Here is a 72,089-nt window from a genome sequence, read left to right as displayed (position 1 = left end):
AAATATTATATTTATACAGCACTAGGTATATTGGTTTACCGCATGTATATTTTTTGCGCATTTATTTTTTCAACTGTATACACGCTCGCAAATAAAATAATAATATAATTATTCATATTATTATTTGTATAACTACTATGCGAAATATAAATAAACGTTATAAGTTCACAATTCAAAGCTCTCTCTCTCTCTCTCTCCCCCATATTCGTACATTAGGATAGGAAACTAAGTTAACGTATTCACGGGCGTGCCGGTGCGGTCGTATTACCCCGACGTCGTTAATATTGCATTACACGTGAAACACGCCGTATGTTGCTCATATATATATATATATTTGCGGATGTATAATACCTACGGCGTGCGATGCCACCACGTCGAGCTCCGTGAAATGATTCTCCTCCTCGTCCCGATGCCGCCGTCGCTCTAAATGATCGCCTTTAAATTATTAAACCGATTCCCGTCCGTTATCATTAGGAGCTCTCTCGCCGATGCCGCCGCTGTCGCACTGTATACACAGATTTTATAAGTATAATAATAATATGATACCGTACACACCTCAGGTACCTACCGCGCGATATTATTGTACCATCATAAATCTCTGCGACGACGTTTCTCTTGCGTGCGTGTCACGTGCACGGCGCCGTACGTTTATAACACGACTCTGTGTGTACAATTTATTCCAGAGTAATTAAAATACTGTGATGTCGCGAACCGGCTACGACGGCACGTCCTCGTATTATTTCGTACCGATTTACTGTCATTAGTTTTTTAAGTTTTTTTTTTTTTTAATCGTCCATAACGTGTGATTGAGCTTTTCATTACAATCTATAGAGTATATATGTGTACCTAATGTGCTTCTGTACTTTTATATAATATCTTTCCAACCTCTTCCAAACTTGTGTTTATTATAATACTAATACACGACTACAATATCCTGAATTCTCGTTTCATTGTTCAATCTTTCTAAAATCGGTTCATTTTTTTTTTTTTTTACCAACTGTGTTACATCTGCTCGAATAATATGTATTTAGTTAAAATACATTTTGAAGTACCCTCACCGTCATTTTCATATCAAAACTGAGAAACTTATGCACTATTTTCCGGTGATTTAATTATTTAATAAAAATTCATAAATTACAGAGTATAATCTTTGTTTTATATCTCAGATTATTAGAACCGTCAACTCTAAAAATATGCTTACAAAGTACTAAAATTAAATTGGCAACTGTATAATAAAAATTAAAAAAGTATTTATAATAATTGTAATATTCTAATAAATACGACAGTATACCATAAAAATGTTTACTTTTATTGTATCATTATGATATATTATGTGGTTTTCATTCATAAATAAGAATACGGACTTATATATTTGTATATTTTGACTGCAACTTATCATGAACTGACTAATACTAATTGAATAAATTATTTATGAAGTACAAAATCTAAAAATCAAAATAATTGAATGATACATCTTATATTTAATAACATATTAAAGTGTATTTAAATATATATATATATATTAACCATAAGTTATAATTTTAAAATTTAAATATATTGTTTGATTATTATTAGTGTTTACGTTAATACGATTTACCTTGTAATATTGCGGAATCATTGAACTTGGCAGTTTTTAAGTGTTATGTAAATATGACGGTCATATAATTAAATAACAGTAGTAATAATAAAAATAACAATAATAATAATAATAATATAACGCTTATTCAACACAAAACAAAATAAATAAATCGTTTGTTTAATGTGATAGTATTATGCAGTCACGAAACCTACATATTTGCCCAGAAATATTAAAATATCCTAATACCCGAACGCGCTTGTTTTTATTTATTTATTATTTTCTATAAAACTTGCTGGTTGAATCCGACAACAAAACGAATATTCATTTATGGTTTTTATTTTTTGCTATAGATATTTAAATATTGAAATTAATGAAAAACTTATTTACAACAAGCTGACGTTCGTTCGCATGATTTATTAAGGTGTTATTTTAAATATTAAGAATAAAAAGTTTTGAATTTCAAAAGTTATTATAATAGTCCTCGTACCTATAATAAAATAAAAAGAAAACATAAGCCACTTTAGACGAAATTTTTATCCGACCATTAATTCTAGCAAGTTCTTGGCAGAAATATGTAAATATATTTAAATTGAAATACTTCAAAAAAACCTGTCGGGAAATTTGGTAAAATTATTATTCTATTATACATTCTAACATTTAATGCTACTGTAAAATAATGTTTTCTTCGAAAACGAATACCGGAATATAAAATCGATGGTAAAATATTTTTATTTTTTTTTACGAATATATTACTATGTATATTTATGTTATGTAATTTTGAACCTTGCATTCAGAAAACTAGGCATTGTTATTATTTTTATTTAATGAATTTTATAACCTTTATTTATTACGGCTTATATATTACATAATTTTAGATTACAACATAAATTTATAGCACACGAAATTCAGATATCAATTAATATCAAATAAAATCGAATTATAAATACATTTCAATATCCGTATATCCATCACATTTAATTATTAAAGACATAGTAATAATTAAAATGTCTTCTGTTAATAAATTTAGTTCCATAATGAACCTTAATTTATTGCTTAACATTTAAATATTACATAAGCTTAAATTTAAAAAAACGTTCTTTGAATTGTTTTAAAAGAAGAACATAAAACAATTTATTATTAAACAATAATGGAATATAATAATAAAATATAAAAATCACATTGCTTTAATATACCTGGTTAAAACTAAACTCACTTAAATCGCATTTGTTTTTAACCAATTATTTAAATGTAGATGGTAAAATATTATAAACATAATATAAAAATTTAAGTATGGGGTTTAAGTAGTTGAAAAAAAAAACCACTTAGGTAAAATCATCCACAAAGACACGTAATGGTATTATACAATATGAAATGTATAAACAGTTTACCGTCTTATACGTTTATCAGTTTGATATTTTTAAAATCTTTTTAAATTATAATTTAATTTTCGGTTTATCACCGACAAACGATCGCGAGTCTGTTGACCGATTAAATATTCTGTTTTTATTCCACTATTATAATAACGTTCTTAAAGGGTGAAATTCGAAGAAAAAAATTAGTGTCAGCTTTGATCGACCGATCGACACAGACGCGTTCACTCGCGACACCCGTGGTAGACAGGAAATCTCATTACGATAAAACAACGACACGTGAAAAATCGTCATTTCCATCATGTCACCACCGCGTCTCTCTGCTAGATATCACGCTGAAACCGGAGCTGCAGGGTCGTCGAAGGAAACGGTGTTCCGAAATCGATAATATATAATATAATGTTTAACCGCAACACGTCGACCGGCTTTTCTATAATATTTCTTATCTCAGCTATGGTCGAAATTAATTTGCGCGTCAGTGGGGAGGAAAAAAAAAATCGAATTTTCGGTCGAAAGTCTCTTCCATCACGGTCTCGACAGACATTATTTCCAGTGCATTATCGTAATCGTGCGATGCGGCTTTATAAATTTTTGTTAATATGTCGTACATTATAATATTCTGACCTCTCTCTCTCTCGTGTCGACGGCGGTACGATAATAATATTATAATGCGCATTGTTGTGTTCGGGTGGGTTAAATTAGCTATGTAGTCGTATTCCGTAACGAACGAGACGATATCACATACAAACAGACGACGGAAAACTATAATAAAATATTATTATTATTATTATTACTATTCCCCGAGCGGGCGCGGCACCGTTGCGATGAAAAATGATATTTCACTATGCTTCTGGCTGCATAACTCTTTGTCGTCACGTCCGGCCAATCAAACGTGTGCCGCTAAATTCCAAGTACGTACGTGATTGCCGATTTCCACTAACGGTATTATATTATACTCGTGGCTTTTGAAAGACGCGTGTGCGTGTGTTTGCGCGTGTCTCCCTCTCACCACTTATTTTCTTCTCGTTCCTCTATTCATTTTCAGAAAAATGTATATATATATATATATATATATATATGTATTGTATGTCGTAGGTGTATGCCCAGTGGAGACAAGGAAAAAACCGTATATTATATATATCCTGCTCCTTTAATACCGGCCTTATTCGATTACAGTTTAAATAAATATAAGTTCTTGTTTGACAAATCGATTTGGGAATACGAGCGGAGAATTCGCGTAGTTTTTCTATAAATATATATGCGTTAGTTGCAGCAGCAACGTTGTATGCCAATGAGTTCTAAAAATAAAAAAATAGGGTAGTTTTTTTTTTTTAAATTATTAATAATAATAGGTAGACTAGTGATGAATATTATGTTTTATCGCTTCACGTATCTCCGAAAGTCTTTCTATACGGACCTGCAATGACGTTATGGGCCTAGTGAATAGGTTACGTAACTACACACATAGAAGGTTCTCGTTTGAATCTCAAATGGTTTGCGTGGAATAAACGAATAGGCAGTTAGTTAATAATCGAGTACATGAAAAACTGTGTAGTATATTAAAATATTTAAAACATTTATAGTACTTCTATATCATGCAAACGAATATCACGGTTCAACAGCGTACGCAGGTAATTTCAATGCAGGAGGAGGTGAGGTTACATTAAAAAATCATAAATTATTTTTTATATATGTATATATATCGAAATATTATGCTGCATAACAAAGATTTATTTTTGTTCAAACTCGTTATTTTTAACCTATTCGTCATAACTCGCACGGCCAATCTATTTATTTATTAAACATTTTTTTTTTTACTCTTATTCGTTAATAAATATTCATTTATTCTTTTCATGTTTGTTATTTTAGAAAATTTAACATCAAGTACAATATTATTACAAAAAGTCCAACGAGTCAGAAATTTGAACGTAGAGAATTATAGCTGTCAAATCGAATAGTTTGATAATTTATAAATACCGAATACAGATAAACTAACTATATACATATCGATATAGAAATAAAATACACGTCTAGATGTCACATCTATAAGATTTTCGTTGATTTTCAACCCTTATGTTTGCGTTTGAACTAATTTAGCTAATTCGTAATCAGTAATCTCTATATAAAATGCATTGTTTATATTATGGAATACAATTTTGAGTATCCGATAAGGCGATAACTAATTATAATAACTTCGAGGATGATGATTTTTTGACCGTAAATTTTTAATCGGAACCATCTGTATCAGGCATTTGTAAAATATAACTATTGTTCAATTCCTACCAGTTATCAACGATAAGAAACTTCACAGTGACTAACTATAAATACAACCAATTCTTGGCCATAATGTCATTTTATTTGTCAGTTTGGTAGAAAACCACTTCCCATAGGAAAAATATGTGCCATACCGATAGCTGAACTTCTCTCTCACTTCCCAAAATTAAAACATTGTTTTTTAACGCTCTTGTGGAAGTTTACATTGTGTTGTTCTGATAAATATTTGTTGATACTTGCGAACATAAAAAATAATAATGAATAATTATTAGGAAATTAAAACGGTATTCGTGAAATGATAGCCAAATTATTTTTTAACTACCTATTTTTTATGAAATATTCTGGATCTATATACGTATAGAAATTAAAATACATTTAAGCAATGTTTTGATGATAATAAAATACTGTTTATAATATATTATGTATAATATATATTATTATATAAGGTCCGAATGAATTATTCTTTAAATCAAAAATTTTATATAATATTGTATTTTAATTTTTAAAGCAATAATATTATATTATATTTTAAATATAGTAAAACGCAAAATCAAATAAGAAATATTTATTTAAAAAATTATAAAAACATATTAATGTTTGTTCAAGTATTATACCAGTATTATATAAATATATTTTATTTTTATTTCGGAAAAATTATTAATGTCGTCTAATATAAAAAAGAACGGAATGAAAAATATCCGCAAAATATTAAAGATACAATAAAATATTAAGTAAAATGTTATGTTGTTTACGAAGTCGTGTTTGATATTAAAACCAGAATAAATATATATTTTGTGTGAAAGCTCGACTGGTATACTTTTTATGTAGATATCAGACATTTTATTCAATATCTCATTAATATGGAAATATTTATTAAGTAACGGTAGAAATTATTTATTATAAATTGTATAATTATTGTTTATAACCGATCAAAAGTCAGTAAAATGAATATACCATAATATTAACCTCGAATAAAATCGAGTGACCGAGATATGTAATATGATGAAAGAAAAACGTAATATACTGACCATAATACTTACTGCTGTACATGAAAAACCGATAATTAAAAATTTATAATATATAGTGTTTTATACATTATAAATTGAAAAAAAAAATGTATTTAATCAATATTTCACAGTCTTTTTTTTCAAACGTATGGCCGACAAGCAATCCTTAGAGTATGGATAATTAATAACGTAATGATATACTGAAAACAATAAAAACCAATTAAATTAATAGAAGTCATGAACCGCTTATAGCTAATAAACAATTTTCGACAAATAAAATATTATAATTATTAAATAAAAAAATTTAAATTGTTCCGTTGTATAAAATGAGCAGTTTGGATATATATATTGCATAATCATTCATTGCATATAATGTTTGGAACCCGTAGATACTTTCATAAACATATTAGAAATTAACAGAGTAAAATTTGTAGAATTGTAAAATTTTATATAAATTAAATATGTATATAATTATTACCTATGTGAAAATAATTTATTAAATAATATATAATAAGTTACCAAATTACATCTTATCAAAATCAATGTAAATAATTTCTAATATAAATATTGTGGTCTTAAGCCCTTAAATCTAAAAATGAATAATATTATGATGAAAATTCGGAGATTAACATTTTACAAATTTCGATGTCAAATTTAAACAGGATGATATATTATTTACCTATATAAAATTGTTTGAATGACCTGTGTATATCATAATATGTATAAACACACTTATTTATTTAGTCAACTAAAATAAGCAAAAATATTAATGAATTGTTTGAACCTTATGAATTAGATAACAAAAGTTATGAAAAATATTTTTTTAGTTTTCAATTTTAATAGATAAAAATTGAAATGTTGAATATCGTATCATTTATTTCACGATGGATTTGATATTATCTGAGTATTAATTATTCAAATGGAAGTATTATTAAATTATCTACATTTCTATATTATAGTATCTATGGAGCAATTATATTTTGCTTTTTTGTATTATTTTGATATGACTTGAGTTTGAGTAATTCATTTATTATTTTTGCCGCATATCTTGCTTCTTCACATCCTTTAATTTTTATCGTGCACATTTTATAATTACATACAGCTTTTAGCTAAATCACTAAATTAACAAATTTCCAAATCATTGCATGTGTGATGCGTTATTGGACACACTTTAAATAGGTAACCTATATACGACGCTAGTGTACACTGCTAGGGCTTTCAGATCCGGCCATCGCGCCTCGAATTTCTACACCCTTTCGTTCCACACCGTAAAACACGCGTCCCGAAAACCTTAAAGACCCTGCTTTACAATACTCCCCTTGGCTAATGACCATGACTAATGTTGCACAAGTCGTTGGAAGCAACAGCAATTAAGAGAAAAAAGATTTTATAGCTTAGAATGGAATAAAAAAAATAAAAAATCAATGACTACTAAAAAATAATATATGCACAAGGGGTAATATTATTTAAATACTTTGAAAAGCTCCGAATTGGATTTTGTCTACTAAATTAGAGTAGGGTTTATTACGTTTGCTGGTTTTCCTATTGTAAAATGTGCAAACGTATAATGATGGATTAAATTAAATACATTTATTTTTGGAGGAAGTCACCTTTGATTGGTAACACTCCAAATATTGATTTAAAATAGTCAATAGTAAATCAGTAAATTACGATTCTAATATTACGTTTAAGCTTGTGTTTAACCTAACCTAAGGTAGACGAATTCAATATTTACATTTAATATTTTATAAATGTTACAAAAACAACAGAATTAACTTCTTAAACCACTTAATATTATACAAAATTATATCGAAATTTTTAGTTGTTAGTTATTACCTATAAAATGTAAATATAAATAATTTTAATTAGGGGTGGAAATATATATTCCAAAATAGTTTCAAAAAGTTCATTTTAAAAAGAGTAACTAATAATGAAATAAAAATCTAAAAACAATTTTTTTTAAATCGTATGAAATGAAACGGAAATAGGTACTTGTTATGTTAATAAGTAGTTATTTTAATTTATTTTCATACAATTTAAGAATATTTATTTAATAAATATTGTTTATTTTAAAACGAGTATAATAATCATGGTTTGAATTATTATAACCGTACATTTCAAAACTATAGTAATTTTATTTCTTACTGCAATGGACACATTACCTATATTAAATATTAATTATTATACATGTCTATAATATATATCCAAGAAAATAAAATTTAATCATTAAACAAAATAAAAATACATATTATGTTAAGGAAATTATCATCATTTGAATTCAGCCAAAGCATAGAATTTCTAATTTTAATTAATAGTAAATAAAACTATATTGAATTATAATTTATTGTTATGGTATTGCGTCGTATAATTTTTAGGTGTATTACGTTCGTAAGTAATTGTAAAATCATAAAAGTTTTAAATTTTGAACTATTATTTTCTAATGTAAAAAATAATGTTTCGTACTTCGTATCTTATGGGATTATACGAGACAGAGGCGTCCATCTAGAAAAACCTGAAGTGAGAAACTGAAATGATATCATCCGTGACGAAAAACTTTAAAATTTAAAATTATAACACTTTTCTAAAAGCGTTTTGTGATGTCAATAGTGGCGAAATGTTACCTCTGTTCCTCTCATCTTACCAACCTACTGTTAAGCTTTTAAACTTTTTTTCGAAAAGCTGCGAGTTTTCATATTATAATATGTATTTTTACATGAATGTATATATATTAGTATTTTAAATGACATGGTAAATAAATTAACAGAAAGTTACAAAAGTTTACACAGATGTTCTATTGTACATAACAAACATGCATTCTTATGATAATATAAACGTGTACAATGTAAATTTAAGTTCAAGATTGTGTTCTTTACTAATAGGAATTTTTCCACTAAAAATATATAATACAATATTGTAACGCGTAAGAATAAACTAAGGTATTGTTCATGGTTCATATTTTAGAACACAATGTAAAACCTCTTGTAGTAGTTGATAGTACAAATAATGAGATTCAATTTGTATGAATTTAAAATATATACACAATATAAATTTGTTTACTAAAAATATTATGTATAGTATATTTCATCAAGAATGGTCAAAAACGCAATACTTTCAAATACAAATATATATATATATGTATATATATTTTACTATTTAAACAGTGTCCTGTTTGATATACACTTATATTCTTCAAATGAGAAACAACTTTCAATTTAAGTAGGTATATGATTTTTTGTTGTCAAAATGATGATGTATCTACATTAAAATTTGAATTAATATTTATTTTTTTATTTATTTAACTTTATTTATTAAGGATAATATTGGGCCATGCCAATGGATATGAAAGCTATAGGTATTATGGTGATTTTAAAAATTGAGTAATTAATATTAATCCATCAAACTGTTATAAACTGTAAAAATACCCGAGTATAATAAATACTAGGTAGATCTAAGATTACATATTATATTTAATATATTTTTTTTAAATCAATTTTTTAAGCACTAATATACTTTTATTACATGTATATTAATAACTTAGAATCTACTCGTTAGTATTTTGAAATAGACACATCAATATTTTCAAATTGTCCACAAAATTATTTATAATAAAATAGGCTGTTTTTATTTGAAAAAAAAAGTATTATAAAATTTAATTTAGATATTATGGGAAGTAAGGTTATACTTATATAAATATTACATAACAATAGCAAAACACTATAATTTATATCGTGAGTCGGTATACACAGAAATGAGAACTGAATGATGCAATTATGCGGAAAATAAATTATGCAAAATAAAGCTCTTCGTTATTTCCTAGCAAAATCCAATAGTTTCAATTGTAATAAAGATTTTATGTTAAATGTTAATTTGATACAGATTTGGTCGTTAAAGATAAAGTCCTTGCAAAGTTAGCTGATGACCAAGACAAAACATCTATTGTGTCGATCATCAGATCATATTGTGACGCGTACTGTTGATAATCCATCTTGTTAGATTAAATATCATACTCATACACTGTCCAAATACTATAGAAACCTAAACGATATCCACAATACTATAGATAATATATGCGAAACAATTGGACTATTATCTTGTATATATAATTTTATTTCTTATTAAATATTTATAGAATAATTGAATATAATTGAATATAAAATGAAACCATTTTTATGTGGCTGACGTTCAAAATAAATAAATAAATAATCAAACAAATAAAAAAACTAATATGTAAGTAAAGAAATTAAATGAACTGTTTCAATTCAAACTACATTATGTTTCAATTAAGATCTTTTCGATAATTTTACTTGGATATAATATTGTTATGTTGTAATTTCATAATATATAGTTTTATATAATTACGACTATAGGGAATTTAGATTTTCTTTATAAGCTAATTTCAGGTAAAACGCTATCTTTAAATGTTCTTAGTTACATTAGTTTTAAAGTTCCATATTATTCGTTATTAACTTACTATCCTTTCTATGTTAATATCTTATTAGTTATACGAACTACGCTGCTGATGAGACTCTTACGAAGATGATGCTGTTTCTAATGTAGAATCAATTTTTTTTTCATTTGAAAATTAATAATACTATCTTGTGAATTTACCCCTACTTATGTATTATTAATATTTAAACTATAATATATTGTATTTATTATGATGCTATAATGCTGTAATGTAACTATTGGGCTGTCAGCTCATACTTTTTAACATATAAATAAATAAATAATTATTAATTATCTCCATAAATATCGATTAGACGAGTTTGAAAGTAATTATGTATTCAACATCTGAAGTTAACTTATGACAAATAAATTATACGTATACACTATACACTTTACGGCTGTTATAATATATAACAAAAATGTTTAGGTAAAAGTCGAACTTTCTCCGATTAATCCAAAATTACGATGTTATAAGAAAAAAACCTGTTAGACATTATAAATTTTGGAGCACTTTTCGTAGCCAGAATCGATGGCGGTCGCCGTCGAAAAATATAGAATGACTCTATTTCGAAGTTTAACGCACGTGTATGTACAATATGATATTGTCTTATATTATTATGGTTTGGATCGATTATTCAGCCATAATTTAATGATATACCTAATACTGTCTATAATCTTAGCGGCTTTTGGTTAGCTCTTCGGACAGTGTGAGGTATGCGGTTGCAGCTGCAAAGTAACAGACTCGTGAAAATCGAATGTCTATGATAATGATATTACAATAATAAACAATTCTTACCTATTATTAAACACGCGGAAGCATTGCAGGCGTGAGCCGAGTAAACACCGATAATAAACGAAAAATCGAAATATTATTTTGATATCACGGCAATTATATTATCTTTTCTTTTTTAAATTTTTCTGCGATAAGGTACACCCACGCGCGGCGTGTCCCGTCCAAACTTTAATCATCGCTATTAAACATACGTATAATATTGTTCGTGGATGTATTGTAATAATATGTGTGTTACACGTCCGCGCCAGACATTTTGAGAGACGGTGGTGCTTACATAACAATTTTATAAATATGTCTTTTTTCACGATTTATAACAGAGCCCATCACTATCTCGATCATCTGTTATAGTATAATATATTTTTTCGTCTCTCGAATATCTCCGATCTCGTAGATCATTGCTACTTTAATATTATGTCCTTAACACGACCTCGAATTCCAATTTTTTCAAACTAAATCATTCGTGTCGAATCTATTATCCGGACGTCACTTCCAATAATATACACTCACTATAGCGCGCTATCGTTACGATATTACAATATTATAATGTGAGAGAGTCGGTTTTATAGCGGACGGCCAATTAGACAACGTAACCGTATACTCGTCGGTGTTCCGCTATCAACCCACCTCGCCACCACCCCCCCTCGATGAGCCACACGACCGCACTGCCAGCACTGGCGGGTTTTGCCGTTGTCTAGCGTGATGGGTAAACTTTCGGAATTAATTATGGCCGATGAACTCGACACACACACACACACCCACACGCCCACCCGTGTGTATAGGCATGCGAACCCGGCCCGTACGCACACGCACAACTCGTCCGACGCGACTTATCCGCCGCCCGACGGAGGCGCTCGTTCTTCACGCTCGAACCCGCACTCCCCTATCGCGCTTCGTCTACCCTCCCCTATTGCCGTTTTAATCGCGGCGACGGGGCGAGTGTGTGTGTGTGTTTACACATATTATACGCATTTATATTTTATACGTAATAATATTACGCGTAATGTATGTACGCTCGTGCACATGGGCTGCTCGTCGTGTGCAAACACAAACCGACGTACGCTACTCGGCACATCTTCACATTTCGGTTTTAATTGCGATTTGCAGTTGCGCGGCGAAAATACGCTTGCAACAACGGCGCGGTAATTATTATCCGTCGTCGTCTTCGTCGTAGTACCAGTCACTTTTCTCCTCGGGGGCTGGGGGGGGGTTCACGACGACGATCGTAAAATTCTGCTGCGAGTGCCGCTTACGTCGAGAGTGGAAGTTTTTCCTATACTTCGCGCGCGATCGCTGTGCTTCGACTGCCGGGGTCTGGACTGAGTTGGACAACAACTGTTTCGTGATCACGAATAAAACATATTTTATATTATTTCTATCGATTAATTTTCCAGAAAAACTCCCTAGCACGGGCGTGGCAAAAATGATAAAAAAAAAAAATTCCTTATACGATTTTCCCGTTAGGTGCGCATACTACTCGACGACCGCAAAATAAAGTAGTTCGCCGTAATATTTTCACCGAGTGTCATATTTTTATTTGTAAAACGTTTGGGGGGTTGTTTGTTTATACTCTGCGGAGTTTAAATTCAACGCGCGTTCAGCGTTTATATTATTATTATTATTATTATTATTATTTAAAACTCGTTTAGACAGAGTATAAAATTACGTTCCTTTGTCTCCGATATCGATTTTAAACGGTAATTCAAAAAGTCCGAACGCCGTCTCGCATTAATAAGTTTGTCGGAAACGTTCGTACTATTTTCTATTTGCTACCAAAAAGTACAAATAAATAAATAAAGGTACCCACGTTCAAATTGGCAGTAAACCGATCGGAATAACTAAAGAGTGTCAAATATTAGCATATATATATATATACCTACAGTTGGGTGTTTTAAAAACACGAATTTACATAGAGTTCGTGGGCGTTTGTGTGCAAAGGTGTATAAACCTCGAATGTCAGAAATGGCTTTAAAATGTACGATACAACGATATTTGATGATGACTAATAAAATATAAATAATGTTTTAAAGTTTAGTAACTTATTTTTTTGAAAGTTATTGAAGTTTTTATTGTTTAATGCTAAAAAAAAAAATAAGATAAAATAAAATATCTACATTTCAACTGTAGGTGTATGACGTACAATATTATATACTACCAGTTTTATGAATAAAAAATAATCATTGTACAAATATGAATAGCCCATTACACATTAGTCATACTAATTTATGATAATAATGTAATAAATGATCTTGTTACAAATTAAAAAACGTTATAATTTTACTTGTATTTTAGAATAGAAACTGCGAAAATTACGAGTAGAAATTCGTAGTACATTCAAATATCTTATGCAATATTTTTAAACTAATATAAATATTTTGAACATTTTTGAGCATAAAGAATAATATTTTTTTAGTATTAACAGTATTATAAAATCGTAAAATACAATTTTATGGAATTTTAAATGTTCATGTTATTGAATTTTGAATAATATAAATTTTCAATACCTACAATTCTTTATATATATTTAATGTTATCCTTAAGGGTAACATTGTTTTAAATATAGTAGTGCAGTTTAGTTAAGTTTGCGGAATTGAATAATAGAATTATCATCTGAGAACCGAATTTCAGATAATTACATTTCGGTGAAAACATGTATTTGGAAGTTTAAAAATAATACACTTTACCTCAATGATAAATTTAAAATAACATTTTAAAAGCACATAATAAAAATAATTATCATTTTAACACATTTTGTGCCTATTTTATTGAATATTCTAAATGATTTAGTTCAAGCTTTAGTTTAGTACATATTATTTTTAGTTCATTAATATCTAAATTATTGTTAAAAAGTATTGTGATAAACACAAGGACAGATAGGTTAAAAAATATTTAAAGCTTTATCAAGCCCTATTTCTGTATTTAACTAGTTATTAATTATTTATGCTCGTTTCTGTACTGATCGAAATTAATTATAAATCAACATATTATCTTCTAATTGCATATAATCTAAAAGAAAATAGTTAACACGATTTCGGTAGATAACACGTGATTTAAAAAATATTATTTTGAACGTAATGCAATTAAAATCATAATAAAATAAAAAACTTAAAAATGATTTTTAGTGGTGAAACTCAATATTATAATATAATATTTAATAGTTTAATTTATATTTTATAAATAATATGCACTTCGTTAATAACTGTAAAATAATCATATTAACATTCATTTTTTTTTTTTTTTTTTTTTTTTATCACCCTTAGGGTATTTGTGTAGTTAACACATTTTTTAATTAGTATTTCCATACCTCGCATTTTAATCTTCCCAGAAAATCGGGTTTACGATTTCTTTATTTAATAAAGTTATAAATCTCATTAATGTTCGATTTAGTTGCAACTTTCAATACTTGATAAAACGTTTACATGCTCCGGGGCATTAACCACAGACTTTCGATTTGACTTCAAGGCTTAACAATTCGTAGTATTATATTCTTGATACAACGAATGCAAATGTTTTGTCGTAACGACATTTACACTATGTATCCACACAAACCATTTAGACGTTCTATTCAAATACTATATCATATTTTGATGCATATTATTACTATTATTATAACTACTATTTGTTAAGTTTTCAACATTGATTGTTGTTTGCTTACATTTGGTTAAAATTAAATACAAGTTTTAAGTTCATACGTACAAAACCTAATGACTATGTTTACTGTTTCTACAACATTGTTGTCTTGTGTTTATTTTGTGCATAACGTATAAATGTATTTTCTGCCATTTTCATTTATTATTGTTTTTTTTTTTTTTATTGTAAGTAAATAGAAAAACATGTTCTTTATTTTTTTCATGCCACAGTCAACGTGTTAAATTATGAGTTTTCTATTTATATCACATAATGTTAATGATTATGTACAGATAAGATAGGAGTAATGAGTTATATGAGTGTATTCTATATCAACTCAGGTAGTTATTACTTCCTCTAGTCTTGTAATGTCAGGAAATAACCATTTTTTAGTATTGTGTTATAAACATTTTATTTTTTTTTTTTTTTTTTATCTGCGTAAACATTATTAATTGTACGTTGTTATTTCCAGTTTTTATTATTTGATATTTTGATAAAGCTTTACTGTAGATGATTAATATATTATTGTTTGTAATTATTTATACGATTTTTCATCTTGTTTTTTTTTAATTAGTTTGCTATTTATATTATCTATAATGAACTATTTTATTGTAAATATATTTAAAATATATTTTGCTTGATAAAATTACGATTTTACTTCTATCAGTTTTTTTTTTAATTTCTACAACTATAAAGTTATAATTTTTTTTTTTTCAACTATACTATATTATATATATAATATGTGTATTTGTGATTATTTTTTTTTTCTGATTGAATTTTGTTTGAGAGCTATATTTTTCTTTCATACTGTGTATGGATTGTGTCCTGTGGCTGCAAACAAACCGGATATTTTATTCATTCAAAAACTGAAGTACTGTGGTCCCCATTGGCGCCATCGAGGGGCGGCCAATTTAATTTACGCCCCACTAGACTTTTGTTTACACTGTAGGTATACCATCGAATGATCAAACAACTTTCGACAAAAATGAACTTGGGTCAACTTACTGCCGGGTGTAGAGTGTACACTGTATACAAAATCTAATTTTATAATATAATTAGAGCTAGTTGTCATCAAACGAATAATGCTCCCATATAATGTTGATAATCGTACGGTAATACTCAATTTGTTTTTTAAAAAGTAACTTTAAGTAAAAAAATGTTATCGAGAATATAACTAGTATAATATATCGTTATACAAATATAAGCAATAGCCAAAGGCAATCATTTATTAATAAATATTCAAATATATACGTGTGCGTATAAATGTTGATTTGAAAAAAAAATAACTATAATATAATAATTTTGATCTGAAGTAAATTGTGGGAGAAAAAAATATTTATACTTTACAGAATGGACTTGTAAGTTTAATTTAATTTATTAAAATATATAAATATTAATTGTTTAATCGATGTTATCATAATTCGTTAAATAATATGATAGGTATAAGAATAACCATAGAAAAGTCGCTCATTGCTGTCAATCACCACTATTCATATTACATATTATTATATTATTATGATTGAACAAATGATTTTGATTAGTAACACAAGATTATAGATTTTTTTTTCTTATAATTAATTTGAATAATAATTTTAAAAATAATTATAAGTAGGTTTATTCTGTGTTGTATTTAAAATACAAAAGTTTGTTTTGATTTAATTTTATCGATCCAAATTTGAATTATGTATTGTTTTAATACTATTTTGTAATAATTTTACATCAAATTTAATTCATAATTTTTTGCGTTTATTTTTCAGAGCTCATTTTTCCTAATTTTATTTTTTCCTTAATTGATATTTGTAAATACCTTTTAGTTTTTAGCTTTTGTATAGATTCTATAATACTATAGCGTACGCATTATAACGCTCTCACTTTTTTGTACAATTCATCCTTATGTCATGTTCTAACCCTCACATTAATATTAACCCTTCATTAAAGTGTTCACACCACATTCATGACGCATGTCTTAAGTTGGTAACATTTGATTGACGTTTAAAATGTATGGCGTAATCTCATTTACATTTGTTAGCCACGATTTTCCACGATTATTTCAGATAAATTAATATTTTAAATATTTAATTTATCAACAAAATTTTATTCAATTTTCCTCGACTGTAATAGGTATCAAAATATATAAAGTTATTCAACATTGCCATAATATCAAAGTTTCAAATTGAGTTAATTATATATTATAACATATTTAACATTTTTAATCTATATTTGTTAAATTTTACTGAAAATCATATTAAATTTTGTGATGTGTCATCTTTATTTTGACTTCAAATGAGTGACAGTTTTAAATTTGTTATTTACTTCTTGAGTAGTTATGATTATTTCAATTGCACCTATACGTGTGAATAATTAAGTTGTGTCGATTAATATAAAACACATTCTATTTTTTCGATTTCGGTAATTTTATTCGCAAGCGATTAAAATATTCTATTACGAATCGGTGAAAAACATAGTTTTTGAATACATTAATGTACATGTTTTTTTGATAATATGAAAATATATGATTCAATTACATTCAAATGGATAATCGAAAATAATGAAAATCAATAAAAGCGTACACTATAATATTTACTGGTTTACAGGGTACAGATATTATGCAACAGAAATTTTTAAACAAATCATAGGAACAACAAGTGTTCTTCATACCATCGAAGAAACCGTAAGATAAAAATGTCCATTGAATATGTGTAATGTATTATATAATATAATAATATATATTGTTAAAAATAATTGTATTATTACTATTATGTAACCTGTCTACTTATGGGGTGCTTATGGGTTACCTACGTTTAATGAATCCAGTAGTAGATCGTTCATCTAAAAGCAAATCGTGCGCGTTAATTCAAACTATTCGGACGAGGATGCTTTCTCGAATACTATTGAAAGATCTCGGCAACGAGCCAATGTTTCGATGCCAAGCTATTACGGGGAAAACAAATTTTATGTATATTTCGTTTTTGTTCAGTACTTACGCATGTTTTTAAACAAATCCCGGCCAATGAATTTCGATCCAATCGTTGTCGTAAAATAGCATAATTGCCCAGATAACAACCATATAATTAAACACGTAAATATTCGACGAAAGCAACTCATCATTACTCGATTATTTTTATTTATGTGAAATGTGCTCTTGATTTAAACACAGAAATAAGATAAAATTATAGATAGTTTATTATATAAAAATTGTTTTTTTTCTTTGCTTAATACTATAGATAAAAATAACCAAACTAAATATACCATAAAATTAATTTAAGTTTGATAAAACTCGATATAACACACATGATTTTGATTCAATAATGTTTAAAACGTAGTTACATATTGTATGCAATTACAATAATTATTGTTTTTATTTACAATTGTAACTATGTTTAGATTGCATGGTTCTGGTTAAAAACTAAAAAAAAAAATTGAAACTCGTTATACCTAAGTACATGAAAAACACAAAAAGTTTTTTGAAAATGTTGTAATATTTAAATAATTATATTTATAGTACCTATTATATTTTTACCATCGATTTTGACACTAAAACTCTGTTATAATAATACCTATTTAATCGACGAAATGTGTAAATCAAGTGATCGTACAAAAAGTAGTTAAGTCACCGGAGCCCATTAATAGTGAAAATGAAAGAAATGCCAGTCACAATACACATCGCTGTACACAACAGAACGATTAAATCGATCTAGATGCCGGTCGCGCGTCGTAGACGCGTAATTCGCCTAAAAGTCGTTAGACTGTCTTGATATTTTATTCTATCGATATATCGTTTTGTATGTGAAATGTTTATAATATGCGCGAACAAGAAACCGTTTCTTCGGCGAATACGCGTTTCGCTTATATAGTGACAAATGACGTACAAAAAGCAATAAGATCCAATTCCAAAAAAATAAATCTACTACGACGAAACGTTATACGGACTCGTGTCCGTGGACAAATAAACGAAAACCGTCCGGATGGGAAACAACTGTTAATACATGTCATGGTATGTGTGTGTGCAAGTCGCGATTCGATTAAATATATTCGGAACGAAATACCACAACGCAGTCCCGCGGTTCTCTGGCGGCGTGGCAGCGACCACCAAGCCACATTACAATAATATATATATATATGTGTAGGTGCGTGCAACTGTTTGTCGTTAGTATTATTATACCTCGGTAGTATACTTAGTCGCTGGTTCTTTTTTGAGAACTCCGTGGTCTAGGGTCGGCAAGCCCGCGCCGTTTATTCAAACGAGGTCGACCCGACGTACGCTACCGCCTAACAACCCGTAAGTGTACCTATACAGCTAAACTTTAGGCCTGCGACCTGACCTTTGAACGAAATTTTTCCACCCGCCTGTTGATTACGGTACAGCACAATAATCTGTACGTCAAGCGTTATAGAGGTATATACGGGCGAGCGCACAACAATATATGTATACATCACGCCGCGGTTACGCGCCGTGCAGAGGATCCAAGTCTCAGGAGCCAAATCAAACGCCGGCACGAATAACACAGTACCACTATTTAGGTTTGGGTAGTTATACCTGTAGACCGGTGCCGTAAATTTTTATATCGTATTGTTTGCAAGTTCGCTCGCTGGAGGCGTCGTCGCAGAGTCGTCGTAAAACGAGTCCGACGTACGTATGGGCAAGACGGTTCTATATAATATTATAGAGGCCCTTTTATATTGCATTCTCTCTCTGTCCCTCTCTCTCGTCGGCCTTCCCCGAATGCTTGTATGTATATAGAAGCGCAACACAACGCGACTGATGGAAAACAATTTCACATCAACCCGACTCGCTAAACCATAAATTTGATTGTTCGGCTCTCTTCGAATACGCCGTGTGCTCCGCGTATAGTACGACATACCTATACGCCCCCTCCGCAGCTTCGTCCCGACCGCGTCACAGGTAATTCGATTTCGGCTAGTATTATTGCCACGATACGGAAATAACGTCGTTATACGCTCGCCATCGTAGACGTTATATTTACGCGTAAGGAACGAATAATACTGTCGTACACACACACACACACACATACGTGCAGGAATATAATACGTTATATATAGAGCGATATATATAATATATATTTATTTATACCGTATAGCGTGCACACGTTTCGTTCGACTTCATCTTATTAGTCCACGACACCGCGTAAATATGTAGCTAATGAATTTAGCGACATTTTATTTTTCTTCTTCTCTTCGAAATCGTTTGTTCGCGTGTTGAACGAATATTGGTCCGCGCTGGTACCCGCGTCCGTGACATTCTTGTAACCCAAATTCGCCGAGGACGTCTTCCTGTCGCAGGACGACGCGCAATCGCTGTTGACGTCGTCGTATAGCCATCTACCTGTTTCATAATATCAACGGATCTCTGTAACCGTGTGTTCAATGCGTCGAGTTTGACTGGACTGCACGAGAAACAAATTAGCAATGTCTGTACCGTAAAAATCCCAAGACTGCGGAAAAGCTTATTTCTGTGTAAAAAAATGTTGCACATCCGTTAAATTCGCCCTAGTTATGTATTTTTGGATTTCAGACTGTCAAAATAATGGTCATAAACCGTAAATACTGTAATCAACTAATAACTAAATTATATCATAATATATTAACTAAAGGCTTCCAAAAAGTGAGTATATCCGTAGATACACGAGTAAGCTATTTTTGTTCAGTTTTTAAAATAATCAACAAATGTGATGTTTTGAAAACATTTTTAAATTAAATTTTTTTTTTTTTTGAATTGATGTAGTTTTTAAATTGTTGTACGAAAAAAATTATTTAATACAACAGCTTTTAAATTATTAAGTATTATTAGCGTTTTAGAGTACTTAAATATAACTATTATTACTAGGTATATTGTGGATTAAACAATTTTCCTGGCTTTTAGTTCATCAGATTTCAAAAAAAAACCGCATATTTTTGTCATCTCGTCACGAAAATAATTTACACGTATAAAATATTTTTAGAATTGCACTTCAATTACATACAAATTGCATAAATAATAAAAATACTACATTTTTTTTATATTAAAAAAAAAACACTTTTATAACTGACATAATATCGATAAATCACAGTGTTAAAAAAAGTGGTAAATACAATAAATATTAACCAATACATATTTTATTGTACACTAAAATATGTTGTGCAGTACTTATTTAATGTAATAACAACGTATATATTGTAAAATTATAAATTAATCGATGTGAGACATTGATATTTGACACTAACAATTATTAGTGGTGACTTGTTTCATTCGTTTTCGTCTTGTTTATCTGTAGTTATGAACTCATTATAAACAAAAAGCGTACTTACGTTACTAAGAAAAGAATAGTGTACTGCTAGGTTTTAAGAAGTTTATACAATGGACAGTACTGGACACTCGTTTCGATTAAAAATATAAGAAAATGTTACAAACAAAAAACGTATAAGACGTTTACATAATATGATTTAATAACTATCAATTGTATTTTTTCCGTTTCCATTTGTTCGTATCTCAAAATATATAAGTAGCTTTAAATAAATATGTTTATTTGTTTTAGCTCTTTTTGTTATAATTTACGGCCTACTCGATCGAGGCAGAGTTTTAAAAATACAAACGAATATTAACACAATAAATATGTATGTTTTCAAAACGAATATATTCAGCTGCAATGGTATTTATTTATTTTTAAATCGATAGGACGTGGTTTTTAGTTTACAAACTTAAATTACTTTTTTTTTAGTTAAACGGAACGTTCAAGCATAGCATTTATATTTGCACACATACACAATATACATATTACATAATATAATACGTCTACGATACATTTATTTAATGTACAGTTTCTTCTAACATCAAAAGATATGGTTTTTCGAACTTTGAGATAAAATGAAAACTTTAAACTGGAATATGTCTGCGGTTATATTACATAATGTTATGTATTTATTTAACTCACTTAATATTGTAAAAAATATGTGATTTTTGAATTGAGTTTGTTCTATGGTGCTATTATCGTTATTTAATTACTTTTATGTACATTTAAATATTATGCTTGTGTATTCTATGATGACTGATTTTCATTAAAAAATAAAATAATGTAAACTATTTTATTTCAGAAAAACCACATTGATATGTGTGTTGGAAATATTTTCCACGTGAATTATTTTGTAAATTTTTTAACGAAATTCTAGGTATTACAGAAAATTATGTAAAATTATTTTGAATAATTTAAATTGTATATGATTCACCAAGTTAGAACAAAATTTGAATTATAGCACATAGTCAAAAATTGAGGTACCTCAGACAGAATAGTGAGTCTTATAATGATTATTTCAATATTGTAAACGTGAAATTGTATTCTTTGTTGTACGGCCAAAGACGTAGCTCAAAACGTTTAGATAATCGAATTATTGTTTTGTTTTTCAATTTTATATAAACTGTCGGAAAAATAAAAAAAAATTATATTTATATTTAATTCGTACAGGTCAGGTTTCCCGTCAATAATATTTATGATTTCATTGACATTCGTATATAGGGATGAAGTCAGAAGAATAACGAATAAGCCACCAACACCGCTATATAAATCGTAATACATCGTTCTTTTTTATTTAAGTTTTTATTTCTGATCGTAGCGATCAATCCGAAATAACAACGATAAATTAACAAAGTACAGCATTTCGTTGTAAGGATTGGATTTGGAACGAAAACCATAGATTCGTAGAACGTTATTAAAATATCGTGAACGATACACGTTAGATATCTAATTTAAATTAACTATTCGCATTTTCGTTTAAACAAACATTCAGCAAACAATACGTAGTGTATAGCTCAATTCGTGTTCAAACCCCGAAATACAGTTGATATTTCAAATAGCGTTGGTATTTATTTTAACGTTTAATCATAACGGTGTATTGGATAACGTGTTATAATAATAATAATTTTGTATCTCATTCAGCGAAATATAACTATACTATGACATCACAACGATATTGATATTAATTTTAAATTATCAGAAATACTACTTATTTTTGGATGAAAAAAATAATTACATATCAAAATAATCTCTCACACAATAACAGTGTAAACATAGTTATGTCCGAAATTATTTCAAAGTGTAAAATACGTTATCGATCACGGTGGATGCTGCTCTTTTCGAAATATTATAAATATAACTAATACCTTATACTGAGAACTCTAGGATACCGATTTTATCGATTAAAATCGAGTTCAACACTTGTGGCTGTACTTGTAAAACAATCCGATACCAAGGAATATTATATTAATTCATTTGGAATACGCGAATTCGAATTTTACGTTTATGAGTATATACAGGTAACATTTATAATATCAAAAATATATTTATTATACAGTACGTTTTACGGACAGGCTTTAGATTTACAAAAATTATAAAATGGTATGTCATAACATAACCCAGAAAATTAAGTGTTTGTTGTATAATAAATATTTGTGTTTGGTTGTTGTATACAACATTCGTTGAATAAACTAAATAACTATCAACGGTGTGTTTAAAAACGGTAAAAATTAAAAACTTTATTCGCAACCGCCCTTAAATATTTTATGTACATAAATCGTACTTCTGTTCAGTGAATATTAATTTAATTATAAATTCATAAAATGTATTTTTTTGCGATATTAATTAAAACGTTACGATATAACTTATAAGTTATAAGTAAGCAACTGTGCTCCAGTTGAACACTTGTATACGTAATACGGTTCGGCTAACAACTTAATTTTTATAATATAAAACATAATTTTTTCATAAAAGTTTTTCCTATAATTTTCTTTAGGTGTCGCATATTTCATAAGATTTATTCACAATTTGTTTTAAAGTTACATATTCAGTGAAAAATACACAATTAATTCCAGACAAGGTTAGTGTAATATAAATTATAAAGAATAATAATTATTATTGACTCTCCTCGTCATACTAGAATATTATTGTGAACACTATTATGTCGAGTATTTTAAAAATAGTATTCCTATTGCTCGGATAATTGAGAATGCACTGTAATGTTATTCGTTATAAATCAATAAAAAAAAATATTAAAATATGTAATTTCGCTTTGACTACCTATTAAATAGTTGCAATATTCTCATTCAATTCCCTTTATCCCATAATTATTTATTTTTTTTTACATTTAGACTGGTATAATTTTATTTTCATCACAATAGCCACACATAACATTTTTTTTCTACTCACAAACCTATTATAAAATCTTTTTTTTTTTTTATTTATTTGACATAAACAATCTATACAGTTTTGCACAGTAAGTTTATATGATGAAAGTAATTAAAATACATGAAAGTTCTGAATTAAGCAGCCACCCATTAGTGACTATTCACTAATGATTATAAAATCTAAATTATTTATTAAAAAATATGTAGTTTTTACTTTGTTTTTAACTGCAGTTGTGAGGTTATGAAAAAATGGCTAATAATGTGAAAATAATATAATGAACATGATACATTTTTTGAATTAATGTAGTCGTTTAAAAAAAAAAAATTAGTAAATATAAATATATAAAATTAACATCAAATTGTTATATGGAAATCAATTCTTTTGTATTTTTAATGATATAATTTTTAATAAAATAAAATTCAAAATTACATTGACCTGTAAATACTTTTTTTTAGTTTTATGGGCGATGTTTTGATTTTAACTGTAATAACTTTTTTACATTAAATAATGTTAATAATTCAGATTATTTGTATACTTTTTCAGATGAATTTTACAAGCTTTTCTGATTTTAATGGTGTGTCTACGTCAAACTTTCAGTAAAGTTCCTTTTTATATAGATATATTAAACAAAGTGAAAACTGTTTTTTATGTTTATACCGTATATATTATAAAATATCCAAATTCAGAAAAAAAGTATTTTTTTATTTATTTGTATTTTGACGATATTATGGTTTATCGTATTTATTTACCTAATAATTAGTAATAATCTTGTGTTATATTTATAGAAAAATTATGTTATGGATGATCAACGCGTAGCACTGTAATTTAATTTTTTTTTACAAATCAACAACACATGTTGTTTTTCCGGATAAAAGAAACTTTACCAAATGGACATGAGAAGCTACCTTTATTTATTTTTCAAAGCACAGAACATGCTATTATTTCTAAACAAAATAAAGGAAGTATTATTCACTTAGAATGGATTTTTTAGTTAAAAAATAAAAATGTCTGATAATACATTTTCAAATTACTTACTTTTATCGTTACATACATATTATTATATTTTTTAATATCATTATTACTCACTCATTAAAACTCGTACGGAGTCTCAATTTATTATATTTGTTATAAACTTATAAATAAAAGTATATTAATCATATATTATTTCATAATAGCGAAATCCTATAAAAGGTTTAATAGTAATTATTCTTTTATGTACAGGTTTGAAACTGCTCTACATACATATGCAAATTTTTTTTATTTGGAAACAAACACTATTTTTATGTTCTTGATAATATACTAATACACAATAAGAACAAGTTTTACACTTTTATCATAGAAATTAACTTTATAAAAAAAAATACTCATCTAAAAATATGTTTTAATTTTTTAATATTACCAAGAAAAATATTTTCGTTACAATAACTTTGGGTTATATTACATATTTGTTAAAAAAAAATATATCTAATGTAAGTATTTTACTGAATAAAATACCTTATTTTTCTTTTTTTTTTCAATTTGCATGTTTTCTACCTCATGTACCATTTATGACGTTATTATTCTATTATAATATGATACATATATAAAAAAAATATTATTTTTAATATTATCTTCAAAAATTTAGAACACAAATAATGAGTTTCACACAATAATTTGTACCAACTACACTAGTGTATGAGATCTTAATACTAATTAATCATAAGACTTAATATTATATGGACAAAAATATAAAAATTATATCGACAAGTAACGATTACGGACTGACTCAAGTCGTTCAACTACCTGCACAGTTATCGTGATCTGTGGCACACACATGGATTCGGTGTGTGGTTGGTTTTATGGAAATAGGTATAAGAACTTAAAATAAAACACGTTTTTCGATAATAATCAAGGATCCTTCGAGATAACGTGTCAATGTGGTGCGATATCAGAGTTAATTTACTTTTTAAAATTGTTGATGTTTTAATAGAAATAAAATCAAGGACAGTACATCCTTAAATCCGTGGTTTTGTAAGCTGTAGCCTACACTGCTTATCTGGAACTGCATACAATTGATCGAATACTGATTTTAATAGTATTGTACACTTGTAGACAATTGATTGTAAAAATATTCTACTAATACAGTCGAGTGGTGTTTTACACAATATTAGGTGATATGTAATAATATTATAATAGTCAAATTAAATCTTTTCCATCAAATTATAATTTTTTTTTTATACATAAAATCTATCAAAATAATTTTCCGGAACATCAAATCAATTTTGGGTCATTGTATAGTATCATAGAAAATGTATAAATATTGTGCTGTAAAAGAGAGTGTGAGTATAATAAAAACTGGATACTAATAATATATTATTATTAAATGAACCGTGAGATCGTCGGTGGCGGTGGTCGTATGGTTATTTTTCAAGTGTTTAGTGGCTGCGCGCGTTTTGGGTGTTGACATTTTGTGGGTGCTCGGATGTAGCTGCGGGGGTGGATAGTGGACAGGGAAGCGGGATCGGTGGGGTAGTCGGCCTGGTGGTTGGAGGTGGTGGTGTTAGCGGAGATGGCGTCGGGGGGTGGTGGCGGATCAATAGATAGGCGTTGTTGTGCGAGCATATATACAGAGCGCGCGTACACGACGTGACTGAGGGTAGAGAGTGAGAGAGAGAAGAGCGACGCGCGGCCGGCACAGAGTGTGTGCATAATCTCCGACAGCGCGAGTACAATACACCTCCTTATCCTCCTCATTCTCGGTGTAGGCCACGAGGCAGCTAAACACACCACTTCTATCCCCGGGTGAAAGGAACGTGCTGCAGCCACAAAACTTTTGCGATTAATTTTGGGATATATAAAGCATCAATATTACAACATTACATTGTGTCATCGTCGTCGACGTTAAACTATATTATATATATTTTTTACTCATTTTGTATTATCAATATTGTAATGTTGCATAATATGGAGGATTGACTGTGCCACAAAGGCTGGTTTAGTGATTTAGTAATCGTTATCAGAGTTTAATATTTAAATTACCTATGCAGTAGTAAAATATATTAATATTTTATAAAAAAAAAAAAAAATAGTACCTAGGCACTAATACTATGATGCCAAGGAAGAGTAATTTAGCGATTTAACATAATGATACACAAATATAATACAACTATTATCATACGTTTTTCGTGGACCACTGAACTTATTATAAGTATATATTTATATTATGATATTATAACAAAACGTAATATTATATATTATTTGGTATTATTTTTCATGACAATGACTAAAGTATCGAATGGAATATTATAGATGAGTCCTTTCATATGACCTATACGACAGCCGACACATTCAATAATCCGTTTTAGCTAACACATATCAGTTTCTAGCAAAATCGATAAATTCAACAGATCATTCATTATTATCGTTATGTATACTTCAAACCAGCACATTTTACGCTATTAAACAATATTGCCTTCATTTGATATTGCATTTTTTGTAGTAACGTTTTGAAACACTATATTATAGCATCGAATTGTTTCAATTGTTTCAAAACTGATTAGAGTATAATGAATTAAGGACGTTTTAAGCGCATTTCTTAAATCATAAGATAAATTAACTTTATAATCCGATAAAAATTCCGAATGCACTAAGAAAAATTACTTTGATTAGATTAGGTTTTAAATTAAATTTTATATTTTGATATAATTTTTTTCCTATTTTAAAAAATCATATAAATGTTTAAAAATATTTTATGTAGTTACTCATAAATTAATACCATCATAATTTTATAATATTAAAAATACATATAGATTTATGTTTTAATAAACAATTTAAAATTTAAATTTTGAAAAAATAACTATTTATTGAGAAAAAAAAATGTAATTGTGTTGTTGAAACTTGATTATTATTTGTATGTGCTTAAAAATGTTAACCATTGTCTGCGTTATAGTTTTCTATACACGCAATACTTTTTTTTTTTTTTTTTTAAATAAAATATAAATGAATAATATATTATTATTTATTAAATTTTTATTTTACTATTTTATAATATTTTATTTATACAGAAAACTTAAATTTACGTTATTTTTGTTTTAAAAGTTGTGCATACATTTTTTTCAAATATTTAATTCAGCCTACAAGACTCAAGAAAATAAATATGCATTAAATTATCTTTGGAAAAATACACAGATGCCGGACCAGCCATTTCCTTCACTCAATAAAAATATTGTACAATGATTTATTATTGAATTTAAACTTAACTTATTCATTGTAATGAATTAATCGATATGAAACAAACAAAACAGAAAAGCAAGTTCTCATAGTGTTTTCAATGGTCTCTTTCATGTTATGCGTTTAACCATCTCGCCAAATATTGATATTTAAAATTGAGTATCATGATTGCATTTGGCATGCTATCCAAGAACATTGAAAACTATGCGTATCTTTATTATTTTTTCACTACTTAAGTAAAATTTTATTAAATGATAAATGATTATACTACTGTTAACCTAACATAGCTAGAAAAACAATGAAAACCTAGTTTCTTAGGTTTTAAGAAAAAGAGATAAAGTATGTTATTATTTCAAATTTTGGGTATCTCAAGTTAAATAATGATAATAAAAAAAAATGTTTACAAATTATTATCCTGTGTATCCGAGGGAGCCTCCATACCAATTTTTAAATCAAATGAGTTATACGCGCGTTATGATCTAATGAAGGATTACAATAATTCAGTAACACAATATTTATGGTAACACGGGGTCTTAGATATGCAATTTAACTACATCAGGTTTTTATCTTTTCAATATTATTTTCATAGTATATTTTACTATCCTTATAATTTTATTGATCCATTAAATTGTTATAAGCATTGATTCTAATCTATGGTGTTAAATAATTATTACAATATTATAACTGTTTGTGCGTTATAAAAAAATATTTTGTTTTATAAATAAATTATTTATTTATTTTTAACATTATGCGTTATAATAAACCTATGATACGAATGTCAAATTAGAATGCATTTCCATTTACTTCAACGGTTTCGAATAAAAATAACATTTCTACTGATTTTTTACAAATTGCAACTTTTTCAATTTTAAGATACTTGAAAAATTATTATAATATTAACAAGTAGGTAACATGTATTATGTGTATATACTTTCATGTTAACTGTAGCATAATATTATGTCTATGTATTATAATACATCTATACCGAATAGCCCTAAGGGATGTAGTACGTGTGTTAATCTATTGAAATTATTGGTCCAGTGTTTAATATCATAATTTTGCAAATATATTGGACTTTGATCAACGATAATCTGGGGTGGAAACTTGTTATTCTGCACTAAACATACTTACAACCCATCAGCTTGTACTCCCATAGGTATTATAATAGTAATTTATTTGTAATATAAATTGTATAATATAACAAATTTGACGATGAACCATAAGATATAACATAAATGTAACAAAAATATAAAAATAAACCATTTTAATTAAATTAATTATCAAGTTATAATTGCATAAACATAAAAAATATTAATATATTAAATAATTCTATTTTTAAAATTGTTTTTAAAATTATTTGATTAAAACTTAGTAGATATATTAAACAATATTAAAATAACTTATAATATAATGTTATATTAAGAAGATAAAAAAATCATTGTTACATAATATTATAATTATTAAAGAAGGCCATTAGTCATTTGGTCATACATCTAACCAATACATATTTTGTTTGTACGCGAAAACCATAGCGAATAATAATCGCTTGAAAAAATATTACCTATGTTTATAAAATATTACCGGATCAATATTCGATGAAATAGTATTCAGATGAATGTCGATGAACAAAATAGTAGTTTGCGTATACGTGAGAGAACTGTTTACTAAATATCTCAAAAATTCATAGGTGTGTCCATATTTTTACAGCTTCACATTACACGGTTGATTATCGTCTATCCCATCTATAAACACACTCAAGCGTACGGGAAATAAGAAAAGTGCACAACACATTCGTTAAGATATCTCCTGTTGTTACAAGATGTGTACAAGATGATTTTTTTTTTTACTAACTTTACGTTCACATAACGATACAAAGATAAACAGGTAACGAGATTAATAACGTCATGGTCCATTGTGTACTTTCATATATTTTTCTTTTTAAAGTTTAGTTATTATGACCTTTTTTATTTTTTTTCTCCGGTCCTTCGAATTTAATATCTATACGATTTTTGGTGTATATATATATATACAATATTATAAATCTAATATGCAATAATATTATTGTATATGGCCAGTCGGTCACGCTGTACATCAAAGCCTTTAAAGCAACCCCATTCCCTGCGTTCTCGTTTAAGTTTCCCACGTATCGCTCGGTGAGTTAAGATTATTTCATGGGACGTTGCCTTCAATTCTGCGAAGGAGCATCGCACTAGATCAAACACATAGGAATAATAGATGATGAAATAACGGCTAACGGAAGAACACATAACAGTATAAGAAATCGTAATAAAACAGAGAAACACTGTTATATTATTATTTATTTCGTAAATGTATCTTCAAGCTAACATGGTTGCTGTGCTTTATTGGTTATTATTCATTTATTTTTTAACCACGAGTAGATCACATATTCTTATATTTTAATATACCTTCTTATATGTATAATACCATATACCTGTGTTACGTTCAGGTTCAGGTTACGCACAACATTTTAAAAGTGACACAAAATATATTTAAGAAAAACATTATACTACAATACGCAAGGTAAGAAGATTAAAACCAAATTCTTGATGAATCTTTTCAATTTCATTGAGAACCGTTTCACATATTCATGAAGTACGTCTTATAAAAATGTGATCAAACATGTTTTATTTATTTACAAATTTTATTTTTTCATATTATGATACCAATTGTAATTTAATATTTTTTTTTATTGAACAAATTAAAATAAGCAATGTAGAGTCAATCGCAGTAATAATATTATTCTGGTTTTCGTATTTCGTTCACATCATCAACGCTATATATGTTGTAGTTATTTTTTTTTATTGTATAGTAGTGGCAGTGATTTTACTAATGTCACAAGTGGTAAAAAGTGCTATCAACATGAGTATTGCACGAATTGTTATGGTAAAAGTGAGTTATTTATCTTAACATGATGTTAATAAATATTAAAATGATATTGTTTATTTTACATTTTATAATAATATAATAAATTATATTTAATAAAATTATATGTATTTCAAGTTTTAAAATCATATCACCTTAATCATATTTATGCTGTTATACAATGATGTAAAAAAAAGAATTTAAGATTTGAAAACAATTTCTGAAAAACGTTACATAAACGTCAAAATATTGCGTCCATTTATATCTATTTTACATATTATGATGAGCTTACATAAATGTATACACCCATTTTTGGATATACTTCTAATATACGATATGACAATATGCATATTGTCTGCATCTCAAATTGCCTCCGTGTCCTGAATTAGATATGTATTGTTTTTTATTTATTTTTTTTAACGCGTAAACACGTGACGTGTTGAATATCCATGAAATTAATAATTATTTTTTAGCTCCAACAAATACCTGTAGAAACAATGAAATAATAATTACACATTTATCATTGTTGTATAACGCAAAGTGTAACGTTTATTATATTAGTCTAAATTAACATTCAGTTTACGTTATAATTTGTTTATGTATAAACACAAGTGCCCATCATGAACGCTCTCAAGATGAGAAATGGCAAGCAACTTATCTCTCCCATCCGACCTCGGAATTTTGTGTTCGTTTCTGGAAAATGTCACGATAAAAAGCGACCAACAATTCTAATACTCTGTTACATTTTTACTTTTGGAATTTTAATAATGCTCGTAAAGTATTTTATAACATTATTTTATTCTTCATTATTTTAAGCTAATTGTTTAATTGTAAAAATAATGAATCCGACAATTCACATGATAATATCATCAAAAAATATGTGTTTTTGTGCTATATAATTAGTTTTCTTGTGCTAAATATTCCGCTTAATAGACACAGAGTTCAACGATATTGTGAGTGCATAAAATGGTAATGTAAGTCTATGTATATTGACTTCGACTGAATTTTGTACATGGGGATCGAAATATTATCATCGTTTTTTTCTTCGACTAACAGACGAGTAACAGTGAGAAAGAAATATTGCAACAGAAAAAAATAACGTCCAATATTATTACGTATTCTATACGAAAACACGGTTCGAGACTGCAGTTGTTTGTTTTCATTTTGTAAGTGCGACGTTTCAATTAATTACACGGTTTCTTTTTCGAAACAAAGCGCTGGTGATTACGCAAATTTATACAAAATATTTCCTTTGACTTTTCGCGTAAATATTTCTTTCACGGAATAATGGGGGGAAAAATCATGAGAATTATTAGCATTCGCTTAGATCTTTTGATTAAAGCAAAACTACGAAGCTCGGGAAATTCTCTTTTAGTATTTTTTTTATTTTTTATTTTTGTGTTTTTTTCTTTGTACCATTGGTCGAACGTCCACTCTGCGATTATAATATGCTTATGCACTTCAACACGATGTTTGTTTCGAATTTTTATTTTTATTAAATACAATTTAGCACAAACGCGTACTCAATTATACTTAACTCTATAAATAGTCCATCGCGAAAATATACTTATAAATTATATTATACCACTTGTTCATATAACTACCGCTCAACCCACTACATATAAAATGCACTTCGTTTGTTCATTGTTTGAGTTGTATCATTGGTTTGTATAGGTATATTTTTAGTTTATATAAAAATACATGAACTATGTAGCATTATAATAAAGTATGTGTTCTAATAACTTTGAGACAAAATTAAAAATACAAAAATCAGTAAATTAAAAATCATAAGTATCGTTATGCTATCATAGTATCATTTAATATCTGTGGTCAAATGTAATGGAGTGTTATTTGAACATTTTATTTATTTGATTATTAGTGGCCAAAATTTAAATAAAGCATAGTTTTTTCAAAGCTGATAACTGATGTTGTTAATGAACTATAATAATCAATCTTCTGGAACTTCTAAATAAACGGACAAATGTACAAAAATACAATACTTATTATTTATTTTTCATTAAAAATGTTGTTTTATCAAGCTGTATGAAGACCTTAATTTGGATTTTGGATAATTAATTGAACAAATGTGTAAGCTGTTTTATGATTATCTCAATATGCTAAATTAGTGATTTTATGTATGAATATTTTATATTACATGATTACGTAATGTACGAGAACTCAATATTTCTGATTATTTTTAAATAATTCCCAACTGTAGATAGAATGCAATTATCAGAGGTTTTTTCATTTACAGTGGATTTATTTGAATCAGTGTTATAAGAATTTTGCAATATTTTTATGTCTAAAATTTAAATGTTTCTTTTTTTTTTTTATCCAAACTTTTTCGAAAAATCCAACTTTTTGATTTGTAGTTACTCTGATTGAATGAAAAAAATCACGAGAAAAAATGTTTTTTATCCTCACCCGATACAAACGTGTTCAAAATAATTGTCAATTAATTATTATTATTCACTTTATCGCATTTCCTTTTTTTTTGTCTGTTCGCTTCCAAATGTTTGCACATGTCTAGAATAATATTAAAAAATAGTTTTTTTTTTTTTTGTACAGTGAGAATTGAAACAAAATAAAAACTGCACTTGTATTAAGCAATATGATTATTTCTTGACAGCCATTATTTTAAAGAAATAGAAGACGGCAGGAGTTCTTGTGAATTCCTCGTATTTTTTTTTTATGTTATTGTTGGAATTTTAAGTATTTTACTGTACTTACTGTATTTTCGTTAATTTACTCAATATTATTAAAAGCTTTATAACTTGAGATCCGGTATCAACATTGCATACTTCACATTTACTTTACTTTAGGCCTTGCTTGACGAATCCCACAAAGGTAGACAAACCAATTACGTTGACGACCTATAAACAAACCCATATTGATATATCATGTATACTAGTATATTCAGAGTAATTTGTAATCATAACAGTTATAATATTTTTGGAAAAATGCTATTATTTTCAAAATTTTTACTTTTTAGACATATAGTATGATTAATTTCATATTCCTATGCAGAATATATTAGATTGACGATTTAAATACATAAAAATCAAATTTAAAACTTAATTAGTTAATTGAAATAATTACTCAGTTAAGAAGTAGTATCATAAAAGTAATTAAAGTTTAGACGAGTAAAATGTCGAACAAAATGTTGTACCCCCTGCCACACCCTTAAGGTATTACCCGCTGCGATGTTTCATTACATTTTACAATAGCGATAATGTTACAACAACAAAAAATGTTTACGTATCTACAGCAAATTTATGAGAGTAAAAATATAGGTTTAGGACAGCTTGTTAAAATTAAAAAGGTTAATTAAAAAATAACGAAACTATAAACCAATGTCTTATATTTACTGCGTATAGATAATAATATAGTGAAAAGAGCTTATAAATATGTACTGTTTGGTAACATAACAAAGCTCATTATTTTTAAGCTTATTACAAAAACAAAAGGCCGGATATGTCGAATAAAATACAAAATGAAGGAGATAAAAAATAATAACAAAAACTCGAATAGATGTATGTTGTAATTGTAAAGAAAAATTAATGATCGTATATTTTACTAAAATAAATATAACCCTGCTAAGTGCTGACGTCGAGGAACGATATGAGCATTCGACGATAAAAGTTAATGAAAGACGAATTTTAATCTGTGTTTTTCGATGAGAAAGTACTTTTTTCTATCCTAGTACAGCACAATAATATGTAAATCAAGGGTCGACGTTGATATTGGAAACAAAATAATACGAGAGAAAATGTCAACTGTGTAAAAACAGAAACCCCATAAAGACGACGCCGCCGAATTAGTTTTTCTTGTCGAAACGCTTTCCGGCATGTCTCGACTCATTTTCCACTAATTTGGCGCTGATAGGTTTCCCGTATAATTAAGCGCCATGACGGTTTTGCCGTTTTCGTTGCGACGTAAAAAGGCAAATTTTATTCAATTAGTTCTGCTCGTTAGGAGTCATGGGGAATATTCAATTAGGGTGTTTAATTAACGGATGAGATTAATTTCCGGTTTTTCGTTGGCCCGAAAAGCTTTCCGGCGCCGGTTACAACTCCGAAGATAATAATATTTTGCTAGGCACTACTGCAGTATTACTCGAGTTCATTAATGGCACAATACAGACAAGCGTATCATATCGTACTATTTTGATATTCAAATTTAATCGAATTAAAAAAAAAAAAAATCATCGTAGAAAATAGTATTAAGTAAATATTAGTAGAATTATTAAAATACATTATACGCACATATATAATACATATACTTTAAGCGCTGTAAATCGTAACATAATACATTATAAGAAGTGAAAAATTATACACAAATTATTTCACTCTGGATTTTTTTTTTTTTTTTATTTCTTAATAATTTACTACCTAAAATCTGTCTCATAAATTAATTGTGTCAACAATTTTAATAAAATATTATATACATTATGGATTATGTCTACCTACTTATTTATACGTATATTGCTAAATAATTCATGAGTCTGCATCAGTAAAGCTACAGTCTATCGAGCCAATATATTATAGTACAGTGTTTCAATTTACTCCGATACAAAATAAACTGAATTGATGTGATTAATGAAAAATCAACATTGAATTCAATATGAGCTCTATTTGATGAAATTAAAATTTAAGGAAATAAAACGTTTGCAGATACGTATAAATATGTATAGTTTTCGTTGATCTCTTGTTTGGTTTCTACACGACGTTACATTGATATAATGATTTAAAAAATAAATAATTGCAATTTCAAACAGTTTATTACACAAACGTTTTTTAGTATTTACTCTTAATATTGTTCTTTCGTTTTATTACACTACATTATACAATAAACTATAACAGCATTCGAATGCCAATAAAATAATGCAAACTGCATTATAGTCTGTTATACAATATTATAAGACGTCTGTCTTGGTAATATAAATAAAGTTTCATACAAATTACAACAGTAAGTAAATATATTTCAATGTGCTTCCTATAATACTTAGGTATTAGTGAAATCGAATTTACTAACGGATAAGTAGTCAGTTTTTTTATATTATAATTATAATGGCATGCATTAAATTGATTGCGATGAAAACTAATACAAGCCATATAATGCATAATATAATTAGTTTTGCTCTTCTACGTATTGTTATTTTACGAATTTCAATCATTAGAACCATATTTATATCAAAATACGGATATAAATAATCGATCATAAATATAGAATTATGAAGAAATGTGTCAAATTCGCAAAAAAAAAGATAAATATACATTATAGATAATTTGAGTTCAAATTTGGTTGAAATTAATTATTTTAACCAAAAAAAAAAAAAAAACTATAATGATCATCTTCTCATAAAAAAAACAAATATTTTTGGGAACTTAAAACATTGACGAATATTAATCATTTTTGATTGAACACAATTTTTACTTTAAGTATTAATATAATATCTTATTTTTGATTTGTATAACTACAATTTTTTATTGAATATAGTGAAGCTTCTAAATACCAGACATTCTTGGTCACCGAATCAAAAACAATATAAAAATATATCAACAAATAAATTTAAAAAAAAATTATACTCACGGATATGTACCTATATTTGTTATTTATGAATATTCTTTTATGTACATTATTATTAAAAAAGAAATAAAAAATCAGTTTCCGAATTAAACAGCCATTTCCTACTAAGGATAAGATTTATTATTAAAGTATAATAATGTATAAACGAACACTGCTATACTATCTATATTTAGATAATAATTGCCATAACATTTTGATATTTTAAATTTAAAAAAATGACCAATATCAAATAATGGCACTGATATGTGAAAAATGGATTTTTGGAACTGTTCAAGAACCATCGGTGATTTTTAAAACAACCTATCCCTAACCCGAACTCTATATCGCGATCATCACGCAATTGCGGACATATATTTCTTTATGTTTTATTGCTCACTCTATATATAGATAGTTCTCGTATAAATCATATAAGAGATAAATTCGGGTTCACACTTGCGCGTAGACAGTGCGTAATATACGATCAGCTCGTACACCTAAGGAGCGCTCGGGTTTAATAATATATGCCCTTCTATACACCATACGCGGTATGAATTCCCCACAGTGACACTCTGCAATTAAACGGGGGTTATGATAGTTTCCAAGTGGCCGCGACTGAATGGCAAACACGCGGATGCCGAATAGTCTTAGTCTTCTACCCCTTCTCGCCAACCACCGATAGCCGTGGAAGGAGGATTATGTACCTCTCATACTGTTGCGAAATAGGGGGGGGGTGGAAAAGCAGATATATGTGTGTGTATGTGACGAAGGGGTATAAGGAGTAAACGTTCTGGTTTTAGCCATATTTCCGTTATTGGAATCACGTCTGTCTCGCAGTTGCGAACTTACTACGTTGGCCCGCATTTCTCTCCCTTTCTTGCACTCTATTTCTCTCCATAACTCTCTCTCTCTCTCTCTCTCTCTCTCTCTCTCTCTCTCTCTCTCTCTATTTATATATATATATATGTATGTATGTAATATTTTACGCTAAAACGCGACAAACTTTCTAGACCTATCTTTTCGCTCCCGTTAACACACCCGCTTCACCCATCGCCAAGACACCTAACTTTTAACATATTATATTTAACTACCCACACACGCAACACGCACTCTTACACATACGTGGATATAAACATTGAACATCGAACACTGTTATAATCGTTTAGTATAATTGCATATAGACTTGTACGTGTAATACTACGCTTCACACGGTATAAAATATAACTATGTGGATGTTATATGCACACGGTATAACAATAAGGCTGTATTCGCGAATAGTGCTGGAGAAAAGTAATTAAGACTCCGAATGTCGAACTATAAGTTTTACTATAGAGGTCGTAGTAGAAAACCGTGTAACATACAATGCGTCGTGTAACTTTGTCGAACGCTTCCAGTATAATAGCTACAAGCGATCGGAGGTTATCTGATTATACTTCTCTAGAACCATCTCCCGAAATCGTCAAATGGATGTTTCAAATATTATTAAAATAATAAAATTATAATCATCAACAATAAAATATATTTACCGTGAGAATATCGGCTTGAAATGTTGACAATCGAAAATCGAAAAATTTAAGAGTCACCTTTTTGTCATCGCCTGAAAAATAAGAAGTTAATTACACCAAGTCCATCCAGCCCTATATCCAGTTTTATACATCATAATATTATAATATTTATATAATATAGGAATAACTAAAATACTCTTGACTTTTGATAGTTATTTAATTGAATTTAATCTCAATTTTTGCTACATAATAAATATAACTTAAATAAATACCAAACATTATGATAGGTACGAAAGAGTTCGATAATAGAATAAATGAAATGTTAATAATATAATCACGATACGTTAGAAAATACTTACCTACTCATTACCTCTTATGCCCACACGTTATGTTTATTTGATAAATCTGAAATTAACATTTTCATAAAATTAGATTTGACTATAGTTTATGATATAAAACCCTACTTAACGATATTTTATTATAAAATAAAATAAAATAATTAAATGTAGAATATAGAAAATAAAATTGGTTCCTCAATTTATTATTATCCTTTAGATGAGCCATTCTCTTAGACAGCTGGACACATTCGGTTAGTATGATAGTACTTTTGTACACAAAACAAATGAGTGTATGTGCGTGAATGCAGGTATGAGTAAAGAATAAAAAGTGGTCGGTAAGGGTGTAGTGCTGTGGTAGTTTACACGCAAACAACATCGTAGTACACAATATTATTGTGTTTAGTATTAAAAATCGTACTCCAAACATGGAATATTAATTTCGGTAAATTATTTACACGCGTACTTATAGTGCCAATGAGCATTGTAGCGTGGGGTTAAAACACCGACAAAAGCATAATACACCGAGTTTTATGACATCACGTTAATGACCTGTAGGTCGTGGTTTTTTTTTAGAATTATTTTGTTCGAAAAGAAATGCCTAAAAAAAACCAAATCGTGTTATATTTGAGTTAGTTATTTTTTTTTCTCCACATTGTTTTATTTTAAATAATAATAATTCCAATTAAGCGACTAAGAATCAACTATGTCCGCCTTACACATGGACACCTTATACAAAATCAACAACCACCGATAGTGATAAAGTGCCTAATGTGGAGTAGTCTTGACAGTAAAACACCGTCATTAGGTGTTTGAGAAGATCTAACAAAAAAGAAAGAAAACAGCACAACACAACAGAGGACTTCTATGAAATAATCGGACTTGACTGATAATCGAAAACATCATAATATTATGATTTTTCAAAAGCACTAAATTAGAAAAATACATTTAACACAAACAATATAAAAATGTAGTACCTTGTCATAAGTCTTCATTTTTTTAATCACCAAATATTTATTAAAATCATACAAGTTATAATATCATGCGATAATGTTACTGGTCCATGTTGTCAAATAGAGTGTTTAATAAATAAAAATAAGACAATAACAATAATAATTATAATTCTGTCTAATAATTTATTATTGTAAAAATATGAAACTTTAATCCTTTGGAAATTAAAAAATGTTTGATTAAACTACTTCTTATTTAATTTTATTATCTATACCTACGCTACCATTTTTGTATATATTAAATAACACGCAGCGTGCTACTCGATATTTTCACTGGCACATAAAAAAACATTGAATCATAGATATATATATATTTTTTTTTAATTACGGTTAAAAAAATGTATAGTCAGGTTGCTATGGTAATTTAATTACATTATGTATAATTTGCCATACCATGCCATGATTAGGGCGATCTTATGAAAAACCCGATTCGTATAGTTGTATGTTGTATCCAGATTATGCGGGTCCATTTTTTTTCATTATTATTATTATTATGTTTAACTTTACAATGTGTATGCCAACGACGTTATATTGGTTTAGTAATATTAGATTTTTTTTTTTTTACAGAGAAAAGAGATAAAAAGAAATTTCTGTTTAATAGTAAAATAATATGACGACGCAATAAGCAAAACGCAACTGAAAATTAAACGAAATTTCCAGAATAAAACTTTCGAAAAAATACGGTGGAGCAAATTTTATGAATTTTCTATATCATTGCAACTCGCGATTTTCAAGTGATATTTGGTGATATAATATATTATATAGATATAGTAGAATCCTTTGTAGAACTTTTTATGCACTCTATATTAACACAATATAACAGTATATTTTGATTGTATTATTTTAAAAAGTAAAGTAACTGAATTTAAATTTGAACTTATATCACTTCAGATATGATTTTTTGTATGTACATATTAAACGACGACAGCCAAAAATAAAATTATTATTCAGCTGCAACACGTCTGAAATTTAATAATTTAGAGTTATGTAATTGGTTTAAATCTTAACACTGTCAATATTTAAATGCACGATGAGTATGAAGTATATTATGTTTACACATAAAACAAGTGTTCAAAGAAAGTTTGAAAACACGGCTTTTGTGGCGAAGATCACATCATACGATAACATGTATAGTAACGATTAATTATAACATTAACCGATAACTTTGAACAGTATTACCATTAAATTACCAGTTAATTAAATTTAATTATAATCACCAATCGTCGTACACATACATTTATACGATTTCTACTATAAATTTAGGATTTCAAAACTTTCTTGATGCTTTATATAGATTATCGTAATTTGGTAAATTATAAATACTGTTAATATAATATTTAATTTAATTTTTAAAATAATATATACAAGGATTCATAGAAAAAATGTAGTAAGCTTGGTTTAAACGTTTGAACTTTTAAGTATAAAAAAACACTGTTTCAAAAAATTTGAATATAAAAAATTAACTATTTATGTATGGCAAACATTTTATTTATTTATTTGTTTTAACGTTTAAAAGTACATATTTGGTTTTAAATAACAGATTATTACTACAAGTTAAACTATAACAGAAATATAATATTAATTTCACAACCATATCGTAACATAGGTAACATATTTTGTACTTATATTGTATTCAAATATTCAATTATGTTCTGTTGATGATCGATGTTAACATAATACATGTTTATGACTGTCCGAATAATACTGTATATGTATTTCGAGTAAAAATACAACAGTTATGTAGGAATATTTTTTTACTCAGAGTAATGGTCGTCCATCCATATTGTTTTAATAACACAATTTCAATTGTTTACCTTCTCTAAATCAAAATGTTCATCGTAACTATAATATAATACTGCTGTATAATATACGAGTACGTCTAATAAACATTATTGGTTAGCAAAATATTATGTATGTGTATGAGATATTGATACCTTTGTATCGACAAAGGTCTTGCCGTGTTTGGCCCGATCGATTGAAATGGAAAATCATTTCTGTTACAATATCAAGAGACTGAATTTTAAACGCTAAATCATCGACTTGAAAAAAAAAGGGTAAAGGATGAATTCAAGCAAAGTACTTTTATGCTCGTCCTCATAAGGTACACAGCACGAGGTCAAAAGTGGTTAACACTATTTTATCTGCATATAATATTATAATAAGGCAGGTAACTACGCATGATCATTACATACAACGATAGTGTTTGAATATACATTTGCCCTCGGTGGTAGCTAAAGTAAAAAATATAAAACATAAAACCAAACATCTTTTTAACGAATAATGAATAAATACGCCGATCGGACGTAAGCGTTAAACGTTGTTGTTTCAAGCCAAGCGGCGGAATTTGCACACCTGCAGAAAAATTCACACAGCACCAGCCTATTTGGTAGATAACGTAAGTCCTTAAAAAAAGAACATATTCCTTTCGATCAGGTATTTGGATCCGACAATTATTTATCGTTCATCTTAAATTCAATTGCAACATTTGTTGCAATATTTATCCAAGCAAGGCACTTTTTAATTTACTTTTTTTTATTTAGTCTGAAATTCGGATATTGTATTCGAGATACTATCATTTCGTAGAATTTCATAGACATGTTAAAAAATAAACCGTACATCTCAAGAGAATTGCATCATTGAGTACGGAGAAAGATAGCGTACAACTCAATTCGTCTAAGTATACCCATTAATAGCGAGAGAGAGAAAGAAGTTTAATGACAAAGATAAAAAAAAAAATGTCTTAAAAAGATAGCATACGCTCGCTATACGTCCTATCATATATACACAGTCACAAAAATATTGGCACTTAAAAACATACATAAAAACTGGGGTGGGGGGGGGCGCACAGTTCATATTATATTAATAATATTTTTGTCGTGCATAGTTTGACACGTGCATTTCGAGGAAGCCTATGCGTATAAAATGATAAAAAATGAATAAATATTTTTTGTGCCCTTTGCTAAATAAGCTGAAGAGATAGGTACATAATACATACTGTGTTGTGTTATATTATTATAGTTACCTACTTGATTTACTCGCAATACCCGAACACCTATACATATTATATACAGCTCTATACACTGCGGTTTTCGAACGCCATTTTCGCCGATGTCAACAGCTCACGATCGAGTGCCTATTAACGAGGAAAAACTCAAGGAAAAAAAAAACACATAATATACATTGCGCGTTATAAACACACGGCCCAACAAAACGATTGCATATATTTGTGTAATATATGTATAAATATGCGCGTATAATTCGATAGGACCCTTGTAGCACGCGTCAACCGCCGTGGTTGTATTTTATTTTATTTTCGTCGCGCGTACCTGCCTATAATATATAGTGCCCGTATGCAGGTCGCCAGTTGATGTATGACCCGAAAATGTCGAAAAAATAATATAACCGCGGGAATGTCGTTATTATACGTTTTGTATACCTACCAAATTTGTACCTTTTGGCTTGACGTGAACAGATTGCGTCGGCTTTATTTTTTTTTCGCGCGCCCAGAAGAAAAAAATCACCAGTCAGTCGAATTTTACGCCCCCCCCCCCCCCCCCGTGAGGTGTGCGCATAATATTCTTTCGTTACGCGTAACGAACACACTATATTATTATTATTATTGTCATCATGGTAAAATAATAAAATACGCGTAAGTAACTTATATGAAATAATACATGACGTGCCAGTGGTAGTCACGGTCGAGGCTCGAGAATGACTCTGAGACGCCGGAAACGAGAAACAAATATATTGACTCCCGCCAACAAAATATATACTTCTATACAAAACGATGATAACTATTGATTGAATTATGTAATAATAGTTTCTATTATTTTTCAAAATCGATGTAAATAATTTTAAGATATCTGCAATACATATATTATAATATAGATGGGTAAAATAATAAATAAAATATATGCGTAGAATGGTGAACTTTATGTTAAAACTCGATTCTATATAATTCTACTCAATGTAAAATTGTAAAATTTCCAATATTAAAAAAATCAATGTTTTACAAAATTAATATGAATTCACTTTCTTGACCACATAAATAACTTAACTATATTAATGCAACTATAAAAGATTTTAAAAACTATAATAAAAATAAATTGAACATGAAACAGAACGTATGTCTTTATAATATCTCAAAGTGCACTGTTTGGTTATGCTCCGACATACATGCAGTTTATAATATATGATGTGTACTTATAGGCATATGCTTAAGTCATTGTATAATTTAATCTATACCTACTTTAAGTGAAAAATCGAAAATAAGTAGTAAAAAATGGATTTGTAATTGTGAATCAAAGGAAAAAATATATGATTTTTAATGGTGATACGTTATACCGTTAATAAGCGGTTTCGTGGAGTCCGATTTTTTCAGATGATATTAAACGATACGCAACGTTACGAATAAAAAAAATGCAGTGATCCTGTTGTTCTCCGTTTCCCTATTCCACACCTGATTCCTCTTTATATACTATAATATTATTGTCATTGACGTACATGGAACATACTCTATAATTAATTATTATTAGTAATTATTGTATAATATGTATCTATGTGAAATGCTATTAGAGCAATAATTGTTTACTTCACGTTTAGAGAAAACAAAAATCTTCTCTGAAGTTTAAGTTAAATTATCAATAGGATTAACGTTCCGATCGATAGATTTGGCTACAAACAAGACTAAGTATGTATACACTTACATTAAGCGTAATTAATTATTTATAATCCTGCCATCGTCCTTCCGTCCCCGTTTCCTTTGAATGATCGCATTAGTGATGTCTCTAGAACTACAACTATAGTGAAAAGTTTTTTTTTTTTTTTGATTTGATTTAAGCAGTAATTTTAAAATCCATCGCACTGCTCGAAAATAAAAATTATAATAATTTCTGATAACAACCGTATAATACAGACGCTTGTTGACCAGAGCCAGGGCGATTATTATACAATAAAACGTGGCATAACACGCGCACGGCGTTCATCGGTCGTTTTGTTATTGGCATTTTAAAACGATGCTGAGCGAACTATTGTTGTTTAGCCGTTCGATTTTTTTCGTACAACATCCAACAATCTATTATATTATATTATGGACCGGCGATGCCTCATCACGGCCGTTTTCCCCTTAAAAAACACGCGCTTTAAACACAATTGCGATCGGCCGCGGCGACCTTTGAATTCGATATTATTATTATTATTATTATTATAATTACGATTTCCACGAACGCCATAATGAATCCATTGTGTTTGGCGGCGTGATTCGTCGGCACACACACTCGGACCGGTGGCCGGCGAACGGTGATTGACGTCGTCCCGGACGAAACAATGTCGACGCGTTTTACCGTAGTTTCGAAACGTTTCACACTGTCCGCGTAATTTATTTATTCGGTAAATCGGTCGTCGCGAACAACCCTATACAACGTAATAATAATACATTATACACTGCAGTTGTTATTTAATAATATCGTGTGTGGGTGTTTGGGTGTGTGCGTTACGCTCTTTCCCGAGTATTATAATAGTGCCTACGTTACATCTATTCGTGTTTAGGTCAATTTAACTATGTGTCGTTTAGCGAACAAGGATAATAATATATTCGCTGCTCGCACCGATCGATAAGAGAATGGTATTATTATTATTATTATTATTCATAATACGCAGATGCATATACGTTAAATTTTCTACGGTCGTTCAGCAAACACTTCAGTGACCAATATATAATTTATTATTACGTATATATTTTTTTTTATCAAAATCGTACAACCCTGATCGAATATTATAAATTATGATTTTTAATACTTTATTGAAAAAAATAAACTTTTATATGAATAGGTACATATTATTCTCATCACAGAAAATCAGATGAAAACAAATTGTTTTATCAAATATAAATATTCGGTTCCTAATTTTCCTATTTTTATACTATTTAAATATGTATACACATAACTTTAAAATATGAGAATCGTTGTGCGTATTCGTTCGAGAAAAAATAATTGTAATAAAAAAAATAAAGTTAAAAACAACCACCATAGATTTCTTAGTTATACGTTTAAAATGAATTACAGTCGAGTGTTCGGTACGGACGTTTAAATGTTTAATACAATTTGTTATTTAAATAAAATATGCAAACACATGTATTCGTCATCAACGCACGCGTCGACTGTACACAAAACAAAATTATAAGATATAAATATTCATTTTTCTACAGACGATTTAATTAATTGCCCCTTTTCACAGAATAAATTCAAGCAAGCGATTAACTTAACTGCTAAGTAAATCACTCTATTTATACCGTAAGTCACTATCGTGGAGTGTTGTAGGCCTAGTAACCTCATAAACGACGAGATAATATAAAAACATTTATTCAGATATGTTTGCCGATGCGTTAAAAATTACTATATCATAAATTATTAATATTATTATTCTTGAACATAGAAACAGCTATGATAAGTAGGTGTTGGTCGTTCTCGAGAATATTATTAACGCGATAATAATTATCTCGTATAATATTATAGAAAGTGTTGTACGTAATAGATAGAGGTATATTGAATTGAGCGGCGTGCACGAATGTTTTTGAATGTTATAAATAACTGGATGCTAATGGTTTATCTTCCGGTACATTAAAAAATGATCGATAAAAATCAGATTGAATTTTAATACAAAAATATGTTTTTTTTAGATTTTAATCAAAGTTAAATGATATTGAAACCTATTGATTTTACTCGTAGATATAATATTATAATACGCTATACAGATGTATAATAAATAATAATATTATAGTAGTTGTTCCTAGTTTGAACGTAAAAAGTATTTTTTCATTATTTTTTTTTTTTATGTTGAAAATATGTAACCTTCTAAATCATTTAATTAACATTGTATAACAAAATTCTAATTCAAAACAATTTACTCGGTTCATTGAAGTTGTGAATACTAATAAAATAGTTTTATGTATGATTATAGAATTTTAGTTAATTCAATACTCGTAGTTATTTATTAATTACATAAAAGACAAAAAGTCAATGCTATTTTTAACATAATTTTTATTCTTCAGGTAATAAACAGTAGTTAACAAAAAAAGAAAATATATATCCAAACGAATACTTAATTGTATTATTTTTGTCTGTTGATTAAAGAAGAATATTATAACCATTACCTTTTTGTCAGTTAATGTTTAATGATACTGACTGTCAGTGTGAAACAGCACTTAAACAAAAATAATTCCTTTAGTTAAAAAAAAAAAAAAAAACTCAATTTGTTTTAAGGAATTGAAAGGTTTTTGATTGTCTAAAGTGATCTGAAAAAACGTTCGAAACTGGTGACTAAGGAAAAAAAATTATTCTCGTTAATTTTGTTTTCTCGCTCTAACACTGTTCTTCAGAAACGTAAAAACTTTGTCTAACGACGGTTATCACTCCTGTTCTGGCTCCATCATTTCCTTTTTATTATTATACTAAAACCGTTTGTCGTACTTAAATGTATAGGTTATATTTTTCTATTAACAGTTTTTAATGTATACCATGCACGTTCCCTTTCAATATGCATTCCTAATACACTTGAATTAAACTAGAAAATTATCAATATTTAACGTGCTTTAAAATAATTAATAAATTCTTGATCAGTTTAAAAAAGTGATTACAATTATTTTATTTTTGAAAACATACATTCATGTTAAAGAAAGTGCTGAAGAATTCAGTCTGCTGCGCAATAAGTTTCGAATGCTCACCTCGTCATTGAACATGTTATAAATCATGATAGATGTGTTTTATTCCACAAATAAAACGATTTTGACCTGAAAAGTTATACTAAACTTTATTTCTTAGGATAATTTATTGAATATTTATATTCCTATTAGTAATGCAATTTTACTTTAGTTGGTACTTTTTCATTTAAGCTAATTATTACCAAATACATCACATATTATATATTATCAATAATTATTTTAATATTATATCATAAAACATCATTATTGTTAAGTCAATATATTTTCTTAGATACCAAATAACAGCGTGAAAATAAATGGACATTTGATAAGTTCCAAATATTTCAAACATTTAAAATATGTGTGATTTTCGTTGTATTATGTTTTTACTAGGTTATACTAGGTACAATTTATTATTGAAATTAAACAAAAAATAAAAAAATGTTATCATAGTTATTTTTCCAATTATTTTGAAAAATACTGAGAATTTTTTCAGCAATATTTAATTTATTGTCGGAGATCGTCTTCAAAAATTATGACCAAAGAATGTTACTGGTCTAATGATATATGAAAAAACCCATCATATTTTTAAACTAATAAATTGATCGCTTCTTCATTTAGCATCTTAAACATTACGTATAGGTATTTCTTCATTAAGTAATAGCTGTTGCAAAATAAAAATAGATCAAGTCATGAAACTCTTGCTTCAACTAGCAGTTACACGCACACATATCATATTAATTTAAATTATAATTATCTAGACAAAAGAGAGTAAGAACACAATTATTTCAAAGTACACAATACATTACACGATAAATGACATGTATATCGTACAATATAATACTCCTACTCATCCCTCTATCACTTACTCACCTTCACACCTTTAACTATCACAAAAATTATCGAAGTCCTGCGGTCCTGCCGTTAAAAATACGTACGCCGATGACAATAATAATTATGGTAATGCGTACTTCTATCGCGACTACGGTGCAGTATATTAGTATGATTTTATGTGTACAAACTATCTACCTATCGCTTCTAGTCCGTCCGCGTACGATTTTCAAAATGTGGTGGTCCGCGGAGCGCGTCGGATTGAATTATTAAAAGAGAAGGGTCCGTCGTCGACCTTTTACGGTCGCGGCAAAATAACGAACGACATTAAAAGCAGACGCGTTTATTACGCTTCGGTGTGAAAAAAAATTCCTCGCACAAAAGACATATCTGTATATTCCAAACTGTCTACCTGCTCGCCTTCCGCCGTATATATTCTCCATAACCACCCACCAGTCCCAAAAGCACTTGCGTTGGCCCGCAACTTTTCGGCCGCGCCGACCCTACTTCTTTTTTTTTTTTCCGACGGGTTTACATTTTTTAGGTCACCGGCGAAATACTGACGAATCCCTCGATCCGTTATGCGTCCGGACACTGTGTCCGGGCAGCGCATATAGTGTTCTTGTCCGACGATAAAACAAACAACTCCGAGCGCAGACCCCCTAGGAACATATTATTATTATTATATACATTGGTGTACATATAGGTGGTCGGCCGAGTTGGTAAAACTTCACACGTCGTGCGGCGTTGATGTTGAGTAATGAACGGTGGTCAGATCGCAGGGACGAAAGTTTCGGCGAAACATAATGTTATTATACCCATACGGTTGCTACGTATAATAATAATAATAATACTACGGTCATACCCTTAAATTTCCTAACCTTATTATTTTATGCGTGTATATATATATATGGACAAAGTTTTTATTTAATTTAATGCACGGTTTTATTGCTGTACGTGTACAACACAGCCGACGATGTATAAATTCGTTTGAATGTGAATGTGAATAATAATATTGTTTTTACCAAATCTAAGTCTACGAGCACTTAAACTTGAAAAACGAAAATTATGAAGTATTGGTGATTTTTTTCGATTCGCCTTTAAAACTTTAATATTTTATGAATTCTAATGGTTTAGCATAATGTGATCGTGTATCGTACTGTAGAATAACAACAATTAATATTATTTTCTTAGATGTCGATCACGTAAAGTTAGACAAAATTCTTAATTAAATACTTAAATGGTAAGTAATGCTTGTTTTAATGTCAAAGTTAGTTTACCTAATTACTATGGTTATTTATGTACTTTGTCAATGTTGTGTTTTTACCAAATCCGACAAAATACGGCAACGTTTGTATTCCGTAGTTCTAATATGTTTAATTTGGATGCAAATAATTATTATTAATAAACTTAAATTACGTCTGACAGTTAAAGTTTTTAGCAAATACGTTTGCAGGTTTGAGTTAGTTTCCAAATACAACGAGAAAATTAGACATAAAGGTAATAAATATTAAACTTTCGAGAAGCAAACATTGATATTATTAGTAAGCAAAAAGAGTTTCAAATTTGAGTACAATTAACCCGTATTCATGGGTAGTTTAAAAGACAAATTAAGCATATTATTTATTTTATGATTTATAAATCCATTATAATTCATATAATTTTAAAATAAACTATAAAGTATAATTTATTCGTTTTGTAGCATTTAAAATGCGAGTAAGCTGATTATTTGTAATCGAATTTAAAACATTCACTACCAATTTTCCAGTTCTTTAACAACAATCGCATTAAATTGTCAAAGTGCCCAAAGCGTTGCAATAAATTATAACGTACTGAAAATCGTATAATAAAACGTTATCATTAGAAAAATTATTATTATTGGATATAATATTATCTTTCACAATTTATAAACAATCATATAAACTAAATTCTGAAATGTTGTTACCATTTAAGATAATAATATATATCACTAATAAACTAGCAACGCTATAGCTATTATATAGTTATAACTATTAAGTATTAATACTATCGTTGACTAGTCTGTTGAAATAGTCACTTTTAGGGTTAGCCTTTACAATAACATAATATTATGATTTAACTATATGACGTAGGCACGTGTTATACATAATATTATATGGTGGTAATTTTGTAGTGTTGTTTCGTTCGAGAGAAATTATAATATACATTTAAGGTAGTGTCTTAAAATATTCGACCTGTGGACGTATTAAACTTCAAGAGGATTTTGATCATCCTCGAACTTAATTTGATGAAAATTGAAGTTTGATCCACCCTTGAGTGTGTACGATTTTATATAATATTAGTTCCGCGGATAATAGAGTATTGTAACGTGAATACAACAATATTGTTGAACAAACTATATAATAGTCTTCCGGCGACCACAATTCCGGATCGGCGAATACGTGTAAAGTGAGATTAGCGAGGTATACTTATTTTGAGAAATATATGACGGTCATCGTTGCCGTGTTGCCAAGTCAGTGCCTGAGAATTGGGATCACTCAAATTTGAAGAAATTGTGGTTGACTACATGTATTGAGTAAAGTCGTTCCCCGTGCCTTGTGAGAATTGTACTCGATATTTGTACACTGCCACAGCCTCAACAGGTAATCATATGTAACTGTACGGTATCGTTATACAATTATTTATAATAATCTTGTTTCAAATAAGACGCTACCATATAACATCATGAGGAAAAAATACAAAAGTATTTGAAATAATTCGAATTTCCGGATATTGATTTTGTGGATATTCGATTATCCGTAATATATTGTGGTAATTTATTGCATAAAAATATATATTCTTTTATTATTTTAATATATGGCCACTTACATAATTGTTAACTATTTGATAAATAGAGTAAAAATGATTTGTAATTGATATATTTTGTCGACTTAAATGTAATTAGTAACTGATAATATTACCAGATGTTGATAGCTGTATAATACGACTTCACTCGGGTTCCTATAAAATCTATTTTCTATCAATTTCTGTTTTGCTTCGGTTAAAATATATAATACAACATATTCAAAATACAATTAAAATGGTTAATTTTTTTTTGATTTTCAACTTATAAATTCTGGACATAGGATGTACTTTGATATAAAAAAAAACCTGCGGAGACGGGTTCAACTAATGCTTAAAAGCCGATATTAATATTTAATATTTCTAATATTTTTTTTCGTTTTTCTGTGTTCACATTAAAAAGGTTTCCAGAATTGAGAAAATATATTTTAATATTGTGTTCATTAGTATTATACAATCTGTAAAAAATGACAATTAACAATAAAATATGTAATTTCCGTGAGTTAAAACTAAATAATATAAATACAAACCACCCTATAGCAACCTGTGGATATTGAAACACCCCATAAATCTCAAGAAATCTATTGATATAACTTTTATTGAAAACACGGTCCAGTAAATGTTGAGTCTATAGTGGGAAAATAAAGAAACATTGATTTATATATACACTTTAATTAATAATATATTGAATATTTTTTCCAACACTGTTGACGAAGAACTGTAATGATTTCGGCTGTTATTCGTTATTGTCTATTAAAAATTTGTGTAGGGTGAAAAGTAAGGATAAGACACTGACACTAGAATTAACGAAAAAATGAATGCATAATATCGGATTTTATTAGACCGAATTATTAAAATTAATTACTGTCACTCGTAATGAACGGTGGTTGTCGTCGGGAACATAAATGGTTGTCAAACATTATTAAAGCAAGTCGTGGCCTTTACCATCGGTTCGTACATATAGTCGGTTCTGTCTCCCTTCCCGTCACTCAGAATAAATTTTTGAAGAGTTTGGCGAGTGATGCTGTTTGTGCCCTGAAGTGACAGTCAATAAGAACAAGAGTTGACTGTTCACTGGTATTTCGTACTTGCGATTGCTGCATACCGAGTTAATGCGTCCGAACACCCACGTGAATGTTCAGTGATAAATACAAATATATTATTATCATCATATTATGTACCTTTTTCATCAAATTATAAAAATATGATAATAATACAGTGCTATCACAAAAATTAATACTGAATAAGATCTTGGTATTAACTAAAAACGAGTGATCTGTATGAAATCACTTTAATCTAATATGCAGATTGTAGTTAATCCTTTGTTGAAATAATTATTTGAATTTTAAATACCATATGATTTAAAGTGTATTAATTAAATTGATTGAATAAAGTTTAACAACATAGGAATGATCCATTCACACATACATAACAAAGAAGAGAGCATAGGTGGTTAAATTTCTTCTCTTAGATACCATTTCAAAGACAACTTTTTAATGTAGGTGATTATGTTACCACATCACTTTTGCAATACCTACTTGAATATACGTCCTACAATATTTTAAACTTTTATGCTTTATAGTTTATAACTATTAAAGCCTAAAAGTTTATAATTTATATTTATATGACTTACTCCATAACTTACTTTCATTCCAACATCGTGTATATAATACACGAATCATAATAAAATCAAAAAAAAACACCTAGGAGGTACATTACATCACTCTAAACCGTATTATTTTACTGAATATACTGATATGGCTAAAAACCTAAACGATTGAATTTATCTATAAGATATGTCTTATATCATCGTATGCATAGTTATTATATGAAATCTTAAAAAAAATGGGTTAGTTCTCAATTATTAACGGATAATTTTTTATAAAAAAAAAAAACAACAGAAGAGTCAAATTAATTTTTTAACGGATTCTGGTTGTGCTTATTTATTTTAGATGATTTATAGTGAAATAATATATTTTAATTCGCCATTACCTATTACTATCACCGTCTAATGTTTTATGAATTCAAAAATAGTTAAAATTGAAACTATAAAATTTAATATTGATAGATTTCTTCCTATGATGTAATTACTAATTTGTATACTTACATTTGTAAATTAATCTCTTGAAAACTAATTAATCTAAAACTTAATTAAAATTAAAATTAATCTCTATAAAAAAATATTTAATGAGTGGTATTAGTTGTGTTTAAATAATATGTTAATTTATAAAATATTCTTTAGGAGTTTTGAAATTGTTTATTTTACTATAGCAATTAGTAAAATAGCACAATATAATATTTATGATTTTATCATCAAAGTTAAAAACAAAAAAAAACACTTCCATTGTCTATTAAAAACCGTTAAATAAAAGTAATTTTGTTATAAGTACAAATACGTATTTAAAAATTTAAAAATTATTATAGTTAATTACACGTTAAAAATAAAGACACTTTTAGATTCTGAACGGAGTGATAAATGTAATGATTCGTTTTTTCCCCAAAAAATTACATAATAATATTATTATTATTATTATTATTGACTCATTATAATTATAAAACTACTCGAAACAAGATACACAAAGTATCCTGTGTAATAAAAATAAAAAATGCTATCATCATATTATCTGCATTCTACTAAAAAATGGAATTGAGAAATCAGATAGTTCTGCAAATTATTGAAGATTTAATGAGACATAAAGCCAGCTTCCATAAAAAAGTATCCACAAGTTAATGTTTTCTTTTTCATTTTCACTATTAGTTGGAATTATCTCAATGATCATATTATAAGCATTTTATTTCGGTCAATGAGTTAAGGCAACAATAAAAAAAAATCAACAAGTTTTAGCTATTATTACTTAAAATAAGAAAAAATTTTTCATTTCAAAAAAATCAATTTTGGGGACACCTCTCAAACAGAATTAATAATTTTATGTAGGTAGGTACCTACTAAAATATGAAGTCTAATAAGATGAATTTTCAATAGTTTTTAAAATAAATTTAATAATATCTATACAATTATGTAAGTATTATCACAGTTTTAACAAAGTATTTTAATATTTGTTAGTTGTTTCACTCAAAATAGTTTTTAAAATTCAATAATAATTAGGTACTATCATTTATGAGAATAAAAAGGTTTAATATAATGTCCCACTTGACTATCAGAAAATACTTATAATATAATATGAACAACATAACGTTACATAATAAATTATAATATGATTGAACGGTTGTGTTTAAGGTACATTTTAAAAAGGGAGTGAAATCGATATATTATTATAATATAACATGTCTCTCTATAGAAAAATATTAAAAATGTAAATTTGGATTTAAAATTCAGTAAATATTAAGTACATTTAATATATTTATAAATAGGGATATTTTAAATCAAATTAAAAACAATTCAAGCATTTTCTAATTTAATGAAAAACTGTATACAACATAGCTATATAATATGTATATCATATTATAACAAAATGAAGGTACACGACAGAGTTAGGTTATAAAATTAGCATTGATATTGAACCAAGTGATATGTATTATAAGTTATAACAAATTTAATATAAAAATTAAATTGTTTCAAAGACAAAATTATACTTTTAAGTAAATGATATTCAAAATGATTTTCTTCATTTTAGAATAGTTCATTTACATAAATATACTTTTCTTATATTTATAAATATAAATTAAAGTACATTATTATCAAATGTAAATTATTGTTTTTACTTTATCGCTTTTAAAATACACTTATACCAATACACACTTAAAGTATATAAAATCGTTATTTATGATACTTTTATAATGAAAGAAAGTAATATTAATACTTATAAATAGGTATCATAATAATACCGATAAACAAAATAAAATAAGTAAATTTTAATATTATAAATATAGTATTGTCTTGTGTTTGAATTAACTATTCAGGATAACACTAAAAATAAACATATTTATTTAACTTTATTGATTACCAATCTTCTAAGAATTAATAACTATTTCGTATTATTTATAAAATTATATTTTAATTTATTCTGAAATAAAAAAGGAACAATATTATGTAATAAATGTAAACGATAATGTTATTACTAATAGACAAAACTACAGAAACAAAATATATATTTTTTAAAATGAATTAGGCATGTACCTATATGTGATATTTTACGTTCACATAAATCTAAATAGTGTAGCTATTCAATATTCGCATTAAAGATATTAAGTAAATGTAAAAAAATCTAATAGTGGTATTACGTGTAGAAATATAATTAAAGGTTTTCATTGATAATATATTTTATATACTATATAGGTATAATTATGAATACCTATGTATATTCAGACTAAAAAAAAAAAATAATAATAATAATATTCACGGCTTCACGAGTGATTGGTATTTCGCATAAATAACGAAATTTAATTATCTACGGATTAATAAAAAAAATATAAAATAATAATTCTAGAATTTAATGGACATTTTTATTTTTTTAATTTTCTTCAAAACGCTCCATTGTAATATTATATTTTACTATGAATGGTATATTACGATTTCATTTTTAATAAAATAGGTTTTTAATTAAAATAAAAACATAATATGTCAGTTACTTAAATATGTAAACAATGACTATATTTTAATTTTAAATAATTAAAATACCGCTAAAATTCGAAATAAAGATGATATAAATTATATTTTTATATGTGTGTGCGTGCTACAATAACAATCTATATTAAGTACTTTATTTTTAAAATGAAATACTATATAGGTACCTAATAATATATTTTTTTAAATGTACGCTTAGCGTTGTAAAAACTTTGAATACTTAATCGGCGTTGATTAAAATATGTTTTTTTAAATACCATTTTGCGGTTCAAAGTGATTTAAAATTATATTACTATAGCTCACACCGTTTTCAAATACAAGAAAAAATATCTAATACATTATACGATATAGTTATTAACCGTATGGTATCATTTTAATGGTAAGTAATTTTTTTCGAGCTTAATGACTATAGAGTTACGATATTTATGACCTTAATAATTCTAAAAACGCATGCAAATATGATTAAAAAAATATATCAATGTATGTAATTATATAGTAGTATGAAAGGCGTTAAAAAATGTATTATTTATTGTTTTTACAAAATAGTCGACATGGCATAATAAATATTTTTAATAGATTATTAAATATACAACATGTTTCATATAATATTCTCGTTTTTATTCAAGTTTTGACTACAACAATAATATAGCTTATTACTATGATAGCGTACCTATATCTATAAAACAATTCATAACACGATTCTGTAAAATACAATTTACAATTGAAGTACCTACATTTTTAAAAATGTTCTTCAAAATATATTATTATATATCCATAAATATAATGTAAAGAATTTACAGATATGACTTAAATTGTAAAAAAATATCATTAAATATAAATTAATTCATATATTATGTTCTTAAAAATATAAAAACCTAAATCAAGTATAATATTGCATGACTAATAATAATAACAAAAAAAAAAAATATGTAACATTTTTAACATTTTAAAAGGTATTAATAAAACAATACACTATTTTAGAATTACTAAATAATGTATACATGATTTACACATATTTTTATCCTAGCAAAAAATTCACGTGTTACAAAGTCGCTCTGCCGTCTAGTAACTATTGAGTGTAACTCGTTATTGAGTATTATATTGTAATGGATATGTTAAATTTGATTTAAATAATAATTTTGTTTTATTGATACGGTAGGTCGTTCTATTTTTATAACAAAAAAATCATACACATATTATTCTAATATTTTACTTCATAACTAATAATATTAGCTTTTAAGTCTGTACCGACGTAACGTTGAACGGTATGCTCGTTTGGCTTAAAATATGTCTAAATATTTTGAAAATGTTTTTATGTTACGTAAAAAAATATTTGTCATTATATACAATAATATAGAATATGTACTTAAAAAACAACTATTATTATTTTATTATAAATTTTTTAATGTAATTTAGGTCAAAACTACAGTTAAATACGATATATGTATGAAATTCAAAATACTGCAGTTGACTATATATTTTTTTTCCTGGAACTACCCTGACAGTGATTCAAATGAAATATACGAGAAATTAACGTCGATCGAACGACGTAGATATATAACATTATAATGATACATTACTACATTTGAATAATTGAACGCTAACGGGAATATTATTATTATGCCATTGTTTTGTATCACGGACTTCGTACAAAAACACAGTTATATTAAAGGTACATAGCTGGAAATCAGGAAAATTCTTCGAACCAATGGAACCCTTTTATTATGTAATTCCGTCGAAATATACATATCACACATTACACTACACACAATATACTGCAAACCTTTGTGTTAGTGAACTACACTCCATTGTGAACCTAACCGTTTTATCATCGTAGTTATTATTATACTGTGCGAGCATTTCAAGTAGGTAGACAGTATATTATAATAATAGTGGCGCAGTTCGATAATTATTGTTCAGACGACTAAAATACTAAACAGCTGTAGCTATTATTATATCATCATTATTATTATTTAAGTCGGGCATATCATAATGTGGTATAGGTACTTTTATCGGACGGTCGCCGTGCTACTGGAATTATAAACGCATAATATAATAATATTATATCATAATCTTTCGTCACCGCGAACGTAAACAGTTACCGCGTATGTAGTCGCAGTCGGCACGGTATCATAATAATATACCTACTACCACGGGCAGGACGATTGTACTATTACGGCGGAAAACGCGGTGCACGGCCCGAGAGTCGGGAGGAGAGCATCTGTTATGTGTACCTCTATACGAGTAAAAGTTTGAATATAAATTAGGGTGAACGCGTTACCGGACGGCATTAAAATAACGTCTTTGCGGGGTACGCGTCCGCCGCTCGTCCTTTTCCCGGAGCGTAATCCCCACACGTACCTCCCAAAGGGCGCGGCGGCCAAAGTCCTACGCTCCACACCAAAACCGTATAATATTTATACGCATCCCACCGCCGTCGTCCCGTCACGGTCCGTCTCACCGACTGCAGCTCCCGAGCCGTCCGCGGTCGTTTGCCGTTTAAACGTGTTTAGGTCCACAATCCGCTCCGGGCCAAAGGTCCTCTTATACTTTTCCTCCGTCTGCGCCGCAGCACCGTCACCTTTTAATTCGACACGTACGCCGACTCCCGCCACCGTTTCCACCGAGACGCACAACACACTCGTGTGGACAGGCGCTCCTCTACTGGCCTTTGCATAAATCATAACACCGCCTACACGCGGAGAATTACTCTTCCGCCACTGCTCCGCACCGGTCGCGGACGTGCGAAAACCGACGCATCGCTGCACCGTGCAGGGATTCGCCAGAGCGTATATATATACTAATTCGCGTGCACTTTGGCCCGCACAGCCATACCGATGACCGATCTGCCGCCGTAGTCCTTTGCAGTCCTCTACTAAAATATGCGAGCGAGCGAGTTTTTCTCCAGCACAGTCACTGTCACTGGAATTCGCGGTCGGTGGTCGCTTGGACCGAGATTTAATGATATTATCCCGCGTTTCTATTGAGTGGGGCTTAGTCGATTCCCCGACACCTTGCTGCAAAGTGGTACACCACTCTGCGAGGTTAGGAACCGTGTTCGGTATCATCGACGATACGGAACACGTTCTCAACGGGTAGTTCCTACCTGCCATATTAGCATACGACTCGATAAAATTATGCAAAAGTATACGACGAAAAACGTGAAAAGATATATTACGCTCAATACGCAAAAAGTAAAATTTTCCTAAAGTCTAAAAACATATATTATAATCTATTACAACGATAGCGTGGTGTACGTATTTTTGTGTAATAAAATTACAATTTAATGGCATGGATATTTTTCATTAAATGGAAATCCATTATGCTGAAATAATGTTTCCATTAAGTATATTTGACATTTATTATAAAGATTGATACGTACATAATTTGAGCTTTCTCAAAAAATATAATGCTTTTCATGGCTGTAATGATATTATTTTATATGCATATACTGTACAAGATTAAAAATAAGAATAATTCTATTTTTGTAAATTAAAATGTTTTATGAATTGTTAGAGTACTCAAAAGTATTAATAAATTTAAATAATACTAATTGTTAATTATGATAAAACTATGTTTCTGGAACATCCTATGTATTGAAAATAAATAAAATAAAGGCATTCAGTACTTATGAGGTAAACATACAAGTTTCCTAACATTTATCTGAATAATTTATTATTATTAACTTCGTGCGTATACATCGCATGATAAAATAACGAAACAAACGCAAACATCTATGGTAATAATTAATAAAGTCTTTGCCGTAAACTTTATTTACTGTAGTGAAGTTAAAAAAAAAAAAAAAAAAAATCAAAAATAATTTTCACTTTTCAGACACGTTATATTATTATTCTTATCGTGTTTTTATTGCGATTTTATGTGTATAAAATGTGTTCTAATTATAACCGTTGTTTTATATGAGTTTATATACAATTATATATATTTGACGGAATTCGTAAGCCAATATCTTTCAAGAACACAATATACGAGTAGGTAATTAATATTATTTATGTATATATTATATTCTTCACCGTAATACATTTGATCACGCTACGCTGATGTTTATTATTATACTTTGTATATTATTTTCCTTTGATACCAGGTATCTACCTATAAAATTGCATTATTTTATAGGAGAATACGAAAGTATAAAGATTTTATTATTATGAAATTAAAGCCTAATTATGCGTAATCTCACACCGGGTTGCTATATAGTATAATAATATTATTATAAGCAGGAATTGTCCGGTAGCAATAATAAATATCGCATCGTAAATAATAGATCCTTTGTAGTATAAACTAGTTCAACCTATACAAATATTTTAATTCCAGCTCATGGATTGTGAATTTGTATTAAAACTATCCGTACAGAGTGTAAATGTGTGTGTGAACGGTGATTGGCGAATAAAATACCGATATTGGGGTATCCTTCGAACCCAAAACATAATATTTGACGTCAACAATATGCCCAAAATATGTAGTTTTTTAATCACAGTAGATAGTATTTTTTGTGTAACTTGCTCGATATATAATTATTATTTATAATTTATACCACGTTATAGTAAGCAATATCGATTTAACTCTACCGATTTGTAAAAGTACACATTTTTTATATCATCCCTCGAGAGTTTACTTAGGATCTACCTTGGGGCGTAGTCAAGGAGATCAAAAACGTGCGACACTATTGTTCTCAGCACTTACCTAATTTACATTTAATCAAAAACTTCAATTTGATATTGTCTTAAGTACCAAATTAAAGCGATGGTTGCAATAAGAGTTTTGGGACACGGTCAAGCTAGTTTAATATTATAATGGCAATGCACTGTATGGATAACAGCGGTGGATTTTCACAGAAATTCCTCATCGTGTTTAATAAGTTGATATTGTATATGATGGAAAACATACAAACTGTTCGTTTGAAAAATAAAGCGTAAACAATATTATTTAAACTGTACCATAATTGTATTAATATCTAATACTATTATATTTGTTAATATGGTTTAAGGTTGGTTGGTTTTATTTTTGTCGTGAATTAATCACGAGGACTATTATTATAATTATGATAATAAATTATTTGGTCTGATCAAACTGTGTCAACGAATATGACTATATTTATATCAGTTGAGTATTGTGTAACACGTGCGTCTAAAATTAGAAGCTTTTTCGATCACCCATCTACATTATCATAACTATTAATGAATTTCATAAAACCGTTTAATGTCAAATTCGAGTAATAACCTAAATTTTACACGAGAGTCGAGAGAGTGTACGAAAGCACAAATTATCATTAAAATACATAAATAGAAATATGGTTATGGATTCCTCGTTGAAAAACAATTTGCGATATGTTATAATACATTGAAGTTGTTTGTACAATAAGTCACGATAAATTTGGTGACTAAAAACAGCTCTACGGGTAAACGACCATAAATAGTTTTCGATTAGCATTTATATATATATACAACATTTAACAAATAAACATAACATATTATAGACGATTAATAGTCTAAGCTTGTTTTTGGTTTTAAAAAAAAAAAGATGTGGGTGTATTAATTTAATGCAATTCAAAATATTTCAAGTAATAAATTATATCAGGATTATAATATTATTACGTGTACTTAATAATTGTTCCTCGAATGTCGTCCCTTGAGGCCATACGCTGTTAATTATTGTCTAACAGTTCTTAATAATTCATATTAATTAATTTTTTTTTTTTAAATAAGTAAAATATATTTTAAATCAGTAAAACATGTCGCAATATCTATTGTTTGGTACTTGTCAGGTCTTGATATCCTATTACATTTTTAGTTACAGATTTAATTTTAGATAAAAACTTTAAAGCATTATATATAATATATATTTTTTTTTTTATTGAAATAAACGAAAAATTAATATATACAAATAAATTATGTTACTATTATTAAATTAATCAAACTTTTTTTTGGAATCATTAAATGACAGTATCTCTCGTAAACCGTTTATCCGAAATATGATTGTAATAAACCAAAACATAAAAAATACACTTAACTATAATGTGCAGTCATAAATAAGATTTTCATTCTAAAAGTTTGTATTGCTATTATAATGTAAGTTTTTTTGGAAATGACTAGACATATTTTAGTAGGCACTTTAAAATATGGATCTTGCATATTATAAGCTACCTCCCACATAAGAATATTTGTATTGTACTCCGTAACTCGTTAGAATCAAAAACATACAATGATACAAATTATCATTTGTCATTTATTTTTTTTTTTATTTTAAGGACTTAAATAATAATATGAATAAATGTATAACTTAAATAAACCCAGTTTTAATGAGTAACAATATGATATAATTCTCTGTATAATTGTGTTTTACTGTGATAAAAATAGATAAAAGTGGCTTCAATGAAGCTATTTGAGTTCTTTTTATAGGTGACGCCAATATTTAAGCAGACCAAATTTCAGTCCGCTTTTTTTTGAAAAAAATATTTTTATTTAAAAATGAAAATTTGGGCGTTGAAAATAGTATTTGCCATGCATACCAATAGTATAATTCCTATACATAATAAATGCAAGTAATATACTTTACTTTCATACATTATTTGCATTTAGTATGCATAATATATTATAACTTTTGAGTATAGGCCATGGAAGAATTTCTAAATTCTATAGCAGGCCAACAAGAAGCACTGAAAAATAATGGTACCAAAGTACGACCACTAACTCTTACGGTACCTATAAGGTTAAAGGTACTTATTATAAAAAATAATAACAGATCATTTGAAATAAATAAATAATAACTCATTTAAAATAGATAATATATCTATATATCTAACTAAAACAGCAATGTATTATGTACTAATAATGATTTTTTAATGCGCTCCTTGTGACAAATCAAATAATGCTAGTAGCTTCCTTGTACTGTCTTACATTCCGTTAAATATATTTATGATCCTTAAATTTATCCATTCAAGACTACAGTAATTATATTTACATAAAATCTCACGATTCTCTCCTAGTATCTTATATGAACTGAGCATATCCTCTAGCTACATTGCAAAACCATGGCAGCAAAGTAAAATATTGATTTAAATCACTAAATAACAATATTATTACATTGCAAAACTGAACAAACTTGTATAGTTTTTATTAGAATCGTATTAATGACTGAATACGTTTGAAGAATAGTAAAACATGGGATAAATTTTAATTAAAAACAAAAAATAAGTTGTTTATTATTTTGTAATAGCTATTTGAGATAAAAAAATATATATTTTTTATTCATATATTTAGTGATTACCCGACTATTATACATCACATACATTAAATTACATACACTAATCTTATGTCCGATTTAACTTTTAACATTTTGTTGATAATCAGAATATATGACTTACACTCAACTAATATACTACAATAATCGTTAAGTTTAATATAATTAAATCCTTTTTTTTTAAGATTTAAACCAGTTAAAATTGACTTAAATTTTATGGTTTTAGCTATTGATACGTAAAAAAAAAACATTAAATATAATTATAAATTTCAATTAACATGATAAAATGTTACGATTATCTGCGTGAATTTAAATAATTCACAATAGGGATGAAACATATAATATATTATAAAATTTATCTACTTTAAAGTTTTTTTTAGAGAAGACTAAACGCATGATTGTGAAATAATAAAAAATGATCTATAATCACCATATAAATTTATATTAAATGTGTATAATATATAAGCTGTGTAGGTATACACTAGATGCGCATTATGTGTATAATAGTATATCCAATCATTAAATTATAATACATTTTGTGAATAAAAATATTTTTTCAATCAGCACGCTTCATTTGCTTTGAATTATTTGGAGTGCAATGCAATACATGAAAGACATTCTAAACCACAGAATTCCGTGTCATTTAATCAATTGAATTTTCAACATTTTTTTCAGCTCTCGCATTAAACAAATACTGTATTTGCCTTTCTGAGCGTGTGTTAAAAGAACAAAAAGTACATTTTGATAACCTTTGATCATATGAAATTGTATTAGAGTAAGAAGTCATAGTTAGCCGTTGATCGATGAATTATTAAAGTTGGTTATTGATATTTTTTACTAAAGTAATAATATATTCACAAGACCATATTAATAGTATTCAGTTACATAAAATATATCAGTTATTTATATTCGACCGAGTTAATACTTATATAGATATAAATTTAGTCAAATGCCTGATTATGTATAATATTTATTTTATTTTGAATACGGTTATAAGTAAATGTGTCAAATGATAGCATTGCAAAAGAATAAAACGAGACGAGGACATACACATTTTACTATCAAAATTATATAGTAAATATAACACACACACTAAAAAAAAAAGGTTTAGGTAAGCGTTAATACGTTTGTACACAAAGAAAATTCATTGAGTCGTTATGACGTCTAATTGTTCATGTTAAAATAATTCAAGTTGGTACATATTAAATTTAAATTAAATAACGTAAAATCAACAGACTATGATATTATGCCATATGTGAAAATGTACACCTAATATTTTCACTGTAAACACGTCATTAAGGTATACATATAAATATGTATTTAATTATTTCAAATATCTACACGTTTAATTATTATTTAGCCATTTAGGTAAAATACAAGTAATAGCGTATGGTCAATATTTTTAAAATCATTGTTGGCAGTGAATAGTGATGAATAAAAATAAATTATTGTTGTTAATATTTCAGTTGTATTTTTGTGAATAAGCAAGACGAGTGTTCACAGAAAACTTGCTATTTCTAAAACTATCAATTGAGTTAAACACTTAAACGTTTTAAACGTTAAATAATATTGAAAAATAGCTAGAAATTATTTCATATACCTAGTTATTTTTTTTATCAAAAATGGACATTTATTTTATTAATTCTTTAGAAATTGATCTGACAAAAAAAAACGTAATTGTAAATCACTTCACTCAAAATCTAAAAGAAAAAAATTCAGCTGCTTATTAAATTATATGTTTCGTAGTGATTCTTTATAAAAACTTGCCATATTTCTAAAAAAAAAAACAAAAAAAAAAAACGAACTTACTACGTGTTATATTACCAATGTTTTAACTTTCTTTAGAAAACTCACTATTTTTACCCCCCTTAAACTTACTTCATTAAGAGTTCTTCAAAATTAAATAATATAATCTAAAAGGCGTGTTCTTATAATTAGTTTTATATATTTGTTTATCAGTTTATGATATACATGATTTTTGTTACTTTTTAGCCCCACAAAAATAATTTGTGAAGTTACATAAAAAATATGAACATTTAATATTTTCAAGATTGTAGTTTATATTAATAGGAAATATTGAGTTAAAACTTAATTTAAATTATATTTTACGTAGGTAGGTACTATTTAATTCTTAGTGCATGTTAAAACGTGATAATACCTTGCAATGGTTTATTTTTTATCCGTAATAAATAACAAAAATGTTTTAAAAATATAAAAAGTAAAATATTATATTCAGAATGTGTTTAAAATTTAAATTAATTTATTACACTTTTTGAGTACTAAATATAAATCACATGGTTCCTATTAAACCTAACAAGAAAAGTTTTTTTTAGATTTACTGTTTAGAAAACTTACAATTATACATATATATATTATATCATTTGTATAGCATTTTGTTAGATTTTTAAATTATATCAGAATATGCAACTAAACAATAAGCGCTATATTGTAATAGAAAAACGTAAGATGTATTATGCATCAATTGATAACTGGTTAATTTTAATTTTAACTACAAAGCACATATTACAGTAATTATACCATCATTTATTATTCAATTGACAAAAATCGAATGTTTATTTTTTTACTGTTCAACACCATAGACGAGTTTGAATTCGTGTTAAAATATTTCAAAGTTAATATATTTTGATTAGACGTGAAATGGAATTGATGGCTACAATTGTTAGAAATAAATGTGAGGGACAAATATTGTCATTTCGGCATAAAAAAAAAAACGATTGATAGTGATTAATTTACCATGTATCATAATGATTCATTAAATCGTATCACGTCTGTTAAAATACTAGTCACTAAAAATGCATGCAAATTATTTAGAATTTTGTTTTATATAGATAAAATATAATACGTATATTAATAAAAACAATAATGAATCTGTAATATTGTTATTTGCTAGCTGTACTTTATTTAAAAAATTGTGTATTTATTTTTAATAATATGAGTTATTTTAATCAACGTCCTTCGTTAATTTGTTTGTTTTTATGGTTTATTTATGGTCGAGCGAGCAATAATATTCGTGTTGTGGGTATAATGACTTGATATTCGACCGTGTTCGTGGCCCCCGACTCTAAGTGAGTGGGTGTCTACAGCGAAAAATAGGTTATGTTTTTTTTTTGCATATTTAATAAATATCAAGTATAATAGATATTGTAATGACAAAACTACGGACGTGCGTCTTTCTTTTAATCAGTACTACGACTAGTACGACTGTCATCGCGATATTACTGTTGTCGTCAGTACGTCACATGTAGAGTAATAATAATAATAAGCAGTATGATATGTGTGTCAGATTCCCATTAAGCCGAACCGAATTTGTGTTTACTATCAAACCGCCGGCGACGCACAACACGGCATTTGGGTATAATATGTTCGTAGGCCGCGTAGATAAATCATTGAAACCTCAGAAACAGATGCTGTATACGTCTGCGTGTAATGTATAATATATTTCATAGCGTGCGTCATTTCGTTTGGACACGCCAAAGTAGCAGTGCAGTGCAGTGCAGTGTAGTCTGTGTACGACTACTACAGAAGACGGAAATCCAGTAGGTATATACACTGCAGCAGTATATTATAATCAACTCGTAAGCTTTTGCAGGGGTCATTTTGCCATTTCAGTTTTGTAGTCAGGTAAAAGGGTTTAAGTTAATGAAGAAGACATCGACCCGAGTGACCCATGAATTCATTATTAAACTTACTAATATCGGTGGCCAGTCACCGGAGCAGTTCGATATCGGCGGCGGTGGTGGCGACGGCGTGGCGTGGCGCGGCGATGCAAAGCTAAAGTAATGCATTAAAGTGAAGGGGTTTGGGGAGGGGGGGTTGGGTTTGAGGGGGTGCGGGCAAAGGCCTGTACACTACAAGCTCGCCCGCTGTACGGCGGACGATAGGCAATGAAAAGGTCACTATGACTATGCTATACGTAGCAGAGGACGGGACGGGTCTATATTGCCGGGGACGGTCGAGAGCACTCGAGCTGTTTGAGAAATTGATTCGGCAATAAATAGAACTCGGCCAAATGGACAAAACTCGAGTTGTTTTCACTCGCCTGTTCTACCCGTCTAAGGTAACTTAACAGCGATCGGTCACGTTATAGTCGTATACCCCATTGTAAACAAATAAAACTTTGACGTTGAATATTTGTCTTGAACTGAGGGCAAAACGGTCGGACAACTGATCAATAGCAATAGCAACCGTTTCGATCACCTAATCCGAAAAAACAACAATATTCAGTCGTCCGTTCTCAATCCAATATGAATACAATGTTTTATCGATTTCAAAAATAACGTCGAAAACCGTGGAATTTTTTTTCCACCTCTTTTCACTTGTACATTTTTATTGTATATAATATATTATATGCTTTATATAATAATAATAATAATAATAATAAAATACTTTTCAGGAGATAATGATTAGTGAAAAACGAAAATAAATTTATAAGTCAATTTACGCTTAAATATAGTTATCGAAGGACATAATATTATATTATATATGATTAAATCAATGTATAATAATAATAAAAAAAAAAATAAAAAATGAAGGATATTCTAATTACAAGTAATAAAAAATATCAACTTAAACATACTTTTTACGTTATGTCAGTCTTTATGATTTTTATTTTGTTATTAAATTACTTTGATAAATCTGAGGTTCTTAAATATAATTAAAAATAAAATATATATAGATAATTTTAACAAAATTAATTTTTCTTTGATAATAATGAATATTGTTCATAAATTTAAAGATTATATCTTTTGACAATTTAAATATATACGTTGATGCGTCTACTATAAGTGCGTTTCATTTTATGATTTTCCCTTATAAATATTATTTTATTATAAAATAAATATAATATATATAATATATAATATGTAACTCTTATCATTGAAAAATTTTATAACTAAAAACATGATTTTAGCTGCACTTTTATAAAAGATACCAAGTTGTATTTTAAAGCCATTCAACTTTAAACAAATTGTAATCATGACTTGAATTGAAAATAAATGATACCAATATAACGTCAATACGTCTTACAATTAATAATCTAATAAAATAAAGTAATCATATTATATTTTAGGAAGAAAAAAAATTTACATTGATTTGTTTTATTTATTTTTCATAAAATTGTATGTTTAGGCTGTGATTGATTTTAAAGTTTTATAATATTAAATCATGTATAAATGTATTCAAATATTTATTTTATAAAAGATTTTTCTACAATACATAATAGCAATTGTTTATTATTTTATGTAAATAAAAACTAATATACATCATATAGAATTATCTCAAATTCACAATTAGGTAATAGTTATTCTTTCTGAAATAATTTTTTATATAACCTAAATTAGTATTATACTTTAACTATAAATTATATGAAAAACAAAAATATTGAATATTTTACGATATTTTCGAAATAGTGTATTCGTTTATATAAAAATGTAAGACATTACTTTATACTTTCATACGAATTTATGGAACTAGTAAAATTAAAACCAAAAAACAAGCTTAATTTTTTTATTTTGAATTTTTGAATTATTAAATTTTGAATTCTTTATTTTTATATATGTAATTAATTTAATTCATTTCAAAATAATTAGATTCTTTTAAGTATAACTTAAATTTATAATTTGTATAATGTACTGAAATAAAAAGTTACAATTACCTAACATGATAGTTATTTATTTCAATTGTAATGAATATTTTGATTTCGTAAAGAAATCTATGTTTTAGAATTTAAACAATTTATATTGATCAAAAAACTTTAAATTCGTTTTTCTTGTTCGTGTTTTGATGAATATATAACAGGCATAGCCTCTGGGATTGCGCAACTAAAAGGAAATCGTTTTCACGATTCTGTTTGCTTGGAAACTTTGATACAATAATGCCTGTTGACATTTGTATGTCACCTTAAAATGCGTTTATTAATGTTTGAGTTTCTGTAAAAGTTTTCTGGTTCTTCATTTAGTCTGTTAAAAAAAAAAAAAAACGTGATAAAAATAACCAAAATGGTTAAAACATTAAAGAATATATTATTATTAATAAATCTTTTTATTTTGTAATTTTAAAAAGATAATTGCATTATGTTTATTATTTCTAAGTAAAAATATGTTTTTTATTTAAACTTGTTGAAGTATAAATTAATTATGAATATATGTATAAGGATTATATAAAATAGAATAATTTATAGTTATCATTGAAATATAATATCTTCAATAATATTAAAGTATTATAGATAGTACATATTTTACGAAATATAGATTACATAGTTATACACTTATACTAATGTTTTACACTATTACTTACAAAAATATATATCTGCATAACATTAAAAGAATGTTTACAGATGATAAAGTAGTTTGGCTTTATTATAAGTTTTTAGTTGCTGTTTTACTAAATTTAACACGAAGAATATTTATATTATTCTATACACCGTTTATATAATCTTAAATTGGGTAGGTAAGTACCGTGGTTTATGTAATTTATATTTTAATAATATTTTATAAAAAAGTATTTTTATAATTTTCAGTTAAATAAAATAAGTAAAACTCAGCTAATGATTTATGATTATTGATTACTATATATATGTCTAAAATTGGTTTATAAGTGGTAATCTGTGTATCTTGATATAATTTGTTAAATTAAATATGTTCTTTATATACGAGACGTATTCTTAATTAATATGTGTAAAATCATACCTTATAAATATATTCATTTGAAATGGTGCACCATACGTTTATAAACATCATTGTATGAAATTGAAATATCGATTATATTTTATATTTTTATAGAAATATATTATACATATATATTTTAATAGTCATATAAGTACGTAAATAATGAATTTAAAATAAAAATAATATGTCATAAACGTTCAAAGATAACAGTTGTCACTAAAAACCTATTACTTTAGTTATAAAATGTTATTTATGATTCTCCAAATATCGTTTATAGCTTTTAGTAATTTTATTATAGTCAGCGTCAGCGAGCTAGATAAAAGCAATTGCATATGAAAGATATTGGTGTCATTTTTTCTATATTATGTTAACCTATGAAGTGGTAAAATTAAATTATATATACGGGGAAAAAGTTTAGTTGAGTATATTTTTAGTGAATATATTAATTGTACTTGCTGTTTTTCAGTCACATTTTTATCACACCTTAAAATATTACTATTACTTAACATGATAATATAATAAAACTCTCTTTAAAGGAAAAAAAGAATCCTTCACATATGAAATGTAGAAATCATTAATAATACATAGAGTGACAGAGAATGAGAGTAGTATCTTATGATATACCATAATTTAGTTTCACTAATTCATCATCATTCATAATTTTTTTTCCGGATTTATAACTATTTCAATATAAATACAATTTATTATACCAACAATTACATGTTCATCTCTTATTTGAAAAACAAAACAAACGCATTTTTATTTTTTTAATCTTTTTTTAAAAATTAGAGTAAATTTTATTTCAAAACTCAATTATTTTCTTATAACGATTATTTTATAAATTATACTAAAGCATATTGCTATAAAATATTTATTAAACGTAATATTATATTCTATAGAAAAAATTAACTGAAAATAATTTAAAAGTAGCGATTATAATTAAATATAAAAATATAAAAATATTGTAAATTTAGGTTTGACATTTATCATAAATATATTTTTTTTATGTACTATAAAAATTTATTTTGAATTTGAGTTATATAAATTTATTAGTGAACATTCTAGAGTTTTAAGATAAAATGAAATGAGTAAATCGCAATAATAATTTTTTTTTTTTTCTGATAGTTTAAAATATAAGTGTAGCCATATTATTAAATGAAAATAAATTAGTGACTGTTATAAAGACATGTTTGTAATAATATTAATAAAAATTATTTATGTTGCATACTAATATAACTATTTTATCGATTATTATTTATTTGCACAATAAAACGAATAAAATCATGGATTCATCTTCAATACAACAATAAGCAAGTATTATTAAAGTCATAATGAATTATTATGGAAAATAATTACAAAAAAATAAAAACATTTTCTAATCACCTGCCAATTTCTAAGATGTGATATAAACATAAAGTGACTAGTGCACTATGCATTATATTTTTAAGTTTATAATAAGGATTGTTTATATACTGTAAAAATAACTACTATTAAGTCTTTGACATCAAACTGACATAAAATACATTTTATACTTTTCTAAGAGAATACGTACATATTCCAGTACCCTGCAAAATGCAGATAATACGCGTTTAAAGGTTATTAGTTTTATCTAGGTAGGTACTTATTTTTAAAACCATAAATCTTTAATATTAAAATCTTTACAAAACAAAAATCGTTTCTATTGGAACTTACTAAACTCGTAAATTAAATTTTAATTAATATTGTTAAATTTACCATTAGTTACTAGATAAAACGCTAATTAAAATCAAACACTAACGTTTATAAAATGTTGTATACCAGTTGTTTCACGCGAAACGGTAATAGATAAGGCAACAGACCACAACAGTAAAACTCGTAGTAAAGCGTAGTAAGCGTAGTAAAACGCGCACATAATAGAATCTAAATAATTTGTTAAAACTTAAATATAATTCCTAATTTATATACTAAAAACTTAATAAATAGATAAGTACGTATTAATTTTGATTTTTAAATTCAAACTGTAAAAATAGTATTTAGTGATGATATTATTATAAATTACCTTTTTTACTCAGTTTTACCAAAACTGGTTCATGCCAAAATGTCCTAGATCCCAAATTTGCTGTTTAATATGCAAAAATGGAAAATATGTATCTTATTCTTATATTGTGTACACTGAACTCACATTAATTAATTTTAAATTATAATATATTCATTTTTTGTTATGATAATTACTAATTTGTATATGCAATGTCTACTAATTAATATTTACAGTTATGTTTTAATTGTTTTTAGTTTTTAATTTTAAAACTTTATTTTACTTGATAGCTGTAGATGATATCATAATCTGGCAAACACAGTTTACTTATTCTCCAAAAAAATCAGCCACAGTATACAAAAGTTTTTTTTGTTGTAATTTATAACCCCAAAATTAATTATATTTTTAAAAGTATACTTAATTCTCA

The 72,089-nt window shown here is 27.6% G+C and overlaps 1 long non-coding RNA gene across 1 annotated transcript; it reads right to left on the bottom strand.

Moving 5' to 3' along the window:
- Positions 1 to 31,540: 31,540 nt before the first annotated feature.
- On the bottom strand, positions 31,541 to 45,121 carry LOC126550919 (uncharacterized). The gene is made up of 5 exons (XR_007604958.1): positions 44,480 to 45,121; positions 38,788 to 38,833; positions 38,450 to 38,520; positions 34,089 to 34,231; positions 31,541 to 31,844 (listed from the first exon to the last, which is right to left on the bottom strand). It is a non-coding gene; the product is annotated as an uncharacterized LOC126550919 (long non-coding RNA).
- Positions 45,122 to 72,089: the final 26,968 nt, after the last annotated feature.

Source organism: Aphis gossypii, chromosome 3, assembly GCF_020184175.1.
Source record: "Aphis gossypii isolate Hap1 chromosome 3, ASM2018417v2, whole genome shotgun sequence".
Lineage (NCBI taxonomy): Eukaryota > Metazoa > Arthropoda > Insecta > Hemiptera > Aphididae > Aphis > Aphis gossypii.
This window is presented reverse-complemented; position numbering and strand designations above follow the sequence as displayed.